Below are 72,089 nucleotides of genomic sequence, written 5' to 3'. Positions count from 1 at the left end.
ATTTGAAAAGAATGAGCAAAATAGATCTATTGTTTAAAGCTGTATTGAAGCATGATAGAATAATTATTTTATCATACAGCTAGTAGACCAGGTTGTATGCTCATTATGTGACCTTGTGCAAGACATCAATCTAACTTTAATGAATCATATTTTATTGATAAACAAATAAATCATAATCTGAATTGTGATAGAAACAACTGTTTAAGATAAGTTGATTAAAACTTAGCTAGCGTGCCTTATTGAATAAAATCTAAACTAAATTGATTTTGAAAATAAGAAATTGATTTGACCTTGATAAATCTACCTATTGCCTCACATGCTTGTCCTTGAACCATCTGATTTAATGAAACTATCTCTTTAGTTCAAGTGATATGTGCTTGCTTATATTTAGGGAATCTCTTGAGTAAAGTGACTCAACATGCAACTATTGTCATATCTTATATTGAGTCATCTAGTTAAAAAATATATATGTTGGATGAATGCTTTATATCTTAAAGAAACTAATAACCTTCCTTCAAGAAAGAAAAATGAGAAATTTCAACTTGAAGGATATCTTCATGTAAGATACACTAAACATTCACATGCAAACAAGAGAGAGGATCTTCTTCAGCCAAAAGTTCACACATAAGAAATCTAGTTTGGCTTGAAGAACATACAATGAATAGGTAACTTTAGATACCTTTCTCACAAATTAATTGAGCTAAGTCAATAACTTAAATCCTATTATGGCATGATTAAATTCTTTAATTATTAATTTTTGATATCATGTCTATATGTGTATTGACTGACTTATACTTTTAGAAATTGTTTCATGGTTTGCCCAAACTAAAATATATCTTTGTCTGTGTCATAACCATGAAATACACAAGTATATGCTTAAAATTTTGATGTAAAATAACTTGTGAGAAGTTATGAATCCTTGAGCACAATGAAAATGTTGTTTGCATATTCTTTATTCTGCTCTTTCATGTAAATTACTTGAGAATAACAAAAAGAGAGAGAGATAAAGAAAAGAAAATGGATGTTATTCAAGAGAAGTAAAATCTAAGTAAAGGCAAATACTTCAATCTTAAGGAAAAGCAAAACGAACATAATATATTCGGCACATTTGTGAGACTTGTGTGAGCATTCTTTTGGAAGGGATAAAATCCATAATTAATTACACTTAAACAGGGAGAGTTTGAAGTGAACATTTTAACCTTTCTATATTGCTCATCATAGGGATGGTGCCAATGGGGAGGCTAGTGGTAGTACCCGGCACTATTTGACCCAACTATTCGGTGTAGGGCATATTAGGGACGGCACAAGAGGGAGGCTAGTGGTAGTACCTCGTGCCCCTTCCCAACTCCACCGGATAGGGAGCAAATAGAGTATAAAGCATAAGAAAGTAAAAATGAATGACAAAGTAAATGAAAGTATATAAGAAGAATCAAGTCAAGTTTTAATCACTTGGAAACACACCTTAAGGATGAAATTAGTGGAAGATTATATTTAAATAGGGGGAGTTAATTCGAAAAGAATTGATTTCGATCCTTGACATGCTTGTTCTTAATATTTTAATGTATGACTTAACACACACTATATTTTGCATATAGCATGATATTTTAAATTATGGGTTCTCAATATTTTTTGTAGTTCCCCATACTTGGACAACTTGATTGAATGAAATACTACATAACATCTTTGTTTAGTTTTATTGAAAAGAAATTTCAGATTTGTCATTCACAATCATTGTTAAAATCTGAAAGCTAAATAAAATTGTAGAAAGGAGAAGAGAAGAATATCTCTATTTAGGGAAAATAAATTGATTTTGATCTATCTTTCTACTTGCCTAACTTTGATACATAATGTCCTAATACTTGTTAAAATATCCTTTATTGTGTATCGAAACTCAAAATTAAACACAAAGATTCTGAAAGTGCTTTAATGTTATTGAAATATGTATTTTTCAATCGTAACAATTTAAGATGAGCTACATTGTGAAAGATACATATCTCATATTATGACTTAGAAAGCTTTTATTGAAAATCCTATGTAATTCAGAATCTGATTTTGTATAAAAGCTTAAACTAAATGTAATTTTAAAATAAAGTCTTACTTTAAGAAAAACAGAATTAATTTTGATGCCTTTGGTGATTGCTCCGATACGCATCCGAAACATATCATTTCTTATCTTCAAAGTATACTAATATTGGTTCAAATGATGTGTCTTTCGATGATCTTGATTGCAAACAAAAATTTCTAAATATATGATTTTATTTTGATATTAAAAAGATTTATTGTGATTCATGTATACATCGCTGAAAAACTATCATTAAGAAATTGAGTTCTATAAATATATATACCTCAATGATCATCTATATGTTTTTCTCTCCTACATTCTTAAAGATTTCCATCAGAATATATATAGAGTGAATGATCTAAAAGCTAGAAATATTTCACCTCACTCAAATGACTCTAAAAGAAAGAAAATGTAAATGCTGTTGAAAGAAACTGAGCGTCAAATGAATCATTTTCTGATTAATATTTCAGTACATTTTCTCAAAGATTAAGAGGAAGCATAACTTGTTCTTGATAGATTAAAAAGGATGATTGCTATAAATTTTGAATAATTCTTGATCACTCTCCATTCTCGATATCATAGAATTTCAGTTCTATTCACGTTTGTCATTAAAATCTGAAATTCAACAATTAAGAATGATTAAAGAAGTACGCATCTTTTGAGGGGGAGCTTTAGATATTCAGTATCTTATCCTAAAGTTACTTCAATTTGATGTATACCTTAAATTTTATGGATTGATTTTGATGAACCTCCTTATATTACAAGACACGCTTTAATTACCTTGAGATGAGTTCTATAAAGGTTGTCTTATCTCAAACCTTGAGTCTTGTGAAAATAAGCTGAAACTTATAGAAAATATAGTTTTGAGATTGACAATTTTATTGAACATTATTTTCAAATTCTAAACTCTTAAATGGAATGATCAATAGAGGGGGAGAAAGAAAATTTCAGAAGGAGAGGTCTCACGGAACTTAATCACGTATATCTATAACTAAAGGAGAGAGGAAGAATACAAAATGAAAAATGATCCTAATACTCTCCAATATGTATCATCTGAAATTTAATCTGAAAATCTTTATGATACACCTTGAGGCGTGTTATTTGGTTAGTATATCTTATGCATAAATCATGAACCAAATTGCAAGTTGAGCTTAAAGAGCCTCTAACTTAATGAAAAAGGGGGAGAATAACGTGTAAAATTTTCTTGAGTATCTTTTAGAAAATCTATTTTGATATTCACTAATGAGTCCTAATTGACTTGATCTTTAAAACTTAAATTGTGTGCCAATTCATATTTTTATGTATCAAATTTTTTTTAGGAATAAAAGAATAAAGTCTTTAAAAGAGCTTTAAAAGAACCTTCAAAGCCTTGAACTGTATGTATACTCTAAGATATATTATAAATTGCATGAATTCATATTTTGGTATTTATGCCACAATATTTTTACACCATAAAAGCACTTTGCAATCATACTTAATATATTGCTCTTATACTCAGAAAATTAGTTAAATTGCTCTCATGTTGATAAAATACTTAATAGATTGGGCACAAGATCTTAAATGAACAAGCTTTCACACTTATTATTGAAGAGAGGTTAGATTTCCACTTCTTGAATTAACCTAAGGAAGATTCCACCTACACTTGATTAGAAAACTATCTGTGGTATCAACTTAGAAAACTTCTTGAAAACTATCTTAATTGGCTCTGATCTGTGCTCACTAATCTGATTCCAATATTATTGCCTTAAGTTATATGATTCATATCCTTGCAATAATTTAACATTCAAATCAGAGTACAATAAGGGAAAGAAATATTTGAATGTTCTTATCTTTGTGCTTAATGTTTTCCTATCTTTTTGATGTTGTCAAAAAGGGGGAGAAATATCTAAGTATATGCAAATATCTAAGTATATGCTCATAATGCCTTTATGCTTTGAATTGAATACAAATCAGCTTAAATTGAAATATGTTGATTGTGTTAAGCTGATTAAATCTAAAGCATTATCATGAAGTATGTTTTAAAAATATATGTTTTCTACTTCATGCAACTTTGCTATGTATTACTTCTAGAAAACAATATCTTTTATATTGCATATACTCCAAGTTTTGTCATCATCAAAAAGGGGGAGATTGATGACCCAAAGATTGATTCATAGATTGATTTTGATGATCACAAAACCTTGAAGTATAGATACTAATGTTTATGTTGCAAGGAGAAAGATATTTATTTTGCAAGGAACATAGCAAGTTGGAAGAACACAAGAAGGCCTCCAAAAGCTCTCAAGAAAAGTTAGAAGAAAGCTACAATTCATTGGCCCAAGTTTAAAGTTCAAAAGGTTCAAATTGGAGGAGTAAAATCAAAGGAAAAATTCGAAAGAATAGTCTTCGAGTCGACTCCTGAGGAATTCGAGTCGACTCCAGAGAAGTATGAGTCGACTCCGGAGAAGTATGAGTCGACTCCTAGGAGTCACAGGCAGAAAAGTCAGAGAGCAGTTTTCGGGTCTGAGATTCGAGTCGACTCCAGTGGAACGCGAGTCGACTCCGATGGTTGGTAGGTCGACTCCGAAGAAAGCAAGAGTCGACTCTCAGCGGAACACAAGGAAAAAGTCAGAGAGCATTTTTGGGACTCTGAGATTCGAGTCGACTCCCGCATTGCACGAGTCGACTCCGAGACTCCGCGACCATCAACAGACAGAAAACCAAGTTACTGCCTCTGAGATTCGAGTCGACTCCCAGACAGCTCGAGTCGACTCCAAGGCAGCGCTACACCAAGATGGCAGAAGGCTGTGTTTCGCAAACTGAGAGCCGAGTCGACTCTAAGGAAGTTCGAGTCGACTCCAAGACTGGACGAGCCAAAAGACAGAGGATCGGGAGTTCGGGCTCTGAGATTCGAGTCGACTCCCAGGACAGTCGAGTCGACTCGAGAGGACAAAATTCAAAATTGGATCCACGGACTTCAGTGGATGAGCCGACTCCGAAATTGCCAAGTCAGCTCCAGAAGTTGGCGAGTCGACTCCAGGTTAAGACGAGTCGACTCCCAGTCGAGGCAAGCACATTAATTCAAATTTGGAACAGTGGCCGAGTCGTCTCCGGTAAAACACGAGCCGACTCCTGCAACAGGCGAGCCGACTCCTGATCGCGCGAGTCGACTCCGATCCCAACGGTCATATTGTCAGGAGGTGCAGACTGGTTCCAACGGCTCTATTTTTGTCTCTAACGGCTATATTCTTGTTTCCACGTTATCAAAAGCTATAAAAACAAGAAGAGAGCTAGGAGAGAACTTATGGAAGTGGGAGAGATCATCTAGGAAAGAGATCTCAAAGAGATTACAAAGGAAATCTCCCACAAGCACAAAAGGGCCATCCAAAACGAAATAGAGAGAAGAAGAGCATCCAAGTGAATCCGAAAGCTTCCTCTCCATCCGCGTGCTGCCTCGGGGATCCTCTACTTCATGCCAAATCAGAGGAGGATCAAGTAAAGAAGAAGCCGAGCTCCTCCATCTTCAAAACTCGTTTGAGGGCTTCTCTTTACTCTATTTGTTTATATTGTCATATCTGCTTGTTTAAGAAGCTTTGATTTGTTTTTATTCTTTGTTTTAATATCTTGTAACTTGATTCAATCAAGGGATTGAATCAAGGGGTTAAAGGTTTGTTGGTGAGCCAAAGGGAAAACCAACGGTGTAAGGTTTGTTGGTGAGCCAAAGGGAAAACCAACGGAGATAGGTTTGTTGGTGAGCCAAAGGGGAAAACCAACGGAGATAGGTTTGTTGGTGAGCCGAGGGTAAAACCAACGTGTAAGGGTTTGATTGTGAGCCCGGGAAAACAATCGGGGTTGGTTCTAGTCGGTGAGCCTGGGAAAACCGACCGAGTTCGTTGTGCGCTCGTAAAACAACAAGTTGGGTTGTGAGCTTGTAAAACAACCGGCTGTAATCGGTAGGATTATAGTGAAATTCCCAAGAGGTCTTGGGGAGTGGATGTAGGTGCTGGGGTGCACCGAACCACTATATGTCCTTTGTGTTTGTAATGCCTCTAGTTATTGTCTAACTAACACACTTACTTACTTAGATAAATTGCTTGCTTAATTCTTATCCGCACATCCTTTAGTTGCAAGCATATTTAATCAAGTCGAAGTCTATACATCAAACCCTTGCTAAGTTTAACTTTCACTGTGCATCTATACAACTTAGCATAGTTACTCATAAAGTTTTAGAAGTAGCATAAAAGTTTTAAAAGACCCAATTCACCCCCCCTCTTGGGTTGTATCTACTGGGCAACAATTTTAGCAATAGAATTTCTTTCTTTTGAGATTTCCAGATTTAGCTTTTTAAGATTTTTATTTTTGATAGCTAATTTTCTACATTCATCATACAAATCATGAAGAGCATTTAATAGTTCATCATAAGAATATTCTTCATAAAATTTATTTGGTGTAAAATTAGATTCAGATTCTACTTTATCTTCTAATGCCATAAAACATAAGTTAGTTACCTCTTGTAGTTCATTGTTGCTTCTAGCTTTCAATTTTTTGCTTGACTCTTCCTTGGTCAAGGCTTTCTTGCTTTTTATCTCTTTCTTCCTTTCTTCTTGCTTCCTCTTCTTCTTTGTCTTTAGGAAGCTTTTGAATCTTTTGGTGTTCGGAAATGGATCCTTGTTTCCATCACCGTACTCTTTATTTTTTGAACTAATCTGCCTCTGAGTCGACTCGGGCCTTGTTGAAGTCGACTCGGCTATTGTGGAGGATTCTGCAATCTCATTGTTAGTACGCAATTGAAGCACATGTGAGCTAATTTGAGATTTGTCATAAATAATTGTTAAAGTATCCCAGATTTCTTTAGCAGATAAGCATGCAGAAATCTTATGAAATATGGATTCATGGATAGCACAATATAGAAAGTTCATAGCATTAGCATTCAATTGTGCTAAGTCTTTTTCATTGACATTTTGAGAAAGTGTGTGAGGTCCATTTATAATAATATTCCACATTTTATAGTTTTGTGATTGAACAAAAATTTTCATTCTAGCTTTCCATTGAATATAGTAAGTTCCATCAAACAGTGGAGGTCTGTTTATGGAAAGTCCCTCGGCAAATAATATGTTATGTGGGGTTGTCATAATCTTTAGCTCTAGTCGGTTAAGACTATAATCAATAGAAGAGCACCTGCTCTGATACCACTTGTTGCCCAGTAGATACAACCCAAGAGGGGGGGTGAATTGGGTCTTTTAAAACTTTTGTACTACTTCTAAAACTTTTCAATTAATTATGCTAAGTTGTATAGATGCACAGTGGAATTTAAACTTAGTAACAGTTTGATTTATTGAATGAGACTTGATTAAGTAAATTAAATATGCTTGCAACTAAAGGATGCACGGATAAGAGTTAAGCAAGCAATTTATCTAAGTAAGTAGGTGAGCAAGTTAGACAATGACAAAAAGCATCACAAACACAACAAACATATAGTGGTTCGGTGCACCCCAGCACCTACATCCACTCCCCAAGACCTCTTGGGAATTTCACTATAATCCTCCAGATTACAGTCCGGTAGTTTTGCGAGTGCACTATCCAACTCGTTGTTTTACACCTGGCTAACAACGAACCCTACAATCCGGTAGTTTTTCGAGTGAACTACCCAACTCGTTGTTTTACCCCGGGCTAACAACGAACCCTACAATCCGCCAATTTTAACTTAGGCTTGGGACGCCTATCCCTTGTTCCAAGTCCCTTGACTGAAACAAGCTCAATATTCAAACGTTTTACAAAAGATTTGAAAGCTCTTAAGAAGCAAATATAACAATGAGAAACAATAAAATCGGAAGAACCCTTTTTGCCGTTGGAAGCGTGGATGATGGTGGTTCTTCTGATGTGGATCACGTTGGCTTGAATGCGAGCTTTGATTGCCAAGTGGGAGTGAGTAGATGAGCTCGAAATCAGATGGGAAAGCTTGAATGCACTTGATTTCTCCTCTTGAAAGCTCTAACTCCCTTGAACCTCTTTTTCTTTCTTCTCTCTTGAATGATCTTGTGTTGGGTTGGTGAGAAGTTGTTGAGAAGCACTTAAGAGGTCCCTTTTATAGCCCAAAAAGCAAATATAGCCGTTAGACACAAAGATATGACCGTTTGAAATTCAAATCTACCTGAAAAAGTTGTCAGTCGCGTCCCAGGCGCTCCGGGGACGTCTCCGCGCTTTACGGGGACGTCTCCGCTTGTTTGCGCTTTTTGCATGGGGACGACTCCGCTGCTTCGGAGACGACTCCGCGCTCCGGGGACGTCTCCGCGCTTTACGGGGACGTCTCCGCTTGTTTGCGCTTTTTGCATGGGGACGACTCCGCTGCTTCGGGGACGACTCCGCCGTTATATTTCCGAAAAACAAGTCTTCTGGAATTCTCTGAGAGAGTCGACTCCGCTTTTTCAGGGGACGTCTCCGGACGTGCCAATTCTTCCTGTTTGTGCCAGAGACGTCTCTGAGACAACCCGGAGACGTCTTGGCTGTCCCTGATCTGTTTTCTTCAGCTCAAAAATTCTTCAATAAATTCTTGAAAAATATGGGAACTTGCCTAGACATTTCTTAACAATACTCTTAATTAACCAACTAAAATCCTCAAATAACTTGTTAAGATAAAGGGAATTATGCTCTAGTGTTTTGTATTCATCAAAATCCATTAGAGGGTCAACAACTTGAGGCCCAAGCGACACGGAAGGCACACCAATTTCAACCCATGAATCGTGCATCGTCCTCGCGCCCCACCATAGCAAAGCAGAAGACTGTTGAAGGGGCGGCCACGACAAGTCAACCACCACCGACGTCCACGTCAAGAGGAGCCGGAAATTTCAACAAGCAACAGGCGGCTCCAAAAGGTAGTGGCAACCCCTATGAGAGACCAATGCCTATAAAATGTTACTGGTGTCGGAGGTTGGGCATCGGTCTAACGAGTGTCCAAAGCGGTGGCCAGTCAATGTAATCGAAGCTGAAGATGAAGAAGAAATGCCGCATGAGGAGGAGGAGCATGAAGAGGGGCAGACTGACGATGAAGTCATCGAGGTGACGGCACCGGATCAGGGAGTTCCGGCCTCCTTCGTAGTTCAGCGAATTTTAGTTGCCCCGAGTAATGAAGAGGAATCACAACGCCACAGCATCTTCAAAACTTACTGCACTATCAACAAAACTGTGTGCAATGTGATTATTGACAGCGGCAGCAGCAAAAATATTGTTTCTTCCGTGTTGGTTCGTGCGATGGGATTGAAGACAGAAAGACACCCATCTCCTTATAAGATTGGATGGATTAAGAAAGGTGCTGAAACGAGAGTAGAAAATGTATGCAGGGTGCCATTGTCCATCGAGAGGTACTACAAGGATGAAGTGGTGTGTGATGTAGTGGATGTGGATGCATGTCATGTTTTACTCGGGCGTCCATGGCAGCATGACACGGATGTTACATTTAGGGGCCGAGACAACACATACTTAGGCCCTGTTTGGGGGAGCTGTTGGCAGTAGAGCTGTTAGAAGTAGAGCTGTTGGAAGTAGAGCTGTCTGAAGTAGAGCTATTATAAAAAGCTGTTTGCTGTTTGGTAACTACATTCGTAAAGTGCTGTGGTACTTTATTTTGTGTTTGGTAAACAAACTGAGAAAGTACTTTTATATGACAAAATTACCATAAAGGACATTGCATAGTATTATACAACAGAACATAATAAAACATAACATAAATTAATACATAAATATACGATATAGTATAATATTATTGTAATATAAAATAATATTATGTTAATATAGCATAATAGTAATATAATTATTAGAGTAAATTAATATTTGGTAATATAACATAATATTAAATTATTTAACATAACATATTAATGTATGATGATATAATATAATATATATTATATTTATAGTATAATACAATAATAAAAGTATAAAATATTATAATTATTAGTATAAATTAATTTCTCATAATATAACATAATATTAAATTATTTAAAATAACATATTAATGTATTATAATGTAATGTAATATAATACAATATTTATAGTATAATACAATAATAAAGGTATAAAATATTATAATTATTATTATAAATTAATTTTCCATAATATAACATAATATTAAATTATTTAAAATAACATATTAATGTATTATAATGTAATGTACATAATATAATATTTATAGTATAATACAATAATAAAGTTATAAAATATTATAATTATTAGTATAAATTAATTTTCCATAATATAACATAATATTAAATTATTTAACATAACATATTAATGTATTATGATATAATATAATATGATATTATATTTATAGTATAATACAAAAATAAAGGTATAAAATATTATAATTATTAGTATAAATTAATTTTGCATATATAACATAATATTAAATTATTTAACATAACATATTAATGTATTATGATATAATATAATATGATATTATATTTATAGTATAACACAAAAATAAAGATATAAAATATTATAATTATTAGTATAAAATAATTTTTCATAATTTTTCATAAAATAATTTTCCGCGGTCCAGGGGCTCTTCTTCGTGGTCCACGCTCGAGGAGGACCTCAGCGTGGGCCGCGAGGTTGATGATAAAAAAAAAACAATAGATTGATTTTGGAAGGTATGGAAAATGATTAAAATTTTTTTCTTCTAAAATGTGGTTCAAGAGATGCATACAAAATTGAAAAGAAAAATACCTTTTCTTATGGAAGGGAGTCTGACGGCTAGGGTTCTTGGCTCCAGCAGATTTTTAAGTTTATAAAGGGACAAACTATGTAATTATGTTATTTTAATATGGGCATTTTTGTCAAAAATACAGCTTTCCGAAAAAGCTGAAACAGCTTCCTCCCAAAAGCTCCAAATTGGAGCTTCCTCCCAAAAGCTGTTTTCAGCTTCCCGCAAAAGCTGAAACAGCTTTTTGAAAAATTTACCAAACACAGTTTTTCATCTAAAAGTACTTTTGGAGGGCCAGAAAGTGCTTTCTGGCCCTCCAAAAGCTCCCCCAAACAGGGCCTTATTCCAATAGCAGGGTAGAAAAATTCTGTTGGTGCCTATGAAAGAGAAGCCTAACCCCAAAACTTCTCAAGTGGAGGGGAAGTCTTTCCTTGCGGTTTCTGGTGCACAGTTCATGGCAGAACTCAAGGGGGCTGAAGAGGTTATGGTGTTGGTTGTTATGGGGTCGGAGATGCCTATCATGCGGCAGGTGCCCGAGGAGTTTAAAGAATTGCTGACCGAGTTTCAAGACATCACCCCTGCAGAATTACCGAATGGATTGCCTCCCATGCGAGATATTCAACACCATATTGATTTGGTGCCTGGTGCAAGTCTTCCCAATCTGCCTCATTACCGCCTGAGTCCTAAGGAGAGCCAGATTTTGCAGCAGCAAGTTGAAGATCTGATGATGAAAGGGCTGATTCGGGAGAGCATGAGCCCATGCGCAATGCCAGCCTTGTTGACACCGAAGAAGGATGGAAGTTGGCGCATGTGTGTGGACAGCCGTGCAATCAACCAGATAATGGTAAAGTATCGATTTTCCATACCCGCTTGACTGACATGCTGGACATGCTGGAAGGAGCAAAGATCTTCTCCAAACTTGATCTTCGGAGCGGCTACCATCAGACTCGAATTCGGTCCGGTGATGAATGGAAGATGACATTCAAGACGAAGGATAGACTTTACGAGTGGATGGTCATGCCTTTTGGCCTGTCCAACGCACCGAGCACCTTCATGAGGATAATGAACCAGGTATTAAAATCATTTATTCTGATCTATAGTCGCAATGAAATTGAGCATAAGGAGCACTTGAGAGCAGCTTTGCTTGCTTTACGGGAGAATCAGTTGTTTGTTAATCTTAAGAAGTATCATTTTGTTACAAAACGCTTGGTGTTCCTGGGATTTGTTGTTGGGGCTGATGGCATACATGTTGATGAAGAGAAGGTAAAGGCAATACGGGAGTGGCCGACTCCTACAAATGTTAGCCAAGTCCGCAGCTTTCATGGGTTAGCGACATTCTATCGGCGTTTCATCCGGAACTTCAGCACCATCGTCGCCCCCATCACCGAATGCATGAAGAAGGGCCGATTTCAATGGAGGGAGCAGCAACAAGCAAGTTTTGAGTTAATAAAAGAAAAGCTAACCTCTGCACCGGTACTAGCATTACCGAGTTTTGAGAAGTTATTTGAAGTGGAATGTGATGCTTCTGTGGTCGGCATAGGGGCTATTTTGATTCAAGAGGGATTGCCCGTGGAGTACTTCAGTGAAAAACTTAGTGAAGCACGACAAAAGTGGACAACCTACGAGCTAGAGTTCTATGCCATCATCCGTGCGTTGAAGCATTGGGAGCATGACCTTATTCAAAAAAAAATTTGTTCTGTACAGTGACCATCAAGCCTTGAAGTACATCAATAATCAGAACAATTTGAACCGAATGCATGTCCGATGGGTGAGCTTCTTGCAGAAATTTTCCTTTGTGTTGAAGCATCGGTCTGGGCAACAAAATCGGGTGGCAGATGCTCTGAGCCGACGCAATGCTTTATTGACTACCATGCAGGCAGAGGTCGTGGGGTTTGAATATTTGAAAGAGTTGTATACCGAGGATGAGGATTTCAAAGATGTATAGGCAAAGTGTACAAGTCATCAAGCAACTGGAGACTTCAACATTCAGGATGGCTATCTATTTCGGGGTAATTCCTTATATATTCCCAGATCCTCATTGCGAGAGAAGCTGATTAGAGACCTTCATAGTGGCGGTCTTAGTGGACATATGGGTCGGGACAAGACCCTTGCCAGTCTCACGGAAAGGTATCATTGGTCGCAGCTGAGAAGAGATGTTGGAAAATTTATTCAAAGGTGCTATACTTACCAAACAGCGAAAGGGCAATCGCAAAACGCTAGACTATATATGCCTCTACCTGTGCCAAATGCTATTTGGGAGGATTTGTCAATGGATTTTGTGCTGGGTCTTCCCCGAACACAAAGAGGTGTAAACTCAGTCTTCGTGGTGGTGGACAGGTTCTCCAAGATGGCGCATTTCATCCCTTGCAAGAAGACATCAGATGCATCCCACATTGCAAGGTTGTTCTTTCGAGAGATTGTTCGATTGCATGGAGTACCACCATCTATAACATCATATCGGGATTCCAAATTTTTGAGTCACTTCTGGCTTACTCTATGGAGGACGTTTGACACTTCATTAAATTTCAACAGCATTGCGCATCCTCAGACTGATGGACAGACGGAAGTGGTTAATAGGACACTGGGTAATTTGATTCGTTGTATTTGTGGGAGCACCCCGAAACATTGGGATTATGCCTTGGCCCAAGCAGAGTTTGCTTACAACAATGCTGCCCATAGTGGAACCGGAAGGTCGCCTTTCTCCATTGTTTATTCAAAGGCACCAAAGCATGCATTGGATTTGGCGCGCCTACCGAAAATTTTTGGAAAGAGTGTGGCAGCAGAACATTTGGCAGAGGAGGTTCAAGCTATACAGTTGGAGGTGAAGAAGCGCCTAGAGGACACAAATGCTAAGTACAAATCAACGGCAGATAGACATCGAAGGCACAAAGAATTTGAAGAAGGCGACATGGTGATGGTTTTCTTGCGCAAAGAAAGATTTCCCGTGGGAACTTACAGCAAATGGAAGCCAAGAAAGTACGACCCATGCAGAATTTTGCAAAGGATCAATAACAATGCTTACGTTATGGACCTACCAGATGATATGGGAATTTCAAAGACTTTTAATGTCGCTGATATCTATGAATACCATAACCCTGAGGAGCAGTTATACCCAGATGAGAACTCGAGGACGAGTTGTGTTCAAGTGGAGGGGACTGGTGCAGGACCATAATGAAACCCAGCATGGAGCCTTGATTAAGTGTTTTTTTGTTTTAGAATTCTGGTTTGGTTGAGTCTAATTGAGTCCTTGTTTAATCAAGTTGATTTCTAATTTAAGCTTGTTTAGGATCTGAGTTAAGTTGAATTAGGAGTCTGTTTGATTAGGGTTGTGATTAGGGATTTAGGGTGAGTTGTGGTTATATATAAAGGTTGTAAAGGAGCGCCGCCTCCTTCTTCATTTGTTTTTTCCGTGAAAAAAAAACACTCTGCAAAGCTCTGTTCTTGAGCCCAAAATTCCCCTGTTTTCTCCTCTGTTTAGGTTGTTGAATCAGCCGCAGGACAACAGGTTCTTCTCTCCCACGCTCACCGCACCATTTCTGTCCGAGCTTTGAAGCAGCTGGGCTAGCATGACAAAAGCTCTTCTTAGGATAATATTAGGGCCAGCAAGGAATTTGAAATCAAAGAGGGGGATGGAAAGAGGTTTCCACCGTACAATAATGCACTTGGAAAACTTGGATTTGAGAGAAGGAAGCTTCCTTCTTATGTGCGTCGACATTGGAAATCATCCACCGCACTGCCTGAGAACTGGTTGGCCCAGGAGGCAAATGGTCAATTCCCTCTTTTGAAATCAGCTCAGACAATGCGTCAAGGCACTCAAAAAGTTTGGGATCTCTCTCTCTGTCTCTCTTATTGGTATGGTTGATGGAGATCTATTTCTTCCGGCCTATCAAAGTGAAACAACATGATTAGACGAAATAATTCTCCAGCCGTTTCATAATGTAGTCGCATACTATGATGTCTAAAAGAAATTTTTCATTGGACTCTATAAACATGTGGCTTGCATGAACCCTATCCCGATATACAAGGTACGCCATATCGATCCAAACCAGACCGTATAGAGCATACCATACTGTATCGGTTCGGTATCAGTATTCGGTATAGATGACGTATTGTATAGTACCGACATGATACTAGTATGGTACCAACACGGAGTCCGGGTTCCGGCTAGCGAAGATATGCTATATTATACTTATTTATGGTCTGAATTTCTGTACCTTTAGGATCTCTTTATCATGTATCTTGGCATTTGGTCAAAGAATTAGGCCATACAGCAGTCTTGTGCACGGGGCAAGCTATGGGTGTCGGCATCCACTCTTGATTTAACTCCAATTAACGGTTGGAATTTTTGAAGCCGAGGGAAGTAGAAGAAATCGGGAGATGCACTGCAGCAGAGTTTTCTAAGACATTAGGGTTTTCGAGACACATTTATAAGCTCTTGTACGTACATATATAACAACCATACCGATGAATCGACTTCATCGACGCTAATACTTTCTTGTGCTGATAAAATAACTCTCACTCTCTTGAATCTTCCGAAACACAGACCAACGAACAATGACATGTTTGGTTCGAACGATAGCCCACTCCATTTTCGAGTCGAAGCCCAATGGCGTTGGATTAGTGGGAAAAGAATGTAGGTTTCAGAAGGCAGTGTTGATGAGATAGCCCGCATAGTTGGTGAGGTGGAGGTAGCGTTGTGCGTATAAAGGATTGGATGGGGCTGGGGTGGGGAGGGGAAAGTAAAGGGAAGGGGGTGGAGATAGTAGGCTGCAGAGGTGGGGATCGAGCGAGGGTGACGGGGGTGGGCAGGAGTGAGAGTAATGGGGGAAGGGGTGATGGCGGAGAGGACTGGAGGAGGTGGAGATGGCTGGCCCCTTGGCATGAAATTGATTCGTATCGGTTGGAAGACATGAAGGACCTAGACCTTATCCATCCCATTTTTAACTCATATTTATTCAGGTGCATGCACTGAGTTGCTGGGTTTTAACACTTGGATTTCAAACCGTTGCCTTTACGGGTGTTCACCTTTGCAGCATATGTATATAATTATTATGTAGAAGTGTGGACATGGGCGCACGCCAAGCATGCGGATGCATGCTAACATACATATATGCATATAGCATAACTAACTCAAAACCAATTGCCTTTTGAATTTATCAGTGTCTTGGCCATGGCTCGGCAGTGAAGGGAGCAGAATAAGGTGCCGATGGTCTAAATTTTTTGGCCTTGTCATCGAAAGCGGCTTCCAATTGCTCGGAAATTCTCAGCTATATGGGAGACTGGGATGGTGAGCAAAAACAATTGATCAAGAAGTTGGTAAACTTTCACATGATCGATGGTAAAAGGACGGGAGTTAGGATCCAGAGTCCCTTCCCTTATCTGACGACGCAAGACTATTTGAACGAAGCGGAAATACGAATGGAATCAACAACGCCATCATTTGGCAAACAATGTAATAGCTTCGTTGTTTAGTGGTCCTCGCTCATCTTTCGGAGCAGGCTCTGTATTCCACTTTCGATGCTCATGTTGCCGGCTCTATCGGCCTTTGCAATAGTTTTTATTGAAAGGGAGGGTTTGGGCAGGGTGCCACTGGACAATTAGGTTCTGTTAGCCATGCTGAGCATGGATTATGCCTGAGTAAAGCATTTTTGGTGGCCATGGCTATGCGTTTATGAGAAGATATTGTGGAGTTCATGCACGTTACGCATTCGATAAGGAGTTTTTGATGCATAGATGTGATCCAATCAACTGTTTAAACATTTTCACAAAACATTTCCCTTGGTTTTTTATTCATCCGAATTATGAGGTATATCATACACCTCCATTTCTGATTGATAAGCTTCCATCTTTTGTTACTAGCAGTAATTCATCGGCATTCACTGACTACTCGCGGTGGAGGGGTCTGAAAAGCAGCCTAGTAGTTTTCCTTGAACACCAGGCAAAGGCTAGCGCTGGCCCGACTTAGAGTAGGTTCTTTAGTTTTTGGGCCTGTGGCCTTCAAAGAAGGGAATGTTCTGAACTTGTAAAATAGGGCTGTGATGCAAGTTGGGTAGTGGTGAAAATGGATATTTCAATTGTTTGGATCCGTTGCTTCATATAAAACTCAACTACGGTAAGTTATAGAATGCGTACAATGGATCCTACTGCTTTCTTGATCTACTAGAAATCTATGCTCTCTCCTCATACACACAAAGTTATCGTTTTGCTATCCATAAATTAAGCAGCTAATGCAATCAAGTAAATAATGAGGTTTGGCGAAGTATTACTGAAATAGTCAGTGCAATAGTTCTTGATTTCAAGATCGGGGTATGATAGTCTTTGCTGACGAATGGATAAAGATATTGTCAAGATATTGTCTTGATTACAGTGCATAACTTTTATGGGGAAGGCATGGCTGACGATAAATGAGTTGTATAAACTCGCCAAAGTCTCCATCCTTCCTGTTGAAAGATTTTATTTTTGTTGTATAATGAGCAATAAATCCATGCTGTTGCTGGTTCATGCTGAAATTTTAGGTGCAAGTAGAAACCGCAGGGGTCATTTGCAGGGCTCGGGAGCTGGGACCCTAATGCTGTTTATGCACTTGATTCATTGTGTTTACATGAAACAGATACGATAGCATAATTAACTTTGTTGGATGACTTAAAATCATAGATAAAAGAGATACGAAAGCCTTTTTGCTATCATTTCAACAATCTGGATACATAATTTCATGCTGGAAATTATATCTGATTTTTCTTAGGTGATACAATATGGAGAGTTAGACTCTTCTGCTCCTTCAAAGCCCGGTCTGTGCAGCAAGGCGAAGGGGTCAAAGTATCAAAAAACCTCCCTCGTGCTGTAACTGCTCCCACTGGATTTTGTAGATGGCTAGTAAACGATACCAATGTTCTTACCATGTTCAATATGATCAATATTTCATTTATAAGTTGTAAAGAGCTAAATTACTGTAGTATAGCTCAGACCTGGCAGTGCCGCAACTCATGCATGGTGATAAAAAAACGAGAGAATAATGAAACTGCCCTTATAAACCCGTACAAGCTAATTTATATTAAAGCGACCTGAACAAAAATACATCATTTCTCTCAAAAGAACTACATATTCTGTTTGATAGCATTCAATTTATCAGAAACGGAATGCTAATGGCTTACAGGAGGTAGCTTCAGTGGTGGTTTGTTTGATAATATTCTTCACTTTGTTGTATCACATAATTTAACTAGAAAGATCCAGAGATCCTATAACACGAACAATCAGTCTATATTTATTGGAGAGCTGGTCGATAAAGCTCTTCATTCATGCAGGTCAGTAATTGCCAACTATTTAGTCTCTAAGATTGTGGAAAGAATTTCTTGGCATCAAAAGGCTGATTTCGGGAATCTGGATCTTGTGAGCCAAAACCATTTGCCATGTTCATGGGAGCAAATGCTGCATAGTAGAGGAAAGGTGTCAGATACCATCTGTAACATATGCAAAGGATATGTATGAAATCAAGTTTTGACACTTGAATATTATAATGAAAGCTTTGCAAAAGTTTGTAAATATTTATAAAAGACGAGAGAAATATCAGATACAGATATGATATATAATGCACTTATATATTCTGATGCCTGACTGAAGAAGCTTAGCTCCCAATATCTCTAGTGCTTCTTTTCCATATTGGAATGTAATAATCCTTTGATCATATTAAAACAATATAAACTCCAATTCAACCAGAGAGACATTGATTGAGATCACCAGTCTTTCATCCAATTAATCATTCCAAAAAGAATTCACGGCAGTCAAGTTGGCTTGAGCCCAACATGAATAATTTTTGGTATGTTAATGAGGTCCATTTTACAACTGTAAACTAGTTCATATGTAGTAGAATAGCATAAAAAGAGACATATAATACCTGAGAAAGGAACTCTAAAGTTTTTGTGAAAGCAAAGAGAAAAGATCTCATCATAATTTCCAAAGATTTAGTTAACTTTTTGTTTAACTTATAATCAGTTGACCCATAGCTGATGATCTTTACTAGTAACCTGTACCATTTACCTGACAAAAAAACTAGGTCTTCTTGGATGCAAGAAAAGGATAGGATGAGGTCTCGTGATAATTATTTAAGGCATACTATGTAGCTAGGAAAGCAGTTTAATCCTGACTGCCCCATGCAGTCACCACATTTGCTTTACATCCATGTGCACAAATTATGCCATCTGCCATTGTCATTAAAATCGTATGATCCACGATGCAGATCTCATCAATGGATACAGATAAGTTATTATCATAAGATTTAGATTTACAATGAATCATCCAATCTCTTGAATTGTAATCACCAAATTGATCATGTTATTTGCATATCAAATCATGCAGAGATACATTTATATAACTTATTAAGTAGATTTCTTTTAGAATTACTTATTCATCTCTAATAGGTCAAGATTGTAAAGGTGGCAAATTTGTTCCAGTTATTAACTTCTAAAAATTAAAACTAAACAAAAATTTGGGGTTCATGGAATTAGGATCAAGCAGTTTTTAATATTTTTACAACCATTTGTTAAAATCTGATCCTTTATTCCCTAAAATTATTCTACTTAAAAGATAACTGAATTGATAGGTGATGTATAAAAGATCTATATAACTAGGCATGATACATGTCCCAAGAGACACACTTATATATATGGCCTTTTATTATTCATTCATCTACTTTGTAGTTGAATCATTCTTCAAAGTCTAACAGTTTCTTCTATTTCAAAATTTTTCAACAAATAAAAAAATTTCTTACAATCCACGATTTGATCCAATATAATACCCTCTATGATTTACAACTTGATCCGATTTTATCAACGTCTGCTCATTGGACCAGCAATCTGTTTGAACAAGGTGAAAATTTCAAGTACCTATCTTAAGCTTATCAAAAGGGCACCTACACAACCAAAAAGAGGGAAACGTAACTGCAGAACAACATGAGCTTCTGGATATCAAGATCTTTGATTGATCACTAAGAATCATTGTTACCGAGACACTTCAAAATTTAGGTCTTTCATGTCCATACTCCAGACACTTGGACACCTTATGATGCTCCTTGACGCATCATATTAACAAAGAAAGATATCATCAAATTTATATATCAATTTCTGGCACTCATATCTAGAAGCTTTCTAGTATAATCTAACATAACATTGAGAAAAGATTTTGTCAATTCTATTGGATTAAAAGCAACTGGTCCAGCAAATCATTCATTGTAAACCTATATTTGTACATATTTACAAATAAATATTTACAATATGGATGGGTACCTATATCCAATTTTTTGAAGGTTCTTTTGTCCAACTCTATTGGACATTTACCTTCATGTCAGGTGTCCAGGTAACATTTCTAAGAAGCTTCTTTTACACAAATCTTAAAACTTACATAAATATTTAGATTTTTGGGCGTGTCTATTCATGCTCTGGTATCTTATATATGTAATTTTATAATATCTGATTCATGGTGCAAAAAAAGAGGTGGCAAGTACAAAGTGAATCAATGACTCACAAAAAGAAAGAGGTAAGAGAAACTTAATAGTAGCTATAACCTTCCCATTCCTTCCCTTTTGTGTAGACTCTTTCCATTATCAAGAGTTGGTTCCCAACATCATGAGCCTAAACCTGTGTGACCAATAAGAATGGTTGCCCTTAATAGTAAGATTGCAAGTCCCCACCCTCTCTCGAACTCTTTCCCTACGAATTCCTCAATAATGTATCCAGTTTTAAAATCAGGTTAAAAATGATTGTAGAAAATTCTAAAACTTTAAGAGATCATGTTTTGATCCATAAGGCCAGCAGAATAAAGATAAGGTGTAGTTAGCAAGGATATTTTTCTCATTAATTGGAACTTCCTTTTACTTCTATTTTTCAAGTGCCTACAACTAATAACAACTACCGGCTAGGTGTCATGATCTGTACCAAATATATTGCCATCACGCCATTTCTTACAAAATATAGAGGAATAAGCAACATACAAATTTGTATTGCTATGAAGGAAGATGTTCTTAGTACAAACACCATCCTCAAACCCCACCTCCAGCAACTAGGCCATGCAGACACTGAAAAAGGGATGAATACCTCTAGGATCAGTGGGAGCTTCGGAGCATTTGAGCATAGTATAATCAGCCCTAATCAGCCGAAACATGCAACTCTCAATGATGGTCCATGTCAGCCCTTACAGAGGTACAACAAACAACAGGAGGCACAGGGAAGACAATAGACAGAAAGTGATATGCATGAACCAGCAAGCTTACATGCACTTGCCACATTATGGAAACTTAGTCAAGGTTCATGTTCATATGATGTAACTATAGTTTTATACTAATCGTCAACCTGCCGCAATCCTCCTCTTTTATATGGGTTTGAGACCAGCTATATACAAAACATAGGAGTTTACCATATTGGTGAAACCTTCAACAAAATATGGACCTATAACCAAAGTTCACCGTACCGCCTCGAATCGCCCGAATCGGGGTGTACTTAACTATACCAAGAGTGAATTGGCATAGTTCCACCCCTTGATTCGAAAAAATCAGGCAAGGGAGCGGAAGAGGGAGAAGGAAAGAGAGAAAAACAAAGAGAGAGAGAGAGGGGGGGGAGGGAGAGAAAGGGAGGAAGGAAGGGAGAGAGGAGAGGGTGGGGGAGAGAGGCTGAGAGAGATGGAGGGAGGCTAGAAGCGAGGGAGGCCGACAAGGGCTCCCCTGTTTTGTTAGGGAAAGGGAGAGGAGGCGAGGAGGGGAAGGACAGAGAAGGAGAGGGAGAGAGAAAGGCCAAGAGAGAGCAAAAGAGAGGGAGGCCGACTAGGACTCCAGTGTTTCGAAACGAAATAGTTGAGCATTTTTTTAATTTGCCGGCTTCGAACTGAAATTTGGTGATAAAGGACAAGACTGTTGGAAAGAAAAGCACTCAAAAATGGCCATGCAGCAATGTCTAGATTGGGAGCTCCTACCTAATAGAGTGGGTATCTTCGTATTTGACTACCAGCATGAGAGGGAGAGTGAACAATCAAGATGGAGAGATTTCTGCTTGGGATACAGCACAAATATACGAGGAGATAGATGTTTGTGTCTTGTTCTGGGGTGCTGCTGCCAATGTGGACTGAGGAGTTCAGTTGAGGATGGCCACTATGGGTCACAAGGAAGAGACAGCAGACCAATGGTGGAGCTCAAAACTAGTGGATTTTAGATGGATCACAACATGCATAATCCTAGCAGCAGGACTTGGGCAGGCCTAAGAGAAGAAAAGGACACAGAAAAGAAAGGTTTTGTATTCCCTCTAGGTAGGTTTCAAATAGTATGCTTCATTTATTGAAAACAACATCCAGCCTGTCAAATAATTATGTCTACTTCACATTTTCAACTATGACGTCAGGGGGTGTGCCTCCCAATGCGTGTCATGAGTTCGACATGGAACAGCCTCTCTGCATGTGGGCGTAAGGCGGCATACATTTACCCACCCCAGATCCCTCAGTGGCAAGAGCCTCATTCACCGGACCACCATTTTTTTAACTATTAGATCACAGTTTTTTTTTCAATCATATAAAGTTTTTCTAACCAATATGCTTTGTCCATTTTAGTGCATAAGACAAGGAGATCAAAGAGCATTTAATGAATGTTTAACAATTCTGTTTCCACCAGGTCAAATGGCCTCAATATTATGATGACCACAAAAATACTATCTTGAACTCTCATTTTCACTCTGATATCATGATAATTTCTAACTTTGGAATGCAAAGCATAGTCTAATTGGGGCATCAGCCATATGCAATTAGAAGTATATATAAATTACAATTACAAACATGGTGAGACACTGCAAGAGAAAGAAATGGTGAAGATTACTTATGAAGATACAAAAAGTGTACATGTGATGATGTAAGTATAACATCTACAGGAAATGCCTGAGACTGCATGAGAAACATGTCTATGAAAAGGTAAACTTAGAACATTTCAAACTTAATTTGTAGGATGAAAATTGCAATAAGCAAGAGACTTATGTGCCAATGGCAATCGAATATGGACATAAGAGCAAATGGACAACCAGTAAGGAAATTGTGACACCTTATCCAATTATCTATTTGACTGTTATACATTATTGTGTCCACTTTCTCATACTTATATTGCTTTCCTCTTACAAAAGTAGCATTTAATTATACATATTTACGTAAAAGGAGAACATATCACATGTTGCATGCTGAAGAATAACACATTATTGAAAAGAAAAATATATCTAATACAAGTTTTACGCATAGAAGACATGAGAATTGGAAAACAAGTTACTACACAAACGCCACTTATAAGCTCCACATTAGCTATTATGATGAAGATAACTCCGTGTACATATAACATTCTGCAAGTTGCTCAAGTATTTACAATCACTAGACAAATTAAACAACAACCAATATAGATATATGAGCACACAAGGAATAACAATTTTAATATTATATGCATCTTTTATAACAAAAATTAAAGGAGAAGAGATCATAGAACCTACCTTTCTCTCTCATTCTTCTCTCTCTATCATATTCAAACTTGTCGCGAATTTGTGTAATCCTTTCCCAAGTATTGCCTTGTTTATTTCCTCCAAAGCCCTGGTCCTGTAATCACAACCCCTCATATAATTTTTGTGTTCAAGGAAATTATACAAGGACAATTCATGTCATATGATCAGAGTAAGCATGTAAGCTCTTAGCACAGCCCTCTTCAATTCAAAGAATTCCATAGTTCAAACAGAAAACTGGGGGTCACAAAAGAAAAGAAACAAAACAATTGAAAAAGTCTTATTGGAACTTTTATGATCTACAAATACCATGAGAGACAGATGACTTTAATTCAAGCAAAACTGCTAAAGAAACATGGAAGGCATATTTAGATGCAGACACAAGAATAATATAAAATGGAAATCTTGTGAAGATAATTCAGTAAATGAGGTTAAGAGGACCAATGTACATCTACTGGCTTGTGTGCGTGAGCAGGTCATAAGCGTGCAGCTCAAGTCAGCATGACTATGTGGCATGGGAGTGTATAAAAGGACATGCATACATGAACACATGCACACGTGCATCTGAAGCACAGACAAATTTTCAGCCTAGCAAAACCAAAAGAAAAATAACCACTTTCCACATAAATCCCAATAAGCAAAACATAGCTACAAAAATCCCTTTTTCTTTGATAAAAGCGTGCTTATATAGCACATGTCTACAGGGAGCCTGCAGAGTCCATAAGAACCAAATCTTGTAGTTCCCTCATCAATGGTCCTTCCAAAACCACACAATTGCTGCTGCTGGCTCCATAATCAGCCATCCAATCTGCAGGTTGGGTGCCTACTCTGAAGCTATGAGTGGCTGAGAACTGCTGCAACTGTAATGAGATCTTCCAGATGTCAAGAAGGAAGGGACAGTAGTCCTTGTTCAGGCTGGGTAGTTATTAATCCAGTCTGACAGAACATTAGTCCCCCTCCATCCAAACTGAGTCAGAAAGGAGCACTTTAACTACAAGCATTTCATTTCTTTATAGTGAACATTTGACCAGTAGGTGTTTCCAAGAAAATGAACTATCTTTAAGGGTGTAAAAAAGAAAAGGGCAGACCTTAACCTCCAGCTACACCAAAGATAAACCTTAAAAGGAATACATAGCAAATAACGATTCATAACACTAATCCCAGATAGATGAGACAATACATGATGAACTTTTTTATGGTTTTAATGTTTGAATATCTGCAGCACTTCTATATAGTATATCCTCTGTTTCAGAAACAATAAAAGTCTACATCCATACCTTGTTTTGTTGCATAAGTTTTATATAAAGAAGTTTAATTTCTTTTCTTATCAGAAGAAGGAAGATCTTTACCAATACAGCAATGGTAACATGCAATCTTTCCCATTAGAAGGTGGTGCCTCAACTAATGAAAACTAAAGAGAAATCAGATTTCTATATAAATAAATAAATAAATAAAAACTTCTTCCCCTTTGTTGATCTGACAGAAACACATGCATCAACCATTCATTCGTACATAGCCAAGGCACACCATGCAAAAAAGCTACAGGAATGTGCCAATAATTAATTTGTATAGTTCTAATATATAACATTCTTGCGGAAGAAACATAATAAAAATAACTTAAGTAAAATTGTAAATATTGACAGAAATACCTTATTTGCTTCTGCATGAGATCGCCTTCTCCTGCATTAGAGGATGAAAAATTTAAGAAATACTTATTTCATCTAAATTCCCAGACAATAGTCCTTCTTATAGGGAAAGCTATTGACTACTATAAAATTGTAAGTTCATTGCCCACTTCATGTGAAAAAACGGAACAGAGGGCAAGTCTGAAATGGAGCCATTTTTGAAGAACACGAGCTCTTCTCACTGTGTACATTGATAAATGATAGAATTTTTTGCATGTATACCCTCCTAAATATGTAAAATTGCATGAATACCCTCGTAAAATTACCATTAGCATGTATATCTTTCTTTTTTTTCTTTTTTGTATATGTACTCATACCATCTAACGTTGTTAAAAAAATAAACGATTTAAAGCTAAAATGACTGAAATACACTTATGGATAGATATGCAAAAAAAGTTATAAGGGTATACATGCAAATAGCAACTTTACAGAAGTATTCATGCAATTTCTCATATTTAGAAGGGTATACATTCAAAAAGTCTATTAAAAAAAGAATCAAAACTCGGCTGAAACTTACTAAGTCTTTTATGATTCAGTTGGATCGACAAGCCACAAAAAGATTGAGCCACATTATCTTTTTTTTTTTTTAAGATCATGACTCAGTCAAGTTGGAAAATTAGGTGATCATTTTGGTAATGCTATTCTCCATTTGATTTTGATATAATTATCATTATTAAATTTATGACATCTATATGTTCATTATTTTTTAAATGATTATAGCATATCAAACTTAAATTAATTATAGATGCTTAGATTAGTAAAATACTTTTTACTGATTTGTAAATGTTGGGTTATTGCTTGTTTTTTAGGCAAGAATTTCATAAAAGCAACATGATTCATTCTGTAAGAGTTGATATTAACATGAGATCATATGACACAATAATATTAATTTTTTTTGCCATCTTTTTTTATTAAAAACAACTGAAGTATCTTTACTAAATTTTGATCAATTTTTATTGAATTTTTTAAAGTGTATACCCTCCTAAATATGCGTAATTGTATGAATACCCTTACAAAGTTATTATTTGCATGAGTATTCTTATAAAGCTTTCTTTTTACGCATCTACCTAGGTATTTTAGTCAATTCAAATTTAAATTGTTTATTTTTTAACAGCATTAGATAGTATAGGTACGTATATAAAAAAGAAAGAAAAAAAAGGGTATACATGCAAAATAAGTATTTTATGAGGGTATATATGCAAATAGCAATTTTATGAGGGTATTCATACAATTTTGTATATTTTGGAAGGCATACATGCAAAAAAAACCCTAAATAATATATAAGCGAAGGCCAAAGTTTTTTAACAAAGAGAATATTACTATTCTCCTTGCTTGAGGGCACTGCAAGAATAAATTTTGGACTTGGCTTGATTATCATTTCTTAAGTCTCATTATTAAAAGTACATGATTGGTCATTTAACATGGCTAGAAGAAAAACTATTAGAGCCCAATTAATATCTGAAATCTAAACTCAAAATGTTGTACTGCAAACTAATTCTTTTTGAGAGTACATTAAAATGTGGATAAGAAAGTAAATAATCAACTAGTGAAGAGATATTTTACCTGAATGGTGAAAAATCTGAATCATCATCTTCAGCAGAATCATAGTTGGCATGATCTTGGGCAATTTTTTTTGAATAACCTTCATCCCAGTACAGCCTTTCCCAGTTCTCCCTAAGTTCCTGATACAGTTCCATATACCGTTTACACCAAGACTCATGTTCCTGTCAGTTTATTTAGCACAAAAAATTCAAATTAAAATTATTTTCGAAAATATTATATTAATTTTGATGACAGGGTTATGACTTAACAATAATTCAGTAGAAAGTCCACAAAGTAGTGAAGAAAAAAAATCAATAAGATAAACTAGTACATCGGCTAAACAGATAGCCAAACTAGAGGAATAAAACTGACTAACAAATGCCATACGTTTGGACATTTGAAGGCAACAGTAAAGTCAAGAAAAAAGATGCATAGAAAGCAATTTTCTGATATATTAACCAACATGACAAAATATGAATAAGAGATTGAGTAGCCAAAAAACCAAATAAAAAAAATCAGCTATAGCTAAGCTTTTCTGACTTTGTTTCCTTTTGAGAATTTCATCTTTTTCTGATTGATCCGAAGATACGAGTGGTAATATGATCTTACTCTATGTTTGGTTAGGATCATGAGAAGGGGGATGCATGGGATTGGAAGGATAGATGGCCCCCATCTGCTATTTAGTTCAAAAAATATTAGGAAGGTTATGAGAAGAAGGGATTGCCCATCCATCCTGGCCCACCAATTTGCAACCTCCCAAATTGGAAGGATACAAGGATGGATGGATGGAGCATGTGATAGGGTTAAAGTTGCTTATACAATTTGACCTGCCAACCTTTTGAACCTAATATTACATGACATTATAGACATCCAGCCCATGTCCCTTTACATTCTAATTTTACAAAACCAGACTTAACTATATTCTCAATTTTTTAAACTGAAAAAGCATTACATGGTGATGTTTCAAATATACATTGAACAGCCAGCATTTGCAATTCAATCATTACTTAAAACATAGGCATATTCAGATTGTTCTTCAGCCAATAATACCTTCTATTAAATATAATAAAACTATTTTTATCAGCTAAAATTCATGAATTTTTTCTTCAAAATTGGTTATAAGCAACTTCTCTCACAAGGTTTGGAAATACACGCTAGTTTGATCCTCTGACTGCATGCTTTACTTTTCTTCCAGTAGGAGTGAACGCTAAAAGGAAACCATTCCAGTAATATTTTTGCATGTGTGAAAATTCAAATGCATATCTTTAAAAAATATTACAATTGTGGCACAAGACATGCTGCAACTTGCCAAGCATTCACTTATAGGGGAGTTGAATTCTCAATCAAGGAAGAAAGTTTTTGACGATGGCTATACCCCAAGGAGGTCCTAAGTACATCCGTTTCACTCCATATGTACACAACTTTTCCACATCTGGATACACCTTTTTATGAACTATGCTGGAACATAATACAGAAAATATGACACATTGTAGCCCAGTTATGACACTTAACCAAATAAAATAGAAAGCAACCTAACGCCTATTGGTAAACACTTGCATAATGTGATCTAGCTATTTCTGTGGTCATGATTCTAATCTTGGAGGCCTATAGCGTAACTTACAGCAGACCCCTAACTCAGCCAAGATTCTGATAGGCGCACCCGTCCACAGCGGGTCCGAAGACCCAATCCCCGATATCTGGGGGCCTTCATCACCCACGATGGAAGCAGAGGGAAGAAGAGCTCGGCATCTGCGAGAGCAACGGAGGAAGTGGGAGACGCTCGGAATGTGGGAAGTGGGAAGGCAGGCATGCAAGCTCGGCTCGACGTGGGAGATGCGGAACGAGGCGAAGAGACGAGCCCCGAAGCCACGCGTGTGGGGTACGACGAGGTGGACGTGGGACGAGGTAAGGGGGAGTTGAGCTCCGAAGCTCAGGGCGTGGGGTACGGGAGTGGATGAGTGATGGTAAGGAATGATGAGTGATGGTCCGAGTTTCATGGGAAAAGGGAGGAAGTATTTAATGTGGTGTATGCTTTGGGATATGGGACGTGAATTGAGTGATACTTGTATGGGTCTTCTCTCACTCAAAGGAGAGTGTGTTATTTTCATTGCACTAGTCTAGCTCTCACCATAAGACGAGCTGAAAAATATATCATTCCGTTTCTCCCTTTTGTTCCCACTTGGCTCGACTTCATCATTCTCTCTTGTTCACCTTTCCTACTTCTGATCGGGACCTATCAATTGGTATCAGAGCTGGCTATGTCTAACAAGGAAAGAATAGAGCGGTTGGAAGCTGAGACGAGTACCATGTGGGAGGAACTGCATGGCTTGGAGGCGCGGGTTGATGGACGACTCGCGGAGATCTTGGAGGCTATTCGACACCTTCAGATCACTGCTCAGTCGCCGACACCGTTCGAGCAACCTATATCCCCTCCTCAGTCACCAAGGGGGGGTGGTTACGGACGGACGGAGGAACTCGCGATGGTCCAATGACACCCACGGATGGACTTCCCGCGGTTCACTGGAGATGATCCGATTGTTTGGTTGGATCGGGCCGAGCAGTATTTCGACGGCCAAGAAGTCCCTGTCAACCGACGGGTAGCAACCGCCTCGTTCTACTTAGACGAGGAAGCTAACCACTAGTGGCAGTGGTTACGACGAGCATACCAAGATGAAGGGGCCACCATTACTTGGAGGGTTTTCGAACGGGAGTTGTTGGCTCGGTTTGGACCCAACGAGTATGTGAATTTTAATGAGAAGCTCTCCCGAGTTCAGCAACAAGGCTCGGTACGAGAATATCAACAGGAATTTGAGAAGCTGGCTAACCGAGTCCGGGGTTGGCCACAGGACGCGCTCATCGGAACCTTCATCGGAGGGCTCAAGGAGGAGATCGCGAAAAGGTTCGCATGAGGCAGCCGCACTCACTCCGGAAAGCAATCACGGTTGCTCGCATGAGGGAGGAAAGGTTGGAACAAAAGAAGAAGGCCACTCGAGGCGTTCAACCACGACTGACTGGTATCCCACGGATGCCCAACCCGAGTCTCCCTGCACCGCGGCTACTGGCGCCGACGCTGATCCGGCGCATCACATGGGAGGAGATGCAACAACGGCGGGAGCGAGGTCTTTGCTTCAAGTGCAATGACAAATTCACTCTAGGGCACCGGTGCAAAACTCCCCAGGTTCACTTAATCGAAGCGGACCGAGAGGACGCGGACGGAGATGGCGATGGGGAACCTGACCTTCATGGCGAGGGCTAGACCAGGGAAGAAGTGCAACCAGTAATCTCACTACACGCACTCTCTGGATGGACTGGACCGAAGACAATGCGGGTGATAGCACGAATACAAGGGCAACCACTGACGGTCCTCATTGACAGTGGATCCACTCACAACTTTGTGAGTGACCGCATAGCCAAGAAACTGCGACTCCCCATTGACTCCACTGTACCGTTCGAAGTCCGAGTTGCGAACGGAGACATCCTTCAGTGCCAGGAGATGTTCCGAGCAATGGAGGTTGAGCTGCAAGGGAAGAAATTCCTGGTGAACTTCTACACCCTGCCGCTTGTAGGGTTGGACGCTGTCCTTGGCATCCAATGGCTAGAAAAGCTGGGACCCGTGCTCTGCAACTGGAAGCAAATGACTATGAAGTTTTGGTGGGATGGACGGTAGTGTGAGCTCTCCGGACAACCGGCACGTCCCGCCCGAGCCCTGGGTTTCCCAGGGATTCAGCGAGAACTAAAAGGGGGGACTCAACTTTTTGCTGTCATGATCAGAGGCTCCGAGGTGCAACCCTGCGGGTCTGACACGAGAGAATGCCCCAGAGATCTACAGAAGCTGCTTCAAGAGTTCTCCCCTCTCTTTGAAAAACCCCGAGGGCTTCCGCCGGAGCGAGCTTTTGTCCACCGGATTCCACTCTATGACGGAACCTCAGCCGTCAACGTCCGGCCATATCGGTATGCTTACTACCAAAAGAATGAGATCGAGCGACAAGTCACCGAGATGCTGGACACCGGGATTATCCGGGAGAGTCAGAGCCCCTTTTCTTCTCCCGTCTTACTCGTAAAGAAAAAGGACGGCGGCTGGAGGTTCTGTACGGACTACCAGGCGTTGAATGCTGTTACTGTAAAAGACCGATTTTCGATCCCTACCGTTGACGACATGCTGGATGAGCTGCACGGAGCCAGCTTCTTCACCAAGCTGGACCTTCGAGCAGGATATCACCAGATCAGAGGTCACCCCGACGACATCCACAAGACAGCTTTTCGCACGCACAACGGCCACTTTGAGTACCTGGTGATGCCCTTCGGGTTATGTAACGCTCCATCAACGTTTCAAGCCATCATGAATTCCGTTTTCAGAAGGTTCTTACGCAAGTTCATCCTGGTTTTCTTTGACGACATCCTGGTGTCTAGCGCTACGTGGGAGCTCCATTTGTCTCACCTCCATACTACGCTCCAGATCCTCACAGATCATTGCTTTTATCTACAACCATCTAAGTGCTTGTTTGGGCAACATCAAGTTGAATATCTGGGCCATATCATCTCGGCTGCAGGAGTACAGGTGGATGCCAACAAAATACAAGAGATGAAAGAGTGGAGGCAGCCAACCACCGTAACGGAACTTAGGGGATTCCTAGGACTTACTGGGTATTACCCGAAGTTCGTCAAGAATTACAGGATCATCGCCGCCCCTTTAACGGCCCTGTTAAAGAAAGGGAAGTTTCAATGGAGTCCACCAGCCAAGCAAGCGTTCAACCTCCTCAAAGAAGCCATGACTACCACCCCGGTACTAGCCACGCCCAACTTTTCAGAGGTTTTCATAATTGAAACTGATGCTTACATGAGCAAAGCGTTGGGTGTGAGGAAGAAAGGATGGTCCACGTATGCCAAAGAAATGCTGGCGATCATGGAGGCCGTGCGGATGTGGCGACCTTACCTGTTAGGAAGAAGATTTCAAATCCGCACCGACCAGAAAAGCCTTCGACACTTCTTAGAACAGCGTGTGAGTACACCAGAACAACAGAAGTGGGTCGCAAAACTCTTAGGATACGAGTATGAAATTGTCTACAAGCCCGGGAAGGACAACACAGCCGCGGATGCCTTGTCTCGCCAACCTGAAGCAGCCCTGCTCCATGCCATTAGTCGACCGCTCTTTGACATTTGGAAGGAGATCCGGGCTGCCACCCGAGAGGACTCCTATCTGCAAAATAAGATCCAGCAGCTAGACTCCGAAACCGAGTGCATGAAGGATTACGAACTCAAGGGAGGAGTCCTGTATTATAAGGAGCGGGTCCTGATTCCTCCGAGGTCACCCCTGTGCAACAAACTGATGTAGGAATTTCACAACACCAAGGTCGGAGGGCATTCCGGAGTCTTGAGAACTTACAAACGAGTCTCTCAAGCCTTCTACTGGGAAGCAATGAAGCGGGATATCCGAAGGTTTGTGGTAGAATGTGTGGTCTGCCAGCAACAAAAATATGAAGCTCAAGCTCCGGCTGGATTACTGCAACCCCTTCCGACGCCTACGCAAGTCTGGGAAGACATCTCCCTAGACTTCATCGAAGGACTACCGCGGTCCAGAGGTAAAGATGTAATACTAGTTATCGTCGATCTCGCTGACCAAATACGCCCACTTCTTGCCTCTATCTCACCCGTATACTGCTAAAGGAGTAGCAGAGCTTTTTGTGCACCAAGTGGCCCGCTTACATGGGATGCCAAGGTCGATTGTTAGTGATCGGGATCCTGTGTTTGTGAGCACCTTCTGGCGAGAATTCTTCAAACTACAAGGGACCTCCCTCAACATAAGTTCGGCTTATCATCCGCGGTCTGATGGCCAAACTGAGGTGGTTAATAGGTGCGTGGAGCAATACCTCCGATGCATGTGCAGTCAGTACCCAAGGACTTGGGAGCACAACTTAGCTTGGGCGGAATACTGGTACAATACCACTTTCCACTCCACTGCCGGGATGACACCGTTTCAAGCACTATATGGGAGACTTCCGCCAACAATTATTCGATATATGGACGGTGTTTCAGTGGTAGATGAGGTCGACAAAAACTTGGTCGACCGCGATCAGTTGCTGAAAGAGTTGAAAGGTAATCTGGAGAAGGCGAAGAACAACATGAAGCAACAGGCAGACAAAAGACGGAGGAAAGTTACGTTTGAAGAAGGCGACTGGGTGTTCTTAAAACTTCCTCCGTACCGGCAGCAAACAGTCTTCCGCCGAGCTCACCAGAAGCTAGCACAAAAGTACTTCGGGCCTTATCGCATCACTGAGCGTATAGGGCCAGTTGCTTACCGGCTGGCGTTGCCGGAGACTGCCAAGGTCCATCCGGTGTTCCATGTATCACTTCTCAAAAGACGACTGGGAGAAGGACAAGCCACCTGCACTGCGCCACCACTGATACGGGAGGATGGCAACCTCGTGCTAGAGCCCGAACTTGTCAAGGACTACCGATGGGTTAACAAAGGAGGAAAGCTAACAGAAGAAATCTTGGTGCAGTGGCGTTCGCTTCCGGAAGAGGACGCAACCTGGGAGGACTATGGGCAGCTAAAGGAACTATATCCTAAGACAAACCTTGAGGACAAGGTTTCACCTGAAGAGGGGAGGGATGATAGGCGCACCCGTCCACAGCGGGTCCGAAGACCCAATCCCCGATATCTGGGGGCCTTCATCACCCACGATGGAAGCAGAGGGAAGAAGAGCTCGGCGTCTGCGAGAGCAACGGAGGAAGTGGGAGACGCTTGGAACGTGGGAAGTGGGAAGGCAGGCATGCAAGCTCGGCTCGACGTGGGAGATGCGGAACGAGGCGAAGAGACGAGCCCCGAAGCCACGCGTGTGGGGTACGACGAGGTGGACGTGGGACGAGGTAAGGGGGAGTTGAGCTCCGAAGCTCAGGGCATGGGGTACGGGAGTGGATGAGTGATGGTGAGGAATGATGAGTGATGGTCCGGGTTTCATGGGAAAAGGGAGGAAGTATTTAATGTGGTGTATGCTTTGGGATATGGGACGTGAATTGAGTGATACTTGTATGGGTCTTCTCTCACCCAAAGGAGAGTGTGTTATTTTCATTGCACTGGTCTAGCTCTCACCATAAGATGAGCTGAAAAATATATCATTCCGTTTCTCCCTTTTGTTCCCACTTGGCTCGACTTCATCCTTCTCTCTTGTTCACCTTTCCTGCTTCTGATCGGGACCTATCAGATTCCTGCCCACTTAATCCATGCATCTGTGTGCATCAGATTGTCACTAACCATCAGTAAAAGATACCAAATCTTTTGAGTAAATAAAAGTTAAGATACCAATCCATTATCTAATACAGAATCTTGACTAAAAAAATGAAACAACACCATCCAGAGTTTCTATTTATTTCTTTTAATATTTCTGAGTAAATGTGAGAAGGTTTCTCAGCAAGAATAATCTGTTATATTGCTTTTAAGTATGAAAAGGATAATATCAATCCAATGGGAAAGAAAAAGGAGAACAGAAACAAATGAACGTTGGAGCTTGAGGACTATCTAAGTATGTGCAGTAAGATTGGAAAATGGAGGAAGTGTCTGCCATTAGTACAACGAAAACTTGATGGAATTCCATGAATGTACTAATGTTACAAGGCTTAAATGGATGCTGATATTATTGGATGAAAAGCGCACGAATCATTGAGAAAGGAAAAAAACCATGACAAGCAAATGTTCAGAAATGTTGCTTGATGGAGAAATGGCGAAAGAAACATCACAGCACTAATCATATAAAGAGGAGGTTATAGTGAAATTTGTAGCTACATATAAGGATGAAATTGTGATATAGCAAGAGAAGGCTTCTAGTGAAATCATAGCTACATTTAAATCCATCCAACCCAAAGATATAAAGTTATTTATGTATGTTTTTGATCGAAGCATAAAAGTAACCATGTTCATGACAAAAATCACATTCTCTTTGTAATCAATGGAAAACACCTAAATAAAAGCACAAGCAATAAAAATATAAAAAAAAACTTTATACCACCAAAGCAAGCTGTTAGAGAGAATCTAGGGTTTGAATATGGAATTGCATAGCAAGGAATCTTCGTGATTGCCATAAGTGATTGGCTTCATCAAGATTGGACCATTTGTGACAGGACTTGAATGAAACAAGAATGACTAAAATGCAAGGAATACCATAAATCCCACTGAAAAATCTTATTCCGACCACTTTTCCATCAATATATAAGGGAACAAATATTCTCTTGAGTTCTTGAGATAACTCTGGACAAGGAATAGCAGGGGGAGCGCGTACCGAGTCCTTGAGGATGATGCGAGTGCGACGCATGAACTGCTCGCGGAGCTGCTTGCGGCGCTTGTTGGGTAGGTTGTCCCTGGGGATGACGAACCGTTCCCGGTGCGGGACGTGCTCCCCAATCTCGTGCATCTCCCCGTCCACCACCCACCACTCCGACTTCCCCTCCCCCTTCGCCGCCGCCGCCGCCGCCGCCGCCCGGTGGCCCCGCGACGACGGCCCCGTCCGCGCCCACCGCTGCTGCTGCTGCTGCTGGAGCTGGAAGAAGGCAGGTGACTGCCGCCTAACGAGACCTAGCCGCATGGAGGAACAGGCGGCAGAGAACGCTTCGCCTCTTGCCGTCGAGCCCCGCTTCCACGCATCAATTAGGGCGACGAAATGAAATGGATGAGAAATGCCACCTGTTTCTGTTTTAGCAACCCATTAACGGCAGTTGGTGCTTATGGCCCTCGCGCGATTTTCGCTGGGTCTGTGAAAGAGAGCCGCTTCGAGATAAAGGAAGCTGTAAGGCTGTAGTTTCTAAAAGTACTTTTAAATAAAATAAAAATTTTTAATAATAATTTTAAAAAGTTATTTTAGGACAGTTTTTTTGGGAGAAATTATATTTTGAAGTTTTCAAAAAAAAATTATTTTTAGACTCAATCGAAAAACTAATTTTTTGACCAAAATACCAATAATAAAATATAATAATTACACAAAATATGCCTTTACTAATTATTTAATCAATTTTATCACCTAATTAGAAAATTTTTTATATTATGAAAATTAATTTCTGCTAATAATTATATTATTTATAACTTTACTATTGTATTATACTATAAATATAATATTTTATTACATTATAACATAATACATTGATATGTTATGTTAAATAATTTAATATTATATTAAATTATTATGCTATAGTATACAATATTATATTATGATATTATAATAATATTGTTACGGGGGAACTAAGCCGCCATGCCCCACGTGACCGGCACGCGCGCCCAGGAAGACTACGGCTGCCCTTTGATCCAGCAATCCGACCCCGAGTCGGACGTCCTCGGCTCCGCAGCCCGACCCCGAGTCGGCTGCCCTTTGATCCAGCAATCCGACCCCGAGTCGGACGTCCTCGGCTCCGCAGCCCGACCCCGAGTCGGCTGCCCTTTGATCCCGCAATCCGACCCCGAGTCGGACGTCCTCGGCTCCGCAGCCCGACCTCGAGTCGGCTGCCCTTTGATCCAGCGCTCCGACCCCGAGTCGGACGTCCTCGGCTCCGCAGCCCGACCCCGAGTCGGCTGCCCTTTGATCCAGCGCTCCGACCCCGAGTCGGAGATCTCTTGATAACGACAGGCTATTCCCCAGAGGCACGCCGCGGCCTCCTGCTCCACTACTCCCTGCAACGGCTGTATCCGATGCTGCTCCACGATCTCCTGCATCAGCCGTACAAAGCGGAGCCCCACTATGCCCTGACGTGGCCGTACCCGGTGCTGCTCCACGACGCCCTGTAACGGCCATGTCAGTGGCCACACCATCGTGCCCCACGATAACGAACCCCCCTGAGAGACCCCCCAGCCAGGTATATATGCGGCTGGGGGGAGAAAGGGGGGAGGTGAGGAATATCTCCCAGAGCACTCTCTTACTTGCGATTATCACCTCTCCTCCTCCTCCAATCTCCTCTGACTTGACCGTCGGAGGGCCATCACCACCCTGGTGGTGGTGCAAGGCTTGTTTGCAGGTTTCTTGGCGGAAGGTGGAGCGCAACCAACACCAACCAAGACAACTCAGACGGAACCCCGTTCACACCGCAGTGCCAATCGTTCTCGGTTTGGACCACCAGCAACAGTTATGTTGTGGGGGGGGAGGGGGCCTTGAATTTAGTCCCACATCGGCTAGAGCGGAAAGGTTCCGTGCCTTATAATGAGGAGGGCGAAGCCTTTTCCTCACGAGGGCCCTTTTGTGGGACAAAACCGTGAGGGCAATCCCCCCGTCAGCGCTGGACGCGCGGGCCGGAAACGTCTCCCTCCGTCAGCGCTGGACGCGCGGACCAGAGCGCCCAAAGCGGACAATACCTCGTGGGGGACGCGGTCTCTTTCTGCTTGGCTCGGTTGGGACTAAGGCTGTTGCCGGGGTGAAAATCCCGCAACAGTTGGCGCTAGAAGGAGGGCACCGAATCTTAGAACAATCGTAATGGCACGGCGAGGTGGTCGTGGAGCTTCCAATGCTTCCGGTCGCGGAGCCTCTAGCGCCTCCGGCCGAGAGGCTGCTGCGTCCCCAACGCACTCTCAGCAGCACTCCACCGCCCCTTCTCCCATTCAGACGGTCGAAGCTGCTCAGTTCGACCAGCTAGCCCAGCAGGTTCGCACCCTCGCGGAGGCAGTGCAGAATCTGCAGGGTGTGATCTCTCGGGTGCCGCAACGGGCTCAGGAGCCGCTGCCCCCCGAGCACTCGCCTCTTCCTCACAACCCGCGCTCCTTCCTCTCCCATGGAGAGGAGCGCCGGCGCGAGGAGGATTCTCGAGTGCGGTCCATTCTGCCAGGACCTTCTCATCGGAGCTGTGCGGGGTACGAGAGGCGGACCCGGGCGCGTTCTCAGACACCCCAGTCCTCGAGGGGCCCGCACTCCAGTCGGTCCCCCTCGCGCCGCTCCTTGTCCCCCACCCACCGGTCGCGCTCCCTGGACCGGCGGGTGGATGATCTCCACAGACAACTCCAGGTCCTGAAGGGCCACTCCAAAGATCCCTTCGCTGACTTGGAGATCTCCTCCCAGCCGGCGCTTGCCTCGAGGATCCTGCGGACCCCGAACCCGCCGGGGTTCAAAATGCCGGCGATCGAACCCTACGACGGGGCGGCGGACCCGCGGGACCACGTGGAGAGTTTCAGGACTCTTATGCTCCTCCATGGAGCATCGGATCCGCTCCTCTGCAAGGCCTTCCCGGCGACCCTCCATGGCCCGGCAAGGGCATGGTTCGCCGGCCTGGAGGCTAACTCCATCCAGTCCTTCGACCAGTTCACCCGCTTCTTCATCAGCCATTTCGCCGTCAGTAGCAGGCGGCGACTGGTCTCCGACTCCCTCTTTGATGTCCGGCAAAACGAGGGAGAAAGCCTGCGGGATTATCTCACCCGCTTCAACAAGGCTACACTGGAGGTCCGGAACCTGAGCCAGGAAGTGGCTCTCTCAGCCCTGAAGCGTGGCTTCCGGAAGGGCAGACTCACCTTCTCCCTGGACAAACGCCTGCCGCGGAGCTTCCCGGAGCTGTTATCTCGGGCAAACCAGTATGCAGACGCCGAGGAGGCAGCATCCCACCGGAACAAGGAGGCCGCCGAGGCCCCTCTAAAGCCCGGGAAGAAAAGGCGAAAAGAGGCACCCCAGAGGAGGAGCCCGACGCCTCAACGCCGGCGCAGAAGCCCGTCACCAGCAAGGAACCACGGCGCCACACGCCCTCGTTCTCCGCACCGACGCTTCAACCGGTACACCCCACTCCTGGCCCCCCGGACCCAGATCCTCATGGAGGTCAAGGGGCGGGAGGACCTCCCGGTCCCGAGGCAGATGAAGAAGATCCCTGGGAAGAGGCCTTCTCGGGCGTACTGTGAGTACCACCGAGACCACGGCCACGATACCGAAGACTGCTTCCAGCTTCGGGACGAGATCGAGGCTCTCATTCGCCGAGGGCGTCTCGGTCGATATGTAAACGACCGACGTCCCCCGGCAGACCCGCGTCCGGTCGACCCGGCCCCTCAGGAGCCTCGGGAGCAGAATCGACCCGTTGCGGGAGTGATCCACACCATCACTGGGGGCTGCTCTCGGCCCGTGAGGAACGCGGGGGGCTCGGCGGAAGCATCAGGAGTGGCCGTCGCGAAGAGGCAGCGGGTCGGAAATGTAATCACTTTTTGTGATGAAGATGTAAAGGGGGTTCAGACTCCCCACGATGACGCCATGGTGATCTCTCTCACTATGGCGAACTATGATGTAAGGCGTGTTCTTGTGGATAGTGGAAGCTCAGCTGATATTTTGTATTACGAGGCCTTCCAAAAGATGAGCTTGTCCCGACAATGGTTGCACAAAACATCCACCCCCCTCATAGGATTCACTGGAGACGCTATCTCGGCCGAAGGTGTCATTGAGCTGCCTGTGACTGCGGGCGTTGCACCCGCAGAAGCCACAGTGCGACTCGGGTTCTTGGTCGTCCGTGTCCCCTCGGCCTACAACGCTATCCTCGGACGACCCGGACTGAACGCCCTTCGCGCGGTGGTTTCTACCTACCATTTGCTCATGCGGTTCCCCACGGCGGCCGGGATTGGAGAGGTCCGAGGTGACCAACCAACCGCACGGCAGTGTTTCCTAGCAACTCTCAAAGGGAAGAAGCCCATGGAGGCCCTAAGCGTCGAGTCCCTTGACGCCAGAGACGAAGTGGCCTTGCGGCACGGGGAGCCGGCCGAGGGCGTAATCGAAGTTCCCCTCGAAGAAGGCCGCCCGGACCGCACGGTCCGGGTCGGTGCCAACCTCGACTTGGAAGCTCGGCTCCGGTTAGTGGAATTCCTCCGAGCCAATGCTGATGTGTTTGCCTGGTCGGCGGCCGATGTACCTGGGATCGACCCGGAGGTCATTTCTCATGCCCTCAACGTCGACCCGACCCACCGACCAGTAAAGCAAAAGAAGAGACACTGTGCCCCGGATCGGATCCGGGTGGTCGACCAGGAGGTAGACAAACTCTTGGAGGCAGGTTTCATAAGGGAAGTGAACTACCCCGAGTGGCTGGCAAACGTCGTACTTGTCCGGAAGGCGAGCGGGAAGTGGAGGATGTGCGTCGACTACACCGACCTGAACAAGGCGTGCCCCAAGGATAGCTTTCCGCTTCCGCGAATAGACCAACTGGTCGACGCGACTTCCGGATATCAGCTGCTGTCTTTCATGGACGCCTTCTCCGGCTACAACCAAATAATGATGGCTCCACAGGACGAGGAGAAAACGGCCTTCATAACAGACAGGGGGCTGTACTGTTACAAGGTAATGCCTTTCGGTCTGAAGAACGCTGGCGCTACTTACCAGCGCCTCGTCAATAAAATCTTCAAGGAGCAGATCGGCCGGAACATGGAGGTGTACGTGGACGATATGCTGGTAAAGAGCCGCCATGCGGATCAGCACATTGCGGATCTGGAGGAGACCTTCGCCACCTTGCGGAAGTTTCGTATGAAGCTAAACCCAGCGAAGTGCGCCTTTGGTGCTTCGGCCGGGAGGTTCCTCGGCTTCATTGTCAACCAGCGGGGGATCGAGGCCAACCCGGACAAAATCAAGGCCATCCAAGATATGTCCCCTCCGACCAAAGTGAAGGAGGTTCAGGAGCTCGCTGGGAGGGTCGCCGCGCTCGGACGATTTGTGGCAAAATCGGCCGAACGCTGCCAACCGTTCTTCAAGGTGTTGAAACGCCCGAAAGACTTCCTCTGGACGGCTGAATGTCAAGTGGCGTTCGACCAGCTCAAGGAGTACATGGCGTCTCCTCCCCTACTGTCCAAGCCGCAAGAGGGGGAGATGCTCTACCTTTACCTGGCGGTCTCCCCAACCGCAGTCAGCGCAGTACTGGTTCGGGAAGAGGCAAAACTTCAGAAGCCCGTGTACTACACCAGCCGAGTCCTCCGGGATGCCGAGACGCGGTACACGAAGGCTGAAAAGATCGCCTTCGCGCTGCTGACTGCGACCAGGAGGCTTCGCCCCTATTTCCAGGCTCATTCTGTCACCCTTTTGACCGATCAACCACTGCGGCAGATCCTCAGCAATCCTGAGAATGCGGGACGGCTGGTGAAGTGGGCAGTAGAACTTGGTGAGTTCGACATCCGCTACCAGCCCCGGCCCGCCATCAAGGCCCAGGTGCTCGCGGACTTTCTCGCTGAGTGCACTGTGCAGAAGACGGAACCTAGGCCGCCGGAAACACCCAGCCTCGATCTCCCGATCTGGACGCTCCACATTGACGGGTCGTCGAACCCTGAAGGTGGAGGGGCTGGGCTGGTCCTTACCAATCTCGATGGAGTGATAGCCGAGTATGCCTTGAGGTTCGGATTTCCAGTGACCAACAATGAGGCGGAGTACGAGGCCCTAGTCACGGGACTCAAACTCGCCAAGGAGCTCGGCATCCGGCGTCTGAAGGTCTTCACCGACTCCCAGCTGGTGGTCGGGCAGGTTCGAGGGGAGTTCGAGGCACGGAGCCCGACCATGCAGAGCTACGTCCGGAAGGTGCAAGCACTCATTCCCGACCTCGGCAGTATTGACATTCAGCAGGTCCCAAGGAGCGAAAATGCTAGGGCCGACAGGTTGTCCCGCTTGGTGGGCGCTGAGGCACACAACTTGTCAAGGGCGATATACCTGAAGACCCTAGATGCCCCGAGCATCGGCGAGGCTGAAGCGGTAATGGCAATTGATCCGGAACCATCTTGGATGGACCCGCTTGTAGCTTACCTCGCCGAAGGGATCCTCCCCGAAGATGAAGATCAAGCTCGGCGACTTGTTATGAAGTCCACCCACTACGTACTCTACGAAGGAAGGCTGTATCGGACCTCGTTCACCCCCCCCCCTCTTAAGGTGCCTCCGCCCTTCGGAAGCGGCTTACGCCCTCAGCGAAGTCCACGAAGGCATCTGCGGATCGCACCTGGGGGCTAGGTCCCTGGCACATAAGATCATGAGGCAAGGCTACTATTGGCCGACCTTATTGGAAGACTCAAAGGATCACGTACGGAAATGCGACGCCTGCCAGCGCCACGCCAACATCCAGAGAGTCCCCTCTGTTCCCTTGGCGCCAATCACCGCCCCCTGGCCCTTTGCACAGTGGGGAATGGATATCCTCGGACCATTCCCCATCGCTTCGGCCCAGCGGAAATTTTTGATTGTCGCCATCGACTACTTCACCAAGTGGGTGGAGGCAGAGCCACTGGCCACCATCACGGAGGTGCAAGTCCGGAAGTTCGTAAAGAAGAACATCATTGTCCGATTTGGGGTACCTCGGGTCCTCATCTCGGATAACGGTCGACAGTTTGATAACAAGCATTTCCGAGACTTCTGCGAGGAGTTCGGGATCGAACATCGGTTCACGTCCGTGTCGCATCCCCAAACCAACGGCGAGGCCGAGGTCACAAATCGGACAATCCTCCAAGGTATCAAAGCGCGGATCGGACGGACGGGGCAAGCTTGGGTCGAGGAACTCGAGAATGTCCTTTGGGCGTATCGGACCACGCATCGGACTCCTACCGGAGAGACGCCTTTCAGCCTAACCTATGGCACGGAAGCCGTTGTCCCCGTAGAGCTCGGACTTCCCTCACCTCGGGTAGCCGCACACCGACCCGAGGCCAACTCGGAGCAACTCCGAGGGAACCTGGATCTCTTGGAAGAAGCAAGGGAGATGGCGCAGGTTCGGATGGCAATGTATCAGCGGAGGGTGGCCCGATATTACAACTCCAAAGTCCGACCGAAGCTTTTCAGAATTGGAGATCTGGTGCTGAGGCGAGCTAAGGCATCTCAACCTACGGAAGGTGGGAAGCTAGCGCCGAATTGGGAAGGCCCGTATAAAGTTCGTTGGGTAAACCGACCTGGCTCCTACCAGTTGGAAGCCCTAGATGGCCGAGAAATTCCAAGGGGCTGGAATTCCGCTAACCTGCGGATGTATTACCAGTAGAACAACAAGGCCAGAAAGACAATTTGAAAAGGTGCAACACTTTTCATTTCAATAATTTCTGGTTACAATGGCGTGCTCGTGTGATTACAAGGAATTCCCAGAGGGGAATTAGGGAGTAAAGAAAGCAAAGAAGAGGTGGAGAATCCGTGGAGCTGAGGACCGAGGATCCCAAACCCTCAATCCAAAGCAGCTGCAATCCCACCGGAAATGGGTGCTTCTAACCGGAGGCGCCATCCAGCACCTCACCAAAAAGACGAGGAGCCGCCGCAGAAGAAGCTCCCGCTGCCCCCAGGGGAACGCCGCCTCCAAAGGATATTCCCATCCTCCCCAGTGGTAGGAAAGAGAAGGAATACGAGGGGGAAGAGCATATGGAGGCACGGCCCGGACTGAGCGTCTGGTGCAGAGCTCGATCGGGAGGCTGAACTTCAAGGAGGGGAGATGTGATCCCGGATGAAACGCCTAGAGCGGAGCTCCGCCGGGAAGACCCTCCTTGTTGATCCCAGATGAAACGGCTAGTTGGCTGAAGTCGCAAGGGGAGCGTCTCCCCTTTCCTTCAACAGGAGTCTCTCAGTCATATGCCAAGGAGGAGGTCCGCGATCCATGGCAACCTGAACAGCTCCGGCTTGGCAAACTCCATCGTACCTGCACCTGTATTTATAGCCAAACTGCGGCCCCCTAGTCGTTCCGATGCGGGTGGCTCCAATAAATGCAGGCGCATTGAAACTGGAGCCGTTCCGGCTCCCGAGGCGTATCTCCCCGCGATTTTCTAAGCGTCATTCTCCTTAAACCGCATTCTTTGTGCAGGACAATCCGGGTGTCATGTACCCCTAGGTCCACATATCTCCGCTCGCGCCCAGGCCGTATCCTCCTCGAAGAACCCGCGTATCGCGGCCGCTCAACTAACACTCCTCGCAAGCAGCAGCTGGCGATCCGATTTTCCAGGTAACGCATTAATTAGCGTTTAATGCCCTTCTCGTGTTCCCCCAGGCAACGCTTAGAGAAAAGGAGAAACATGATCGCGGCTGGCCACGGAGAAACCCCGTCGGGCAGCGAGCGACAAGCGCACGACCAGCGAGCGGAATTTCCCGAGGCTCGGCCCTCGGATGCCTGGCTAGCCCGATGATCATCCCGGGAGCAGACTAGCCGGAAGCCCCGACCGGTCGCCTCGGCTTGCGCCAGCCTTGGCCGACCAACGAGTGGAAGGTCCCGAGGCTCGGCCCTCGGATGCCTGGCTAGCCCGATGATCATCCCGGGAGCAGACTAGCCGGAAGCCCCGACCGGTCGCCTCGGCTTGCGCCAGCCTTGGCCGACCAACGAGTGGAATGTCCCGAGGCTCGGCCCTCGGATGCCAGGCTAACCCGATGATCATCCCGGGAGCAGACTAGCCTGAAGCCCCGACCGGTCGCCTCGGCTTGCGCCAGCCTTGGCCGACCAACGAGCGGAATGTCCTGAGGCTTGACAACCCTCGGATGCCAGGCTAACCCGACGATCATCCCGGGAGCAGACTAGCCTGAAGCCCCGACCGGTCGCCTCGGCTTGCGCCAGCCTTGGCCGACCAACGAGCGGAATTTCCTGAGGCTTGACAACCCTCGGATGCCAGGCTAACCCGACGATCATCCCGGGAGCAGACTAGCCTGAAGCCCCGACCGGTCGCCTCGGCTTGCGCCAGCCTTGGCCGACCAACGAGTGGAAGGTCCCGAGGCTCGGCCCTCGGATGCCAGGCTAACCCGATGACCATCCCGGGAGCAGACTAGCCTGAAGCCCCGACCAGTTGCCTCGGCATGCGCCAGCCTTGGTCGACCAACGAGTGGAATTTCTCGAGGCTCGGCCCTCGGATGCCAGGCTAACCCGATGACCATCCCGGGAGCAGACTAGCCTGAAGCCCCGACCAGTTGCCTCGGCATGCGCCAGCCTTGGTCGACCAACGAGTGGAATTTCCTGAGGCCTAACCCTCGGATGCCTGGCTTGGCGCCGGAAGAATTTCCTGAGGCCTAACCCTCGGATGCCTGGCTTAGCGCCGGAAGAATTTCCCGAGGCCTAACCCTCGGATGCCTGGCTTAGCGCCGGAAGAATTTCCTGAGGCCCAACCCTCGGATGCCTGGCTTAGCGCCGGAAGAGTTTCCTGAGGCCTAACCCTCGGATGCCTGGCTTAGCGCCGGAAGAATTTCCTGAGGCCTAACCCTCGGATGCCTGGCTTAGCGCCGGAAGAGTTTCCTGAGGCCTAACCCTCGGATGCCTGGCTTAGCGCCGGAAGAATTTCCTGAGGCCTAACCCTCGGATGCCTGGCTTAGCGCCGGAAGAGTTTCCTGAGGTCTAACCCTCGGATGCCTGGCTTAGCGCCGGAAGAATTTCCCGAGGCCTAACCCTCGGATGCCTGGCTTAGCGCCGGAAGAATTTCCCGAGGCCCAACCCTCGGATGCCTGGCTTAGCGCCGGAAGAGTTTCCTAAGGCCTAACCCTCGGATGCCTGGCCTAGCGCCGGAAGAATTTCGGGAGCCAGGAGTCAGCAAGACGCTACCGAGAGTTAAAAGAAAAAGAAGGACGAAGGCGAGATGAAGAAACATTCAACTTGCATTAATTTTCATTGTTTCAAGGCCGAGGCCCATACAATTTGGCAAAACCCCGGTATACAAAAAAAAGAGAAGACAACGAAAGGTACAAGAGGTCAGCTTGGAGGAACTCCCGGGCCGGGAACGTCGGGCTCGTCCGCAGGAGGTAGGGAAGCAGCAGGAGAACCAGCAGGCAATGGCGCCGGAGAGGAGTCGAGAAGGGAAATCTCGCTCAGGTCAACTTCGGGGTACTTAGCCGACACCCTTGCCAGGCCCTCCTCGAAGCCTAAGATAAAGGCTTCGGCCCCCGCGTCCGACGCGTCACGGACAAACTCGTCGGACTGACGATAGGTCTGTACTGCCTCCGACATATCATGAGCGAACTCGGCGGACTGGCGATAAGCCTCTACCGCCTGACGCCCGATTTCCGCACTCCTCTCGGCCAGCGCCGCCTCTGCCCGCTCCATAATCTGGGCTTTCGCCTCCAAGACCTTCGCCACAATCCGGCCTTCCGCCTCGGTGGAGACCCTCAGCAGCTCAGCCCGAGCCTCCTTGTGCTTCGCTTCGGCAGCAATGCGAGCAGCCTCAGCCTCCGTCAGGCGCGAATGAAGCTCCTGATCGCTCGCACGGGACTTCTCCAAGGCCGACTCCAATTCGCCCAGCTTAGCTTCAAGAGACCGGATTCGGTTGCGGGCGTTGTCGGCTGACCGCTGGGCCTTCTCCCACCTCTTCCGGTAGTCGGCAGCCTTCCGGGACTGCTTCTCGGCCCGCTCATCCGCCTTCTTGACCTCGCCCTCGAGACCCGAGGCAACCTTGAGCTGCTCCTGAGCCTCCAACAGTTGCTTCTCGAGGGCAGCAAAGCCGAGTGCCCGCTCTTCGGCCTCCCGGAGCCTCGCCTCGAAGTCTCCGGTCGTCCTGCCTGCCACAGCCTGGCCTCCCTTTTCCACTGCTTTCAGCCGGTCCTCGGCCTTCGCCAGAAGCCCCGCCTGTTCCTTGTAGCACTCCTCCAGACGGATCATGTACTGGGCGAGCTAAGAAATAGGAAAAATAAGGGAGTCAGGCGGAGAACAACAGAGCCAATAAATGGTGAAAAGCGGCCAGAAGAACACTCACCGACATGAGACATACACAGCTGGCAGCCCCAACGTCAGAGACCTCCAACTCCCGGACCCGCCGACGGTCCTTCTCCAGTAGCACTATTTCGATGAGATTTCGGGCGCCATCGGTAGTAAAGGCAAACCCCGATTTCTCCCCAGAGCCGGACGGTGGTTCTGCAGCCTTACCCCTATCCATCGCCTGGGGAAGAGTCCGGCCGATCGCGCTCGGGGCGGGGGTCACCCCAGGAATTGATAGGGTCCCGCTCGGTCGGGGCCTCGGCGCGTCCCTCCTCGAGTCATCAGGAGCCGACCGAGTCGGAGGCCGGGTCGGGGACCGATCACGTCCGACCCGTCCGTCTCGGGCAGGCTCGGATGATACCTCCGGAGTAGCGGCAATCTTACCACCGGAGGGCCGATACAGCGTCAGCTGCCGGTCCGTGCCCACGACGTCTCCCTGATCGGTGGGCCCGGACTCGTCGGTCGGCGTCGGAGGCACCTCCTTACGGGACTTCTTCGCCGGTAGGGCCCCGCTCGGAAGAGCTCGTTTCCTCCTCTGGGCTGCTTCCAGCAGGGACGCCCTACCAACAGCCTTTGTCTTCACCGACCGCATGACGTCGTCGATCTCTGCAAAAAGGACGGGATAGTCGGAGACGGAGAAACCAAAGGAAAGAACGGGACGAAAGAAGGAAAAAAGTCAAGAAAGAATCGGTGGCGGACTCACGGTCGGTGGGGACCGAGCTCAGACCGACATTCACCAAAGTATCCTCGGAAATAAGGCGGGCCACCGGGGGGAGCTGGCCCTCGGCAACCAACCCCTTCAAGGCGGCCAAGCCATCGGACTCCTCCCTTGACAGTCTCGATAGGCCGATCGGAGACTTCATCGGGGTCTCCCAGGTCGCCCTGATTTCCCAAGAGGGATCTGCATCAACAAAAAAGAAGCGCTCCTTCCATTTGTGAATGGAGGTAGGAGCCTCCTTGACAAGGCCGCATCCTCGCCGCGCTGCGAAGCACCACCACCCTTTGTCCTGGGGGTGGCCGCTCAGGCTGTAGAACTCCCAAAAAACATTCAGGGTGGCGGGGATCTCGTGCATACGGCAGAGAACCTGGAAGACCGTCAGGGCCCGCCACGAGTTCGGCACCAGTTGCGTCGGTGCCACTCTTAAACCCCGTAGCACCTGCATGACCAAGTCCGAAGGGGGAAAGCGGAACCCGGCCTGGAGAATGCCCTCATTGATGGCGATCTTCCCTGGAGGAGGATGGGACATCCTCTCCTCAGGCCCCGGGAGCGTGGCGTTGCAGGCCTCGGGAAGGTGGTACCGAGCCACGAGTCTGTCTAAGTCTGTGGCGACCAGCTCCGACTTAATTTGGTCTGCTCTCACTTCGCCCATTCCTAATGGCCAATAAACCTACGGTCAGGACGGGGACAGGAAGGGGGGAAAGACCGGAGCGACTGGAGTACACTAGTATAAGAGGGGAAAGTATGGAGAGCCCTAAATAGAAGAATGGGGAAAACTCACCGGAAAAGAGGTAAGAACGGCTCCGAGAGCGCCAAAGGAGAAACAAGTGAACAGTCCGACGGCAGCAACAGCAGCGCAAAGGGGAAACTTGAAAATATCAGTAAAGAAGAAGACGGACGGGGAAAGGCCCCCGATTAAATAGGCGGAAAGGCAAGTGACGCCTCGATGACGCCAGAGGACGCCTGGCTGCCGAAGGGTCGCTCGCGCCCCAAAGGCGAATCGACACCATTAGGGAAGGATGTCCGCCGAAATCCTCAGACTGCCAGGTCAGCAATAACCGCCATATCGCCATAAAAAGGGCGGGGAGCTCGAAGCGCGCGCGCCTCTCCGAGGAACGGCGGCAATCCCGAAACATCACTCCCTTCACCTGTTCCCCTTCTGGTTCCAGGCTCGGAAGTGGGGGGCTACTGTTACGGGGGAACTAAGCCGCCATGCCCCACGTGACCGGCACGCGCGCCCAGGAAGACTACGGCTGCCCTTTGATCCAGCAATCCGACCCCGAGTCGGACGTCCTCGGCTCCGCAGCCCGACCTCGAGTCGGCTGCCCTTTGATCCAGCAATCCGACCCCGAGTCGGACGTCCTCGGCTCCGCAGCCCGACCCCGAGTCGGCTGCCCTTTGATCCCGCAATCCGACCCCGAGTCGGACGTCCTCGGCTCCGCAGCCCGACCCCGAGTCGGCTGCCCTTTGATCCAGCGCTCCGACCCCGAGTCGGACGTCCTCGGCTCCGCAGCCCGACCCCGAGTCGGCTTGCCCTTTGATCCAGCGCTCCGACCCCGAGTCGGAGATCTCTTGATAACGACAGGCTATTCCCCCAGAGGCACGCCGCGGCCTCCTGCTCCACTACTCCCTGCAACGGCTGTATCCGATGCTGCTCCACGATCTCCTGCATCAGCCGTACAAAGCGGAGCCCCACTATGCCCTGACGTGGCCGTACCCGGTGCTGCTCCACGACGCCCTGTAACGGCCATGTCAGTGGCCACACCATCGTGCCCCACGATAACGAACCCCCCTGAGAGACCCCCAGCCAGGTATATATGCGGCTTGGGGGGAGAAAGGGGGGAGGTGAGGAATATCTCCCAGAGCACTCTCTTACTTGCGATTATCACCTCTCCTCCTTCTCCAATCTCCTCTGACTTGACCGTCGGAGGGCCATCACCACCCTGGTGGTGGTGCAAGGCTTGTTTGCAGGTTTCTTGGCGGAAGGTGGAGCGCAACCAACACCAACCAAGACAACTCAGACGGAACCCCGTTCACACCGCAGTGCCAATCGTTCTCGGTTTGGACCACCAGCAACAAATATTATATTACATTATAGTAAAATTATATTATACTATAAGTTTATGTATTAATATATATTATATTTTATTATGCTCTTTTGTATAATGCTATATAATATTTTTTATAGTCATTTTATCATAGCAAAAGTACTTTCTCAGTTTGTTTATCAAACACATATTAAAATGGCACAGCACTTTAAAAATGTAATTATCAAACAGCAAACAGTTTTTTATAAAAGTTCTACTTCAGAAAGCTCTACTGCCAACGGCTCTTCCAAAAGCCTCATTTAGCAAAGTAGAGCTTTTTTGATAAAGAGCTTTTTGAAATAAAATTTTATAAGAAGCTATTTACTATTTGGTAATTATATTTCTAAAGTACTGTAAAACTTTAATATATATTTCATAAACAAAATAACAAAATGACCATAAAGAATATTGCATAGTATTATACAATAGAACATAACAAAATATAATATATATTAATATATAAATATATAATATAGTATAATATTACTATAATGTAATATAATATTATTATAATATAGTAATATAATATTGTATACTATAGCATAATAATATAACATAATTTGATATTATATAACATAACATATCATTGTCTTATGATATAATATTATATTATATTATATTTGTAGTATAATATAATAATAAAGTATAAAATATTATCACTATTATCATTATATTTATATTTTATTAATATAATGTTTTTATATATTATAAACAGATATTTTTTGTAATTGTAATATTTTGTCATGGGTATTTTTGTTCAAAAAAAATTAAACTCAAAACAGCTTTCCGACGTATGCTAAAAGTGCTTTTTCGAAAAAGCTCTATTTTGGAACTTCTCCCAAAAAGCTATTTTAGCTTTCTAGCTAAACTAAAACAGCTTTCCAATTTTTTTTACCAAACACTCCTATTCCATCTAAAAGTACTTTTGAAGGGCAATAAAGTTCTTTTTAGCCCACCTAAAGCTTTGCCAAACAGGGCCTAAGAGTCTTAAGCATAAGATTCTTATCGTATGGGGCTATGGGCCGTCTAGCCCATCTAGCCTATCTAGGCAAAAGCCGCAAAATAGAGAATGGGGGGATATGGTCTGGGCTAGAGCTCTGGGCCATACCATAAGCACCCAGTTTCAGGCTTCCAGCTGATTTGTTTGGTTTGTACCTCCGCAACCCGCGGGCCCAAATAATTTTACATATTCGGAACGGATCGAGTCGGGGTTGGTCGTAGGATTAAAAATCTAAAATTATCCAAATTTCAAATGGGTCGGATCAGCTCTGAATTCAATAAACCCAGACCCGACTAGAAAAATAGAATGAATCCTATTTTAGAACCCAACCCGACCCCATAGGTCCTCCAATTCGGGTTGGGTCCGTCGGGTCAGGTCATGTCACGGGTCAACCTGGCCCATTTATAGCTTTACACGCTTCATAGTTTTTTAAGAAAAATTAATTTCTCACCCTTCCAATTACTTTGGTATAACAGAAAGTCCCTGTTGGCTGGAACATCCATTTTCAGTTCAGAAATTACGCTAATCTTAATTCCTGGTCCCTAATAGTGATTTTCATTTTTTAAAATTTCGAAGATGCCTCCACGACCCCACGAAAATGGTTGGAATGCGGAAAGTAATTCCCTATAGCGATCACGGGTCAACCTGACCCATTTGTAGCTTTACACACTTCATAGTTTTTTAAGAAAAATTAATTTCCCACCCTTCCGATTACTTTGGTATAATAGAAAGTCCCTATTGACTAGAGCAGCCATTTTCGGCTCAAAAATTATGCTAATCTTAATTCCCGGTCCCTAATAGTGATTTTCATTTTTTTTTAAATTTCGAAGATGCCTCCACGACCCCACGAAAATGGTCGAAATGCGGAAAGTAATTCGCTATAGAAATTTCCATTTTTTTAAAAAATGGTTGGAATGTGATTCACGAGATCTTGATATCCCCTGATCGATTGCGATTCAAAGAAAAGCCTATTTTAGTTTCCATTTGTTTCTCTTTTTCTCTGTTTGCCATTGTCGAGATCCTGATATCCTATGTTCTCTTCTTCTCTGTTTGCCATTGCCGAGATCCTGGTACCTTGGCTGATTGCGATTCAAAGAATTTCTAGTCAATATAAATTTCTTATGGATACTTATTTCAACAATTGAAGGACTGCAATTTTTTTCTTCTTTGTTTGCCATTGCCAAGATCCTAATATTCTAGCTGATTGTGATTTAGAGATTTTTTGGTTAATAGAGATTTCTTATGGATTCTTATTTCGACAATTGAAGGACTGCAATTCTTTTCTTCTCTGTTTGCCATTGCCGATATCATGATATCTTGGATTCTCTTCTTCTCTGTTTGCTATTGCCGATATCCTGATATCTTAAATTCTCTTCTTCTCTGTTTGCCATTGCCGAGATTCTGATATCCTGGTGGATTGCGATTCAAAGAATTTATGATCAGTAGAGATTTCTTATGGATTCTTATTTTGACAATTGAAGGATTGCAATTCTCTTCTTCTCTATTTGCCATTGCTAAGATCCTGATATCCTAACTGATTGCGATTTAGAGAATTTCTAGTCAACAAAGATTTTTTATGGATTTTTGTTTTGACAATTGAAGAACTGCAATTCTCTTCTTCTTTGTTTGCCAAATCTCTTCTTGCCTATTTGGTTCTATCTCGCTATAAAATATGAACTAAAAATAGTCCCCGTGGCATCACTCCCTTCACTTCATTGTTGAAATAGCATTCTAAAGTATCTCTTTATCCCTCCCTCCTTTTTTTGTTATCATAGCTTCAAAGAACACGGTAGGCCGATTTTCATGGCTACTTGTTGTTATGGTAGCGGAGCCCTTATCATTTCCATCTTTGAGGACACAAATCTCAATCAAATTTACAAAACAATAGTGAAAAGGTGGAGACATCTATCTGCTACAATAGTAGAACTTAATTGAATGTTTCAAACAAGTCTAGAATGCTTGTTACGCTAATGGGCGATAAGGATGATTAGAATATGCATCAAATACATGTTAACTTTAATGCGCCAGTGATCGAGATGGTTGTTAGTCATTCTCTATGCTTGACCGAAGCTACTGATGTGGTAATTGCTATGAGGTAATGCATAAGATATTTGCATCCCTTTCTGTTTTACTATTCTTAGTTTAAATTACTACTATATTGCATATTTAACTTCTTAGTTTGATTCCAGACGGAGAAGCAAAAAAGAAAATCGAGATATTAGTTTTCAGTGAGACTTATTAATGGTTACCCGCTTCAGAAATAAAAAGATACTTTCACTTAATTTTTAATTTAAATAAATATGATTTTGGCTAATTATTGCTATGTCAAACGTATTTATATAAAAATAGTGTTTTGTAAGGGCATACACGTAAATATCAATTTAGAAGGCATTCATGCAAATTCTAATATTTAGAAAGATATTTATGCAAAAATCTAAGAATTTTTTTTGCTAGTATATCCTCCTAAATATATAAAATTGAATGAATATACTCAAAAATTGCTATTTATACGTATACTCTTATTAATTTTTCTTTTTAGATGTGTACCCATTAATGGTATTTTTGTTATTTTAATTTTAAATTATTAACTTTTTAACTGATGGTATAGGTACATACAGAAAAAAAAATACATACAAAATAAATATTTGATGAGGATATATATATATATAAATATTAATTTTGAGAAAATATTTATATAAATTTTAATATTTAAAAAGGAGCGTGCCTGAAAAAAATATATTATAATTTGCATTTGACCGACAAACATACCACTTATATCTATTTGTCATCTGGACAAAAGATACTTAGTAATGGACAAAACACAGTGGTAGCTGGGGGAGGCGCGCGGAACGAATTAAGGGCGGGTTGGTGGCGACCACCCACCATGTGCTATTATATGAAGAAAAACCCAGCATCCACCTCTCATTGTGGCTGCCGTTCTGGCGACTTTAATCCGAGGAGAAAAGAGAGAGCTCTGTTCTTTGAGAGAAGAAGATGGATGGAGTAAATGGACTGGAGAAGAAGGAGATGAATTCGAAGAAGCTGAAGGTGCTCTGCCTTCATGGCTTCCGAACCGGTGGGAGCTTTTTGCGCAAACAAATCGGCAAATGGGATCCTTCCATCTTCCAAGATTTCCTCTTGGTCTCTCCTCTCTCTCTCTCTCTCTCCCCCTCCCTTCCCCCGGGGGTAAATTGGCTCACCTTATTGCTCTAACTGCAGGACTTCCCTGATGGGATTTTTCTGGCGGGAGGGAAGTCGGACATTGAGGACATATATCCGCCTCCATATTTTGAGTGGTTCCAGTTCAACAAGGTGAGTTCCAGACTATTAACACTTCGGCCAAATGGTCCGTTCTTTTGTGTTTATTTTTTCAAACCAAGGGCTTTTTAACTCCATATATGACCTCTCCGCTTGGCAATAAATTAAGCCTAGTGCTTCGAGGATGGATTTACTGCAGAAACCCAGCCTCTTGCCTAGAGTACCATGGAGTCGTACTACATCCTAACTAAAATTTGGTGGTGTTTCTTTCTTTCTTCTTTTTTTTTTTTGGTGGATTAGCCTCGATTGTATTATGGTTATGGTTGATGGACGTGTGAGATGGCTGTGGCAAAGGTCGGGGATCCATGTGGGAAGGCCAACAATCAAATTTTATTTTTTTCTACCAAAAAACATATTTCATGCCAGATGTTTGAACTGATTTTAATCAAACTCCTACCACCGATAAATTTGTTGTTAAAGGCAAGTTAGACACCGAGCTGTGGCGGAGGAGGTTATCCTCTGATTCGGGACGTTTGGGCGATGATGAAAGATGGAGTGGCCTTTCAGGCTAAACATGTAGAGGCCAATAATGCTGTGGACTTAGTGGAAGAGAGAGTTGTCTAGAATACTTCGTCACTTATTGTTTTCTAATTTTATTGGGAGCATCTGTTGTAATAGTTGTTACATGGTTCACAGGACTTCACGGAGTACACAAATTTGGAGGAGTGCATTTTGTACTTATGCGATTACATGACAAAGAACGGTCCTTTTGATGGAATGCTTGGCTTTTCTCAGGTACGGTGCATAACTGACGTTAGATTATTTAATACTTGGACAGCCTATTTAGGCCCTGCTGGAAACACTACTAAAGGCCTGTTTAGGAGAATTTTGCCAGATTCGGCGGGATCCGGCAGGATGGCCGGAGAGAGGAGAAAAGATGATAATTAGTGGAGAGGGAGGAAAGTATAGGGAGGCTATGGGTGACGATCCCCGCCGGAAGAAAAGAAAAGATCACCGGAGGTTCTTTATTCCTTCTTGTGAGGATTGAGCCCCACGTCCACCGGCATCACTCTCTCCCTTTCTGCACCATTGTCTCCTTCCTTTCTTTTTTGACCTATCCTGCTGGATCGTGCAAGATTAATTCAAACAGGTCCTATGTTCGTGCTCTTATTCTTTGCAATCTGTCCAATATAAAGAAAGTCTTAGGAACATGAGAGGTTGTGATTTGGCTCGAACTGCATATAACTCCTTGTTTTTATGTATTTTAAGTGGAAATGGGTGGTCTAAAAAGGAAGTGCAAATTATTATAATGGGACGATGCATATTAAGGGCTGGTTTGCTAGTTTATATATTGTTTTTAAAAAAATTATTTTAGTTTTTTTTATCTCCCTTGCTGAGTCAGAAGTTACAAGAAAGATAGAAGCTGAATTGAAAACAACCAAAGACTAGATAGCAAGTTTCGACCTAGAAACAACTCAATAGTGCATTGAATATATATATGATCGTGGATCACTTTTTTAGAACAGACTTGTGGCATCCAAAGAACTCAAGGTTGGGAATCTATGCCAACTCCTCATGCTTCTCTCTCTCTCTCCCCCTCCCTCCGTCCTTCCTTTTGTCCTACAGACTAATACAGGTAGGGAGTATCAAATTGATAGGGTGTTCGGGCTTCCAAAGAAGGTCTAGATCTCGAATGCTACGGTGTCTCACCAATTACTTAGCAAATGCACATGCTTGTTAAAAAAAATGTATGCTTTTGATTGAACTCAAACACATAGCTAGCAGTATCATCTTATGTGACGTTTTATTGCTTGAATCTTCATTGCTATTATGGTATGCTGTACCGTACCTACCAGACGGTACCGGACGTACTGTACCATATCGGTTCGGTACTGGTATTGGTATGAATGGTGTACCAACCCTCAGTATACCAAAAAAACTCCATACTGTACCATACCAATACTATGCTAGTGTGGTACTGGTACGAGATTTTGTATTAGTACAGCGAATCTTGATTGCTATAGAATTCATGTTACTCGGCGCAGCTAGCTAACTATATCTTCTCAATAAAATGGATATTCCTCTGTGTGCGTGCGCATGTTCCTATAATCCGTTTTATGCTTCCTGATTCAAATGATGGCTTGTGACTTCTCTTTCTTTTTCCAGGGTGCAACATTATCGGCTCTTTTGATTAGCTACCAAGCAAAGGTAACACATTTCATGGCAGTCCATACAACAAATAGGTTTTTCTCTTCATGTAACATCCAATAGATTGGCATTTATTAAAAACCACCTAATATTTACGGTATGTCTGAACTTGCAAAATTTGATGAGAGCATTCTTGTGCTACATTTATACTAGTATAATATATAAAGCAAACTATTAAACATCCACCGGACGTTCAAAATACCCTTACTTGTGATAGGAGGTGCTTGGGACTTAGGGAGGACATGATCTCTTGTTCTCCCAGGAACGAGGTCTTTTTATTCCCTTTCCACTACTTGAAGAAATCTCATACTTTTTTCAATTTCAAAGAGTCAGATCACATTCAAGAGTTTTGATGTGTTTCTAATTAATTATATTTGCTTGGAGAGGACTAAAGCCAAAAACCACTCTAACTGGACCAACACCATTAGACTCTGGCCAGCACTAGAACTTGACCTTAGAGCTCTCTTTTCTGTATAGACCTTGTGCCTAGTTAATTTCTTCCCCCTTATGAACTGATTGATATCTACCAACACAAATATGTATAGGGACAAGGCTAAATAGAAGAGGTACGATTGAGGTAGATTTATTTATATATTTTTATATTTTTTTACATGACATTCATAAACCAAATTCATATTTATAAATGTTTCATGTTAATGACCTGCAGGGGAAGATATTGAAGGACCATCCACCAATAAAATTTCTTGTCTCAATCTCAGGGTGCAAGTTCAGAGACCCAAAGATATGTGACATTGCCTACAAAGACCCCATTAAGGTGAAATCTGTGCATTTCATTGGAGACAAGGACTGGCTGAGACAGCCCTCCGAGGAGCTGACTGCTGCCTTTGATAGCCCATTGATTCTAAGGCACCCTCAAGGTCACACAGTCCCCAGGCTAGGTTGGTATACTATCTTTCACTTCTGCGTTAGCTGCATTCTCAAAAACTATTAGACTGCATTTTATAGGTGTATTTAACTCGGATTCAAGTTAGCTATCTTGATCTCAAGCTTAATTGGGTTGATTAAATTCAAGCCAAACTAAACTGGTGATGGCATGAGTACCCCCAGGATTTGCTTTTTCTGTCCCTTTTGTTTCCTAAGGAAAAGAAACCTGATGACTTTCATATGCACACTTACTTGTTTTGGATGCTTTATCACATCAAATGCATTAGTATTAAATAAGTAATTAAAATAATAAAATTTTACTTATAGATAATGACTAAGATGTTAATAATATATCAAGATATTTATGCATATTTCAAGCTTGATCAGGCTGAACAAAAGGGAGTCAGGTAAATCATAGGTTTGTCTTGTTTGTATTTCGAGTTCAGATGTCAAGCTTAGGTTCAATCCATGCTAGTTGGGAGCACCTTGACCATGACAAATTTTAAGTTTAGCTTGTAATGCTTATGAATGTTTAACTCATTTGAAACTCTGCTGCACATGATGTACTAAATTTCTGAATAAAACCAAATTGGGAAGGACTTGAGCCCGGAATTTGTTTCCGTGGTTAGGCTCATATAGACCGAAGTGTTACAATAACCTATATTTATGAATATTTAGTCATGTACATCATCTTGTACAATTCTTTGACTATGGCCCGAACTAGCGTAACATGCGTTTAGTCCAGTTTGGATTTTGGGTTAATCCTGTTGTTCGTTTGTTAACTTGTTTATTTGGGGAACTAGCTCCAAGAGCATGTAAGCCATATATGGACCAATTTTGCTGAACTGCACTAAGTATGCAGCAGATGCTAGTAAATATCATTGATGATGTCCAAGCTCCAACTAAATCACACTTAAGCATGTTAAAGCATGCAAGCATGGTTACTAACCAAATCATTTCCTGTTTATCGAAATACAAAAGGCATTACACATCTCATTTTGGTTAATTAGATGTCTTGCATGCATTTACATAATATTTGCCTTACAGAATTTACATCTGACTAGTTTTGGTGAAGGAGGGTTACAGGAAATATCTTCATCAAGGGTGTTTAATTAGTGGATACACTGACATAATAAGTTTTATGATAACAATGATATTGCTGCGTGTCATTTAACTTCACCATATTACAATATTTTGTTCTTCTCAGCATAGACTTTGAACAATTAACAATGGCAGATGAGATAAACGTGAAGAATCTTTCTGAATGGACCAGAAGTATACTCAAAAGTAGTATCACATATGATGCTCCTGGTGTGGAGACCTGGAAAACTGAGGCAAACAATGCCAATATAAAGCAAGCAGTTGTTGCTGATCCAAAGAGTATGGAAGCTACAGATTCAGAGCTGCCCATGAAAGGGATGTCACCCCCGAGGTAATTGAAATAATAAGGACTTGGAGGGCCTCCAGCATTCTGATCAGGTGAAGGAACTCGGAGTCGTGAAAGAAAGGATTTTCTCCCTTCTTAACAGCTGCATGAACTCTGCTACTTAATCATGAGTGTACTACTATAACTTTGCATATTGATGTTGCCGAATTTTTAACGCTATTGAGGAAGTTATTTAAGAAACATTGTCTGCTAATCCCATTAACCTTTTCAACCCAGAGCATGTTTGGACGCAGTCTGAAATTACCAAAGTTAGAGAACTTCAGAAACTGAGTGATTAAGCCGGCAACCGGGTTTAATCCAAACCTGACCTGGTTATCTTCGGGCTCCGGACACATCGGCTGACCTGGTTGAGCCAGGCCCACGTATTAAACCCAAGCGGTCATTCCAGCCAAGCATGATCATCCAGCTGCAGCATACTATGTTTGGGTTTGCATTTGTTCCAGATTGGTTTGAACTTATGTTTGGATCAAGTATTAATTTTGCCCTAGAGATCAGGATTTTCAAGTGACTAGCAATATCAACAATGTTTTATCCTTCCTATTCTTCTCATAACAACCCAACTCAATTCAACTAAGCCTTAACCCAAATTAGTGGGAATCCTTTTTCTCTATTCCACTCTGTTTAATATCAAGTCCTTCCTCACTACTCTATCTCATATGATTGTTGGCCCACCTTTACAACTATTTTCTTCTATATGTACCAAATCATTCTCCTTCATATGGGTGAATCCTACCTTAAGTCATCCTTCTCTCAATTTCTTCTCAATTGATGCTATCTCTACCTTTCTATAAATAACTTTATTTTTTTAATCTATTTTTTTTTTGTTATCATACATCCATCTCAATATTCTCATATTAGCCATACTCATTTTGTGCACATATTTTCTAATTGCCCAATATTTTGTAATATAAGGTATGGCTAGTCGTATGGCTAACTATAAATTTTTTTCTTTAACTTGACAAGCATCTTACGATCATACAATATCCCAGTTGCAATTCCTAATTGTACCTAACTAACTTTAATCCTATGGATAATATCCTCTTCAGCCTCCCCTTTCTTATAAATATTTGATCCTAGATATCAAAAGGGATCACTCTTGGAAACTTCATATGCCCAATATTTTGTAACGTAAGGTATAGCCAAATAATTTTATTCCAAATCTGATTTCACCATTATTTATTTAAAACATAAATATCTACATGTGAAAAATGTTTACTTGATCCATTGCATTTTGAAGGTTTTTTGAGAAACACCAAGAGTTTCCTTTTAGTGGTGGGAAAGGTTGATGCAACCCAACCCCATTTGGGCCTGATTTGTACAGTGATTATCAAGTTAAATGTCAATGTTTTTGACCTTGACTTTAAATAGGTTGTATATGGGCCTTAGTTTAATCTTTAGGTCAAGAGGTTAATGTTTATTTAGGCAAGACCGGTTTGGATCGAGCCATGTCACGCCCTTAGCGGTTGGCCGTTTTTAGTACTGATTAATTATTCAATTCTCCATGAAAGTGTTAAGTCAAGCTAGCTAAGTTGGGTCTGTTAGAGTTCAAGTCATGTGAAATAGACTAATTTATTGGTCAATCAAGCTGAATCAGGTCATGCTAGTCTAACCATATGGGTAGGTACAAACCCAAGTCTATTTAAACTATTGTCAACCAAATTTCTTCTTCGTGCATTTGCCCATCAATGACTTGGCAAGTATTTCTCTTATCCCGCCTGGTGATCTATTCATTTTAGCTGATAACAAAACCCTTTAGCCTCTTGTATGTTGCTACTTGGGGGGCATCTCATGCACTTTGGAGCAATTACACGCTACTTCTCTCTGGATCAAAATTAATTCATTAATGGGGATGATAAATTGGCTTCAAAGGCATTCAAATAGGGAACCTCCTCCTTATCCTTTTTCCAACAATCTTTGTCTTCTCCCTAATGGGATTCCTCATGTACAAATCTGCCATGTTTATGGAGAGGCTAATGCTCTTAAAATGAGCCTTTACCACAAAAACTCATGTTCACATAAATGGTTTCCTTAAGGAGTTATGATCTGATCCAATAGTTATTCATTGGCTAAATATCACAGACCGGTGATAACTACATAAACAACTGCTTAAAGGCCCTCCTTGCTGGTTTACTGTTAACTAGATGAACCAAAAAATTTCTGCCATAGTTGGCCAGTTAACTAGTTTCCTAACTGCTCCAATAGAAATGGTTAATAGGAAACAATGTTTCTATTTTGTCAATATTTCTCTCGCCAAAATATAAAATTTATATTCTCCAATAGCATAAACCATCCAAAACCTTCATACACTAATATGATGAAAGCAACAAGGAGTATTTGCCGAAGTTAGCTTATAATAACGATATTGCAACAATTGTCATGCACTATGTTAAAATGTAGCAAATGATTATGATATATAATGTGATATTGTTAAGGAGATGGAGACTATTTTTTTCTGAAAAGAAATACATACATTGTACGGAAATTTGAATTCAAAAATATTTTATGTCTTCAGGCTGCGAAAATTTTCAAATAGTGACGATTTCATAGATCTATATGCAAATGCTATGCAGATGAGGCCTCCTATCATTACATCAATGAAAGTTAAATTACATTGTTCTCAAAAGGAGACATGTTCAACTCTACCAAAGAGGCGCCATTGCTCCGTTTACCGTCCTTTTGTTTAGTATTAAGATGTTCAGATTTCCCAACTATTAGAAGATTTAAAGCAAAAGAGGGTAAAGCCGTGGAGTCACTCCTAGGTTGGAAGCAGACATTCTGCTTTGGATCAGCATCAAAAAAATACAAAACAAAAAATATATATGCTCAAGACCCCAAAACAAACTCAGCCAAACAAACCACAAGCCTCGAGACTAGCTACATAACTCCTCTCTCACAGCAGAGCAATTCCGGTCCTTCTGAGAGCACTTGGTTTCTTTCTAACCTTATTACCAAACATATAACAGCCTCATCGAAACAGAACTGGTCCAAATTTGACCGTTGCATTATATTAGTTGTTCTGGGAGAAAAATTACAGTTCAGCGAAACTAACCATGCTTCTTCAGGCATCAAAATTTGACCGTTGGCTACCGAAATCTTAAATTCGAATTAGAGATCGCGTGTCATGATACAGCTGCATCCGAAATCGTTGGAAACCCAGATTAATTAGGATTCACCAAAGCCCTCTCGGGATATAACATCAGAAAACAAGAAAGAAGAGAGTATTCGAGCAGTTCAGAAAGGAGAAACCAAGAAAGAGAGAGACGAGAAAGATAGAAGAGGGTCTCCAAGCAGTTCCGAGAGGAGAAAAGAAGAAAGGAGACAGAGAGAGATGTCGAAGGTTGAGACTCATCATCTTGGCGACACGGTCATCCAGCTTCAAGCCCATGGAGTCGTGCAAGCCCGACCCCAGGTGGTCGTCCATCTTCGTGTCACCGAGTTCGACGACGTGTACATCTCCCCGGAGGTGATCTCCTATCGCTTCTTTCTGGGCCGGTTCTCGCTGCCCCGAGCCGTGCCTGCGATCGTCTCATTCGTGGCATCCAACCTCGATGCCAAGATTCGGCAACTTTGCGAGCGTCGCCTTCTCCGCTTTGCTTCACAACCCGCGGTAGAGTTGGCGACTGGATCATCTCTCGTGCTGCTCATCGACATCGGCACGTTCTTGGCACCCGGCTGCGCCCAAGACTCTGAAGACATCGACGAGTGGATGCTTGATATGCCTCTGCAGGAGGAGGATATCCCCTTCGTGCACGATTACTATCTAGGCGAAGAAGGTGGATTTGGCGGCGTGCCGGCGAGGAAATCTTTCATCGAGAGTCTGGGGTGGTCGCCGTATGGTCGAGGAGAGGGCGTTCGGGAGGAGGAATGCGTGATATGCCTGGAGGACTTCGATGCCGGAGCAGAAGTGAGCATGACGCCGTGCTCCCACTCCTTCCACCGCCGGTGCATCACCCAGTGGCTGGAAAAGAGCCATCTCTGCCCCATCTGTAGATACCGCATGCCCGCCTCCCGCTCCCATCGATAGGACCAGCCCATGATGCAGTTTGTTTCTTTTGTATTTGATTTATTTTATCCTTCTAGCTAGGTAGTTGTTTATATGAACATTGTGTGCATAAGATTGACCTAGAAAACGATATGTATACAAATACAGTGATTTGATCTTGAATTATCAATGAAAGTCTCAGATTCTTTTTCATACGACTAATGTCTTTAATGTTTCAAATTGAGCACCACGTACTGCATATGGAGAGCTGCCCATGATTTAATTTATTTAATTCTTTTTCTTGTTTTAATTTGAGTATCAACTTATTTGTTGATCTGTTTAGGTGCCAGGTTCTTGTTTCTGAATTCAAGTTCTGGCAGCCAATGTATAAGTCATCTCCACCAAGATATTGGGATAATCATATCTGGTAGTTTGCTCAATTCTGAGTAAAGCTTGTGATAAGTAATATGCACAAATAAAATTTAGATTCCAGTAAAAGAAGGCTTCCAGATTGTGTTAACTTAATGTTCCATGTCACTAATTATGAAGTTCACTGGCTTGTTTAATCAACTCATGATGTGGATGGCTTAATTTCATTACCAATTGGGCCCATTCCATATTGGATCCATCCCAATTGAGCTAATCGGACGTGTCCCACAGTCTTTGACTTGTCCACCGCTTTTAGATCCGTCGTCTCCTGTATGATTTTCTTGCTTCCATGTCCGAGATCAGAGATTCAGAGCAGACCGCAGCCGCCTCAAAGGGCGTAGAGGCGGTAGGACGGCTGAGACCCGTATAATTTCTCCTCCTGCTTGGTGACCCAAGCGGGTGTCGAGAGATTGGCGTTGGCGGATGGAGTCGGCAAGCATTTGGAGGTAGGATGTTAATTTTCTTTTTCTCTTCCCCCATCAATATCTTCTTTCCTTTACCTCATTAGGCTGATTGCATCAAAATCCAAATTCCTGATCATTTTAATGTTATTAATGGAAATTTGTTCTTCAAGAAAGTCATAAATGGAAATATTTGGGGTTGTCAAAATCTGGCGATTCGAGCATCTCTGCAACCTACTTACAAGGAAATCCATTGTGATCTTTCAAAAATCCTGAGACTTATGCACATTGTATTTTGATAGTTCGCATGGTATTATTGGATTTACTAAGAATGCCAAGAACTTAAGTTTTTCTTTCCCCCTCTTCCACTGCCAAAACATAGTGATCTTAATCGCTTTTGTAGTCACAACAGCTTATCCTCTTTATATTGACATGTTGATGCAGCCGTAGATTACCTCTGCACAAAAAGCATGCTTGAATTGAAGGTCCTTCACAAGGAATATGAGTGTTTCAGGAGGAATTATGGCTGCTGTCCACAATTTTTTGCCAGCACTCAACCCTAAATAAAGTGCCAAAACCACTAGATCAGAGTTTTCTAGGGTCTTACAGCACGGTTGTAACAAAAAGAAAGATTCAGGTCTGTCAAGAAAATCCAGCAAGCATACTGAGAGAGCTAACTTGCAATCAAGTGGGAACAAGATAGCAAATCATTGAAAGAAAACTTCAAGAATGTACATGATTTAACCATTAAAATATTTATTTTAGTATTAAACCCAAACTCCCATCCTCCACTTCCACCCTCTGTATGTTGCTCTCCTTCATCTTGTCAGTGGTCATTCATGTCCGCATTGCTCCTGTCATCAATTAATCTACACCACCTGCTTCAATTCTTAATTTCAGTGAAAGAAATAAGAAAGGTGCATTTGCCTAATTAGAACTGCATTTGTCAAATCGCATGGAAAGAAGACTTTTAAGTCACTTGGGGAAATCACAACCAGCCATTCATACTATGTCTCACATTCATCACATGTGGCAAACTCTGGCCATATAAATCAACAAACAAGTAAAAGAAAGAAGTAACAATGTAACAGGGAAGAAAATAGGTTAGTCATAGTCTTTTCCTAACCTTGCCCTTTCTTTATTGGGAATAATGAAATCATTTTGGTATATATATGGTATACTTAAAATTTTGTCACAGGCTGGAAGAATGTTCATTGCGACAATCTCCGTGCGATTTAGACCTTTAAATTCAAGTGAGAAAAGAGGTTATGGAGACATTATATGCTTTCAGGCCTTAGATGCAAAGTCCTTTCTGTTCAAGGTGAGTTTCCTTTCTCTGAAATGTATCCTGCTCTTGTTAATATTGCTGGAAAAAAGAATATTATCTCGATAAAAGGTTTCATCTGTGGTAGGATGAGAAGGTGGATGATATTCTCTTTTGCTTTGATAAAGTCTTCTACCCAGATCGTGCACAAGCAGATGTCTATGAGTTCCTTGCTATGCCCATAATTGGAGGTCGGGACTGATTGCAGAAATAGGTACTTATATGGTTTGGTCTCTATATTTTATTTAGGATGCTCATAACAAATTTTTGAATTAACCATAGCAAAGTTATCTATATAGCTTTATGTCTGAAAAATATGTGCATTGTTTCTTAAAACAGATGCCTTGGATGGTATAAATGGAATGATCATGACTTATGGACAATTGAGCTGCAGTTTAACTAAAGCTACTCATAATAGATGTTTAAGTGTACTTACCATTGTTATCCTTCAATTTAATGTTTTTCTCATTTATATCCCTGCACAGGTTTCAGGTGCCTCATCATTTAATCACATATTTGTGTACATATAAATCCATAATTCCATTTATCTACTTTAGATAAAAACGAGTTTTGATACAGATATTCAAAAACATGCTTAGCAGAAAATCTGTGTGATGAGCAGAAGTTGTGAATAACAAGGTGTACTGTTGGCAGCTGTACTGATTTTTTGTTTTTGATCATAAATTCTAAAGTTGATATTATTAATTACTTTTATGAACTTTAATTTCCACTGGCACTGGCAGTACTCTCAAAACTTGATAGCTTTGTGTTGTTCTGAAGAATATCCTGATATTCAAATGGAAAATATAATTGTTCACCCTATGATGTGGTGTAAGTGTTGTTTTCTCTCTTTTAAATAATTGATTTACATGCCATGGCTTTTCCATCTTGTGCTTTTTGGGATTCACTGTTTCTCTTCCAAAAACCATTAAATTTATTGTCAATTTGTGTTGACATATGTTTGGGACACCCTGAAATCTAAAGAGAATCTGAAAGAGAATTAACTTGCATGCATGATAAAATTTTAAAATATGCTGGGAACTGGAATGACTCCAAGGCCACTTATGAAATGTAAACACATTTTATCTGAAAAAATATAAACACGAATATGTTATTCTTGCAAGATTCCAATTTGAAAGAAAAGGGTATATATTTCTTCATAAATCACTCCGAACACATAGCAATGATGAGCATGGAAATTTAAAATTTTATAGAAGATTCATTATATAAATCTGAGTTTTGATAATATGCAGATACATGAAATCAATCTTTTAATAATTCCAACATGTACTTCAGATCCCAATCGATTCCTTTTTTTCAGTAAGAAGTTACTAGAATAAGGAAAACAACTTACAAGTCTGCTTGAATTTTATCAAACAAGCTATTTCAGGAGAGAGAATTTTGATAAGGCGACTTATCTCTCCATTATTTGATATTTAAGTATTTGAGACACTCTCCTCTAACACTGCCTTTTCTAGTTAATTGATCATTCTTTTGGAGCCTACGTACGGGTTGCTCTGTCAGAGTTGGATGTGTTGAAGATTACTGTATAATATTCATTTTGCTATGGTTACATCAGATTCAAAGGGATTGGTCTCGTTATTGGAATAAATTTAGTAAACACATGAGACAAAATTTGTAGAGAAACTTAAGGTTTGAGGCTGGTAGTCGAACTACCAATCCGAATTTGACCATAATATCATTAATTTATTCGAGAAAGAACACACATTCCAATGAGGTAATGTCCAAGAAATTATTTATTCCAATTTGGATTTTCTTACATTCAACCCTGATGACTTTGTATGTCAATGTGATGTAAGGCCATTGATTTTGGAACGCATCTGATTTGAAATTTTAGTTTCAAAATCTCAAGCCCCTCTGTACTATTGCTACATGGTTGTGATGAGAACTCCTTAGATGAAATGTGCTCTACATAGCAAGTCTTGGGCCATATTAGATTAAGTGGCAATTGTAGATTTCATGACCTGAGACGTTAGCTCACTCAAATCTCGAGTTGCAACCATTATAGCTAGTCATATAGGTGCCAAGATAGCAATAATATAAAACCCTAAACAAATCAAATGATCGTACAGTGCCCAACTGAAACCTGTAATATAAACTAAAACTGTAAGACAAAACCCAATACAACTTTAGGATAAAATCGATTGTACAAAATTGTACCTGCAAGATCACATTTGGACAAAACTATGTTAATCTACTATAGAGTTGGTGCTGCCTCAACGATCACTAGATCCCTTAAAATGCAACTAATTTTTCTTGATCCTTCATTATTCACAATCTAGTCCACTCTCATCAATCACTTTGACAAAGTTTAATGATAAACAAATCATATACCTTACCATGACTCGAAGCTTACCCACATTCTTTGAGATGCACCAAGGTAGCCGTCAAAGAGTTCTTCGATTCACACTCACTGAATTGTCACTTTTCTTGAATACTGCTCTTTGGATTGCAGGGTGGGAATTCTAGAACTGCATTGCTGTGCTCTGCTCTCCAAGCCGTTCAAATGCTTCAGAAAGCCTGTCTACTCTTCGATTTGACACTAGGCATGTCTTGCAAACATTGCATGCGGATTCTGGGACGGAAAAACAAACAGATTGTCATTGATTGGTTATGTTGCAGAGAAATGCTTTAAAGAGAAAATTAATAGCCATTGGTAGGGAACAAAAAGACAATGATGAGCAGACTACCCAAAACAACTCATGTGAGAATGTTGCAAAAGGTCAGTGATGAAAAACTTGTAATCAGGAATTATACACATTTTGCTGGATCAGCAATACCTTTATGCATGTCAAAATGTGCGGTTGTGGGTATATTTGTCTGTGGAAGAAGGGGATTTGTTGGTGGAATTGTTCATATTGGAAGCATCCATTCTGATCCTCAGTCCCCTGAAGACATTGAATCAGTGTGTGATGTTGTCACCTTCCGGACAATTTCATCACTGAAGCAAGCTGTGAAAGATTTCAGATATTTTCTACAATTTTGCAGGTTCTTAAAACAACAAAGATTTCTAACATCTAAATCTTCTGATATTAAGTTAACAAGGGAGAACCGTGCATTGAAGGTGAAGAATAATGCACTGAAGTCTGAGCACGCTGCTTCTCAGATGGGTTTAAACCATGCAAGTGCTGAAGGAATTTTATCTTTTTTTTTTGGCATAATCATAATTAGCATGGTCATAGGCATTATTGTTTTTTGGTGTCTTTGTTTCTTCTCCTTATGATAAGAAGGTTAGGGAAGGACTCTTTTGGAAGCAGATTTAAATTTATTGAGAATGAGAGTATACCCCAATTAGCTGGCCCTGGAACATATTCGTTAACGCAATGTTTGGTTGGCCGAATGCTATCAGGATTCATGATTTTCATGTGTGTTTATTGTCACCATTTACATGGAGAAGACTATTTTAGGGGTTGAATTTAGCTGAATTCCTCTTGTTATTTCTGGGCTCTCTTTTGCTTTATCTTTCTTAGCTTTTTGCTAATTAGGCTGCACTTGACGGTGAGCCTTAGTGGTGTTGCGCCGTTATGGTTTGAAGATCGTGGGTTTGAAACACGGAAACAATCTCTTTGCATAAGGTAAGGTTGCATCTTCTAACACTTCGCAGATCCTACAATGGCAAGAGCCTCGTACACTGACCCATCTGGTTAAGCTATACTTGCATATAGCCAATAAATAAATAAAATAGAAAGAAAATTAAGAACACTTGCATTAATAAAATAATTAGAACATTTGCCGGTGACAATTGTGGGCTCATCACCAAAAGAAATTTCAGAAGTGTGGGTCAGAGTTGGACTTGCCCAAGAATTATAATGGTCTACAACTCTACATATGCATTCTTGTAAGAGCTTCTGTATGAATTAGTATAGCTCTTAATTTAGTATAACAAGAAACAAAATTCATGCATATTACGTTATGACTTTTAATAGTTTATTCAAGATTTAATTGAACTTTCAGAGCAGAAATAGTTAGACAGACAACATAATATCGATAATCTCTCATATGTATATTGTTGGGTTTTGACCCACATGACCACAACGTGGTCAGTTACAGAATGAATACCGTAACTGACTCCTAGAGAAGTGGAAAACTCCCTTATCCTTGATGGAAGGATAAAGCTTATGGGTCTCACCCTCTGCCGATTGATCGACAATAACCAGCCATCGTGGGTGTCATTAACGTAGGGCCAAGAGGGAGAAACAAACCAAGCTTGATCATTCATCAGATTACTCATGGATCCAGGTATGCTTCCCTTTTCATGATTGGTTCTATTATGATCCTATTTACAGATGGTTTTAACATGTGGTATCAGAGCCTGGTTCATCCTAGAACTAGATCACAGTAAAAGGATAGATCACAGGGACAAGGCAATGATCGTTTTGGCCAGCATAGAGGCGATCTGATCATCGCCATCTTGACCGGCCGTCACTGGGACGCCGGGATACTATGCCGAGAGTCGACCATTGCGTTGTCCCAGGATGGGTTTTTGATGATTCCAAACAACCCCAATGCCGGATCCATGGATTTGAGAAACAACCCCACCCGGGGTTTGACCCTGCTGACGCCGGATCTGGCCGGCATATGGCGCCGTGAGCCATCAGAGGATCCGGCGTAGCCGCCGGCCATGGTCTCCCTCCCACTCTTAAAAAAAAAAAGGGATGACAAACTTACCGGATGATCACCGTCGATCGGCGTATTCCTGCGGGTGACGCCATCGGACGGCGTTTCGTCCGGCGTCAGGCCCATCCCGGTGGCGCTGTCGGGCGGCACTTCGTCCGGCGGCATGATCGTCGCCCGCCGCTCCTAAGGGCCGACGGGTTGGGTTCGGCGGAACCCCAGCCCGCTGGCATTGCCCCTGCTGGCGTGCGACCGCCGGTGGCCTCGCCATCGGGCGGCGAGTCCACCGGAGGGAGGCGGCGCGCTCGTTGCTCGGCGACCGGAGGCAGGCGGGCTGGGTTCGGCGGAACCCTAGCCCGCCGCTAAAAGAGGAGGAAGACGGGTCCCGACCCGTCTTCAGTTCTTTTTTTTTTAAAAAAAAATATTATTTTATGCAACAACGGATGTCGGGTTTGGGTTTCGACCCGAACCCGGAATTGGTAACCCGTCTGCATTTAAAAGGGCATAACGGGCATAACAGGCATAACGGGTTTGGGTTTTTGGGTTTCGATCCGAAATCCGAATCCGTTTGGCCAATAAAAGAGGAATTTTCAGTTAAGCCCCTATGAAACATTTTATTTATGCATACAGCTCTTCCGGGATGTTAAAAAGAATGAAAATGTTTCTATTAAGTCCCTGTTAAATATTTTATTTATACTGAAATCCTTAGAGGGCTGTTAAAAGATGAAATTGTTTCTGTTAAGCCCCTGTAAAATATTTTATTTATGCTGACATCCTTCCAGGGCTATAAGAAACAAAATATTTTGATGTAGTCCCTGTAAAGCATATCATTTATGCAGAGGTCCTCAAAATATGGTAATTTAGTCCCTGTAAAACATATTATTTATGCAGAGGTCCTTGTAGGGTAATGTGATAAAAAATTTTGTCATTTATTTTACATTTTAGTATACTTGATAGCATGATATGACATATGTACTGATTGTGTAGATTAGTAAAATATTAAATACATGTTTATTTTAATTTGTCATATTATGAATTGTCAATTATGTGCAATGTCATTATTTTAATTTGATGTCTATATTAGAAAATAGTTTGGTAGTTGCCAAAGTAACCCAACTATAATGTTTAATAGACATCAAGTCATCAAATACTCTAATCCCAGGTATTAAGATAATGACTTTGCAAATTATGACTTACAGTTTTTCAATCATGAGATATTATGGATTGGCCCAAAGGTGCACCACTTTCAAATGATTGATTTACTAAGTTAGGATAATTAATGAGTATCCTTGATTTAATAGGTATTGGATGCTCAAAGGCAACAGACCTATTTGAATTTTGGACCTATATCATTAATTATTCCTAGGTGAATTGGAAATCACCATAATAGTAATTTAGTGTTTCATAATTACTACCCAAAGGTGTATTATGGTAATACTGTTTATGTTATTCATCATTATTGCTAACTCAAAGTGTTAATGTTGTAAGCATTTTCTTATTGTTAATTTTCTTATTGCAGTATCTATTCCTGTTTCGCTTCATTCGCAAGCTTCATCTGTTACGATCTTTAATGGAACTAATTTCTCAGAGTGGAATGAACAAGTCCAGTTTCACCTAGGTGTTCTGGATCTTGATTTAGCACTCCGATCTGAGAAACCGGCTGACATTACTGATTTGAGCAGCTCGGAAGAAAGATCTTTTTATAAGACTTGGGAAAGATCGAACAGATTGAGCATTATGTTTATGCGGATGAGTATAGCGAACAATATCAAGTCAACGCTTCCTGAATGTGACAGTGCTCAAGCATTATTGAAAACTGTGGAAGAACGTTTCCGATCTGCTGATAAGTCTCTGGCTGGGACATTAATGGCTAAACTTACCACCATGAAATTTGATGGTACTTGTGGGATGCATGAGCATATCCTTGAAATGACAAATATAGCTGCTAAGCTGAAGGCTCTTGGGATGGATGTGAATGAATCCTTTTTTGTTCAATTTATTTTGAACTCCTTGCCTCCTCAATTTGGATCATTTCAAATTCACTATAACACTATTAAGGATAAGTGGAATGTGAATGAATTGACCAGTATGCTTGTTCAAGAGGAGACCAGACTTAAGCAACAAGGATATCATTCTGTCAATCTTGTAAGTCATGGAGCCAAGAAGAAATGGAAGAAGCTAAGAAAGGGCATGAAGAGTGGACCATCCAAGGGTAAAGAGCCTCATCATGATACCGAGGTTCATAAGAAGAAACAAAACAAAGATAGATGCCATTTTTGCAAGAAATTGGGACACTATCAGAAGGACTGCCATAAACGCAAGGCATGGTTTGAAAAGAAAGGTAAGCCTTTGGCTTATGTATGTTTTGAATCAAACCTTACTGAAGTTCCTTCTAATACTTGGTGGTTTGACTCAGGTTCTAATGTTCATGTTTTAAATACGATGCAGGGATTCCTTACAACCCAGATGCAAGATCCAAATGAGAGTTTTATCATTTTGGGGAATGGGGTTAGAGTTCCTGTAACAGCTGTTGGAACCTATCGTTTGCTTTTAAATACTGGTTGTCATTTAGATTTGCTTCAGACTCTTTATGTTCCTTCTATTTCTAGAAATTTAATTTCTATTTCTAAACTTGATGTTGAAGGATATTTTTTTAAAATTGGGAATGGTAGTTTGCGTCTTTTCAAAGACAATGTCTTCCTTGGTTCTGGTGTTTTGTGTGATGGCTTATATAAAGTAAATCTTGATAATCATTTTGCTGAAACTCTTATGACCTTGCATTGTAATATTGGAATTAAACGAAACATGATAAATGAAAGATCTTCTAATTTGTGGCATAAAAGATTGGGTCATATATCCAAAGAAAGATTAGAGAGATTAGTAAAGGATGAGATTTTGTCAAACTTAGACTTTACTGATCTCGGTATGTGTGTAGACTGCATTAAGGAAAAGCAAACCAAACACACAAAGAAAGTTGCCACAAGAAGTGAAGAACTTCTTGAAATTATCCATACAGACATTTGTGGGCCTTTTGACTCCCCATCATTTGGTGGAGAGAAGTATTTTATCACCTTTATTGATGATTTTTCACGTTATGGTTATGTCTATTTGTTGCATGAAAAATCTCAGGCAGTGGATGTCCTAGAGGTATACATTACTGAGATTGAAAGACAATTAGATAGAAAGGTGAAAATTGTCAGGTCTGATAGAGGTGGTGAATATTATGGTAGGTATGATGAAACAGGACAACACCCTGGCCCATTTGCTAAATTCTTAGAAAAGCATGGCATACGTGCTCAATACACTATGCCGGAAACGCCACAGCAGAATGGAGTAGCTGAAAGGCGTAATCGTACACTTATGGATATGGTTAGGAGTATGTTAAGTAATTTTCCGTTACCCATATCGTTGTGGATGGAAGTCCTTAAGACCGCTGTATACATATTAAACCGGGTTCCTAGTAAGGCAGTTCCAAAAACTCCTTTTGAGTTATGGACAGGAAGAAAACCGAGTTTAAGACACCTGCATGTTTGGGGTTGTCCGGCGGAGGCCAGAATTTATAATCCACATGAAAAGAAATTGGATTTTAGAACGATTAGTGGATACTTTATAGGTTATCCCGAAAAATCCAAAGGGTATAAGATTTACTGTCCTAACTATAGTACAAGAATTAT

General features: G+C 42.5%; 2 protein-coding genes and 1 long non-coding RNA gene across 5 annotated transcripts; 2 read left to right on the top strand and 1 right to left on the bottom strand.

Moving 5' to 3' along the window:
* Positions 1-17,757: 17,757 nt before the first annotated feature.
* Positions 17,758-35,222, bottom strand: LOC120105851. Its single transcript, XM_039118606.1, has 5 exons — positions 34,737-35,222; positions 26,485-26,645; positions 24,886-24,916; positions 23,231-23,333; positions 17,758-18,158 (listed from the first exon to the last, which is right to left on the bottom strand). The coding sequence occupies exons 1-5, from the start codon at positions 35,037-35,039 to the stop codon at positions 18,061-18,063; spliced, it is 696 nt and encodes a 231-aa protein (XP_038974534.1). The 5' UTR covers positions 35,040-35,222; the 3' UTR covers positions 17,758-18,060.
* Positions 35,223-52,723: 17,501 nt separating this feature from the next.
* Positions 52,724-57,837, top strand: LOC120105850 (dihydrofolate reductase-like). Of its 2 annotated transcripts, XM_039118604.1 has the most exons (6): positions 52,724-52,987; positions 53,066-53,158; positions 53,801-53,899; positions 55,271-55,312; positions 55,980-56,211; positions 57,434-57,837. In XM_039118604.1, the coding sequence occupies exons 1-6, from the start codon at positions 52,841-52,843 to the stop codon at positions 57,631-57,633; spliced, it is 813 nt and encodes a 270-aa protein (XP_038974532.1). In that variant the 5' UTR covers positions 52,724-52,840; the 3' UTR covers positions 57,634-57,837. The 2 variants fall into 2 exon arrangements, with proteins under 2 accessions (XP_038974532.1, XP_038974533.1); XM_039118605.1 differs by lacking the exon at positions 53,801-53,899 and having other exon boundaries at positions 52,736-52,987.
* A 4,417-nt stretch (positions 57,838-62,254) lies between these two features.
* On the top strand, positions 62,255-67,141 carry LOC120105849. 2 transcript variants are annotated; one of them, XR_005508121.1, is made up of 5 exons: positions 62,255-62,501; positions 62,901-63,559; positions 63,655-63,777; positions 63,869-63,994; positions 66,257-67,141. It is a non-coding gene; the product is annotated as an uncharacterized LOC120105849 (long non-coding RNA). The 2 variants fall into 2 exon arrangements; XR_005508120.1 differs by lacking the exon at positions 62,901-63,559 and having other exon boundaries at positions 62,307-62,501.
* The last annotated feature ends 4,948 nt before the right edge of the window (positions 67,142-72,089 follow it).

The sequence above is a fragment of the Phoenix dactylifera genome, unplaced genomic scaffold (assembly GCF_009389715.1).
Source record: "Phoenix dactylifera cultivar Barhee BC4 unplaced genomic scaffold, palm_55x_up_171113_PBpolish2nd_filt_p 000383F, whole genome shotgun sequence".
Taxonomy (NCBI): domain Eukaryota; kingdom Viridiplantae; phylum Streptophyta; class Magnoliopsida; order Arecales; family Arecaceae; genus Phoenix; species Phoenix dactylifera.
The sequence above is the reverse complement of the archived record's forward strand: the minus strand, read 5'-3'. Positions and strand labels throughout refer to the sequence as shown.

What these genes read in the sequence shown, in the direction of transcription:
- LOC120105850 (XM_039118604.1), top strand. Translation starts at nt 52,841, where the DNA reads ATGGATGGAGTAAATGGACTGGAGAAGAAGGAGATGAATTCGAAGAAG. An exon ending in TGATTAGCTACCAAGCAAAG is followed by an intron (nt 55,313 to 55,979) that starts GTAACACATTTC and finishes AATGACCTGCAG; the next exon opens with GGGAAGATATTGAAGGACCA. An exon ending in TCACACAGTCCCCAGGCTAG is followed by an intron (nt 56,212 to 57,433) that starts GTTGGTATACTA and finishes TAACAATGGCAG; the next exon opens with ATGAGATAAACGTGAAGAAT.
- LOC120105851 (XM_039118606.1), bottom strand. Translation starts at nt 35,039, where the DNA reads ATGCGGCTAGGTCTCGTTAGGCGGCAGTCACCTGCCTTCTTCCAGCTC. An exon ending in GCATCATCCTCAAGGACTCG is followed by an intron (nt 26,646 to 34,736) that starts GTACGCGCTCCC and finishes ATAAACTGACAG; the next exon opens with GAACATGAGTCTTGGTGTAA. An exon ending in CTCATGCAGAAGCAAATAAG is followed by an intron (nt 23,334 to 24,885) that starts GTATTTCTGTCA and finishes TTGTGATTACAG; the next exon opens with GACCAGGGCTTTGGAGGAAA.